Source organism: Cryptomeria japonica, chromosome 7, assembly GCF_030272615.1.
Source record: "Cryptomeria japonica chromosome 7, Sugi_1.0, whole genome shotgun sequence".
Taxonomy (NCBI): Eukaryota; Viridiplantae; Streptophyta; class Pinopsida; order Cupressales; family Cupressaceae; genus Cryptomeria; species Cryptomeria japonica.
In genome coordinates this window covers 151,927,637-151,999,725 of record NC_081411.1, presented here as the reverse complement: position 1 = coordinate 151,999,725, position 72,089 = coordinate 151,927,637, and the positions used below count along the sequence as shown (strand labels likewise).

General features: G+C 36.5%; 1 protein-coding gene across 1 annotated transcript; it reads left to right on the top strand.

Annotated features, from left to right (window-relative positions):
- Positions 1–26,638: 26,638 nt before the first annotated feature.
- LOC131078271 (probable sulfate transporter 3.3) lies at positions 26,639–31,139 on the top strand. The gene is made up of 13 exons (XM_058015935.2): positions 26,639–27,448; positions 27,714–27,762; positions 27,880–28,087; positions 28,187–28,358; positions 28,445–28,510; positions 28,623–28,736; positions 28,906–29,022; positions 29,135–29,261; positions 29,382–29,668; positions 29,783–29,973; positions 30,063–30,148; positions 30,531–30,607; positions 30,714–31,139. Exons 1-13 carry the CDS (start codon positions 26,966–26,968, stop codon positions 30,855–30,857), a joined length of 2,121 nt encoding a protein of 706 aa, XP_057871918.1. The 5' UTR covers positions 26,639–26,965; the 3' UTR covers positions 30,858–31,139.
- The last annotated feature ends 40,950 nt before the right edge of the window (positions 31,140–72,089 follow it).

Genomic DNA, 72,089 nt, shown 5'->3' with positions numbered 1-72,089 from the left:
ATTTATTCTTACAAATGAAAATCAGGTACTATAATGTATGGAAATTGGGAATTAGGGTTTCACCAAATAAATCCACTAAATAACCCAATTAACACAATTACATTGAAAGAGAATTGAACCCAATAGATCTAGGCTCAATCCCAATGGGGAAAAGGTCTGGGATTCTGACTAGATTCATTAGTTGTTGTTGGTTATCCTCTTTCTTAGTTGAATTTGGAATGTAGTTATGAAATTAGGGCAAAATGAGGGATAATTAAAGTAAACTAGTAGAAATAGTAATATATAGATGTCCCATAGAACCACAAATTGAGATCTGGGCAAAATAATAGATTCAAAACTTTTTCCCAAAAGTTTGGCCTGATTTTTCAAGAGCAGGTAGCACGGATCTCTCTTGGTCCTCTAAATTTTCATCGTCAAAAGTTAAACATGTTCGTCATTGTCAACACTATCATAATTCCCAAGTACAACTCCTACACCTATTTCCTGCACACAAAAAGAAACACAAAGATGTTGTGGATAAGGGTTTGTCTAAGTCAAACCCTAGTTTAGGAATTAACTTTGAATGAAATAATGCAAATACTAAACTAAATGTTAAGGAGATATGCCTCAGATTTACAATTGTTGATGATGATGCAATGCTCTCTGAATTTAATCATAAATATTGAATATAATGGCATGACAAACACATGAACATGAAAAACCTTAATCACACACATGCTTGCATGAAGATTGATGTAACTTTTCTCCACATTGCTTGAAGGATGAATATGCAGCCTTGAATCTCTGAAAATACCTGATGATGATGCTTCACAGATGCATAAATAATACAAATGGAGTCTTCAGTTGCTTTTAGGTGAAAATAAATTGATATGATGCCTTTATATATGGTTCCCTAGGTGAATTATCAATTAAGCCGACCTCCAACTGTCATGTGTAGCCCTGAGGACCAAAAATCATCAGAGAGGTATAGGACCAATCCCATTTCAAATTGGGGCCTATTTGAGGGAGACTAGGGCATTTTGGGGCGCCCTCATCCTCTAACAAACAAGACCATCACAAAGAGAAAAGGGGGAAGGACCCCCAAGATGAGACCCACCAAGTGTTGTTCATGACATCAAAGTTGGAAAATAGGGTCAAACCGAACCTAGAGAGGGGATAGAGATAAGACATGCTAAAGTAGGAGCATAAACATGAGGTGTAAAATGGATCGGTTACAATTTACGACACTGTATTTAGCCCCCACTTTAATAGGAGTATGAGCCTATGCAAATAATCTCGATGAAATAGAAAGATGAGAGAGATGAGAAATTAGGAGCGAGGTCACGAGGAGATAAAACATCACTCATTTCAAGGAACCAAGCCCCCGATCTTAGGATCTTAACTAACACAATCATATACAAAAACACACAAAACAAGACAAAGACAAAAAGACAAACAAAGACAATCAAAGATAATAGACACACAAAGACAAAAAGACAAACAAAGACAATCAAAGATAATAGACACACAAAGACAAAAAGGCTTCAACTCAACTATTTGAAGAGACCTCGATAATCAAAATGTCTAAGTCACTAATATCATTTTCATAATACTATCACAAGAACACAAGCGATCACATAAAAAGAGCAAGAGCATGCATCGAATGATGAACCATGATCCACAAATAGCAAATCTATGAGGTCATGGGGAAGAGAAGAGAGAGAGGACATGGATACCACAAGCTATCAAGTTATGTTATGCTAGGTGATCCATGTTGAGGAGGAGAGTTGAAATAGTCTAGCTATGTTTTTCTAGTTACGCTCACCCTTTTGCACGTGTTGTTGTTTGGTTTTAGGAATTAAAAATCTTGTATAAGACTTTGTTTTGTTTGGTTTTGAGCATGCAATAACCTATATCAGACATGAAATGAAAGTAAAAATGTCTTTGGTTTTGGGAACATTTTGTATAAGATTTTGTTTTGTTTGGTTTCGAGAATGTGTACCCTATATAAGAAAACTATATGCCTAGTTTCGGGAACATCTTGTATAAGACTTGTTTTGTTTGGTTTTGAGAATGTGTACCCCATATAAGACATATAAAAATGCTACATGTGGTTTTGGGCATGAAGAATCTCCTATAAGACCTTGTTTTGTCTGGTTTTGAGTCTATACACCTCGTATAAGACATGCAAAATATAGTACAAAGAGGGCGATATGTGATGCTCCCCCTTAATTTGTCAACATAGTCCTGTGTTGATGTCTTAAGGAAGCTAGAAACAAGGATATGCACCTTTAACACCAAGGAAATATCGTTATAGGCAACAATGTTCATAAATCCAAGCTAAAGAGGCATTACTCTTATAAGCAAGGAAAAGATAGTTGAAAAGGAAATATCTTGCAATAAGTGTAAAGAGAACCCTTGGAGGAGGATATCTTTGCTCAAATACATCTACCTCCAAGAGGAGATTTTTTAACAAAAAAAACATCATTGGCCAAAAGAGAGGAAGGAGAACAAGAATGCATATCTTCCCCCTATTGCTAAGTGAAAGGGATTCTTGATGAAAGATGACACACTTTTGAGCCAAAGTGAAGGGTTTGTTTACAATAGATATACATTGCCAAGCATATAAAAGGTTGTATTCAAGGATACACATCTCTTGCATAAGAGAGAATCCTTGAGAAAATAAACAACTTCACACAAGGAATGACATCACATCGTAAGAAAACATTGTTCAACAAAGGAAAAGTGGATCCTTAGAAGGAATAGGAAAGATCAATGCCCCCCAATCATAGGGACAAAGAGAAGGATTACATAACCTCCAAAGAGAAATTGTACATAAGAATATGTACCACTTCAAGCAAAGAATGGTCCTAATAAGGAACACACATGTACTCACATGAAGTAATATTCAATGCAAGAAAAGACATCAAGATATGGAAAAAGGAAGGTATAGGGCGAATGGAGTGCTAAGGCACTACCTCTTCACCAAGAAAAAGTGCAAGATTGGTTGTAAGAGTTATGCGAGATTGATTATATTGGTCTTGAAAGGTTTTACAATTTCCAAGAGGATGATAATAACCACGATGAAAAAGTCAATTCTCATCACTTTCTTTATTATTATAATTATGATTAAGTTTAATCAAGGGAAAAAAAACATTCTTATCATACTTCAATCTCCAAAAGATTCTTATAGCTAATTTCTATTTATCATCAATAGGAGTTGATCTTGTCTCTTGATATGTAGGACAAGGGTTGCTAGAAGGAGGTGGATTATATTCTATGATTTAAATAGTTCCATTATCAATGAGTTCTTGTATTCCCTTTTTAAAATTAGGACAATCATTGGCATGATGTTCGTGGGTTTGATGATATGAGTAAAAAGGATTGTTTGAGGAAGAAGCACCTTTAGATGGACGATAATTTCTATGTCTTGCAAGATACTCCTTAAAAAACTTTTGCACCCTGAGGAGATCATCTATAGGTGAATGATGAGGATGTCCTAGACCTTTTGTACTAGCTTGTGAAGGAGGGTTTATAGGGACGATTCCTTGTTCATACTTTCCAAGTCCTTGTCCACTATGATTTTGTTTTGAGATTATATTATAGCCACTCCTATAAGAACTTTTGAATTATGAATAAGAAGGATCATTATCATTAATTTTTTTAAAATTTGAAGTGTAAGGGCGCATGGAAGGATCAAATAGAGAATTAGATGAAGAAATAATATCCTTTGTATGAAAATTCTACTTTCTATGACCATTATTCATATCCTCTTTGATAGGTTGAGACGGAAGTTCCTTATCATCTAAGGCTTCATATTTGCTTAATGTTATGTGTGGAGATGGATCGTGAATAAAATGCATAACATAATCTTCTCTACAAATATGTTGATGACTAAGATAAGCTCTAGGAGAATAAGGAGGATCTAAGTAGATTGATAAAGCAACATTTTGATCTTGCCCCCCTTGTACTAGAGTATGCCTATGAGAAGAAGATGGTGTCATGTTGCTCCTCAATGCTTTGTCTTCATTGGAGAGATCATTGATATAAGTATTGAATCTTTCTTCATTCAAATGAGATACCCTAAGAGAGGTACAAGCGTTAGCTTTGTCAATGTCATCTTTAGGATTATCATTATCTACAAAAGCTTTTATGTGATCTACACATGTAATGCAAGTTCTTAAAAATGTCATCATGAAACAACATATAACATGGATAAAAGCTTTGAGATATGATTTGCAAGTAGGAAATATCTTTGAAACCCTAAAAATGCAATATGCAAAAGTACTATGAATGAAAAGAAGTGACATAAAATGAAATAAGTTATTATCCAACATATGATTGTGATAAATGTAACTAAAAACAATTTAGTTATAGGTGTTGAGGAAAAGTCAACTCTACAGCTCCCAAGGATCACCTGCATGCAAACCTGTCACAAAAGGAGAGAAGCAAAAACAAAGCTATGGAGGCCAGAATTCAATGATCCAGAAAAGAGGAGTCATATTGATTGTGCAATAATAATGCAATACAATTACTTAAATTACAAAGAGAGAATCCTTATAAAAGGATACTAGAAACCCTAAAGGAGAAAACCCTAAAGAATTATAAGATGCCCAAGTTTAGCTTAAGTGTAGAGTATAATAAACTAATAATTAAATAAATAATTATTAGCCACAACATGATAACTCTAACCCCCCCCCCCCCCTTAAGATGAACTTAGGGAGTAAAAAACAACTAAGGACTAAAAAATGCATGTAAACAAAGTGCATGAAAGTAACTATGGGTCCCGACAACTAGGCCTGATGAGGTACCCAAGTACAAAAGATCTCTCACAACTAGAGAAAAGGAGGAAACCTCATGGGAAAAACTCCTCTACTAAAGAGAGAAAAACAAGTGAAGGACAAAAGAAGCTTCCAAACAAGAGATTGTCCCCAAAAAAAGGAACAAAGGATGAACATGAAGAACACCACTGAAGCATGAAGCTGCAAACACTATCGAAGAATAACTGTCAATCTGAAGAACCTCCACTGAAATAGAAGATGATCAGGTAGAGAAGACTATAATATGCATGAGTGCCCTCAAATAACACTATTTGAATCAGATGGCAAACAAAGGCAAACAACTGAACTCGAAGATACAGATGGCAAAAACACTAAAGTCTAAAGAGCTGATCAATCGAAGATGGAAGGTTGCCTCCAAAAATCGGAATGAAAGAGTGTCTGTATGGTAAATGATTCATCTCACCAAAATGGATAGGTAACGCCCCACAGCATCTACCTATTACATAGGAACAAATACTGAATACATAGCTCACTCCAACGAACCAAGGAAGCATTAGAACCAACAACCAACAGGAGAAACCCCCCCCCCCCCCCATAATGCTGACAAGAGAGAGGTGACAAGTACACTAAAATTGAATGCCAAGAAAAACTGCATGACGAAGAACCAAGAATGTTGAGAGTGTAGGAGAAAGTACAAACACATATAAAGACTAGTGTTGTGGACGGAACACTCACTTGATACACATCATGAGGTTAATATCGTGGAAGGAACACTCACTTGACACACATCATGAGGTTAATGTCATGGAAGGAACACTCACGTGACAAAGGTAGATGGTAAACAAAGGCAAACATCAAACCCCCCATGGCACTTTATAATGGAGTGTGAGTACAATAAGGCACTGTAGTGTCATAAAATTGTGACCCCTGCAATTTTAACCACATTTAGGGTCCTCACCTTGGCGATGACATCCCCTTCTTAACTGAGACCTATTTTTGTATTTCTAACCCTTCTCTTCCTCTTTCATGTCTTGCGTCTACTTTAGACCCTATCCGGGCCCCAAAATAGGGTAGGACAGGGGTGTGATGCCCTTGTCCCCCTAGGATAGTGGCGTGGTGCCCCTGTCCCCACCTCCTAGGGTGGTCGTATGTGTGGGTTACTCGATCTCCTATACACTTCTTGTCTTTGGGGTTCATTATTCCTCTTTGTCGGCCTTCGGTGGTTAAAAACTAATCCTTGAGGCATGCATTAAAGGGAATTCAATACCCTCATTCACGGATGGATGGACGGACAACGGATGGACAATGAAAAGATAGATAAAGAGCATAAGGAGAAGATACAAGATTTCAAGGTCATCATCAAGCATTCAAGTCTTCTTCATTCATACATTGAGCAACATTACAACATTCATTTGCAAGCATGTGTGTGTTATGGTTTTGTCATGTTACATGCCATTTCATACAACATTTGTGGTTACATTCAAGAAGTAAAGCAATCATCATCAACAAGTTACAGATCTACAAGGTATACATCTCCATTGTTTACATTCAAGCATTTGCAATTACTTTCTTTCTAGGTTGATTCCTCAACCGGAGTTTGACTAAGGAAAACCCCTATACACAACCCCCTTTTCTTCTCTTTCTGTGTGTAGGTTGCAAGTATGCAACTGTAATTGCAGGTTTGGGCTTCATTTGCAGAGACGAAAGAACCCTTTTTGTTTCCTGGAGTTTGTGGCGGACCATGTACATTCCCGCTACAGTCCCGACGAATTTTCTCCAAATTTGTAGGGTAGATCCACGTCAATTTAATTAGCTCATATTTGAAGTTACAACATGATCCCGAACTAGTAGCACCTCATTTCACTCATTTCCTCTCTCTTTTACATATAGTCAACAAGTCAACTTTCTCATTTACAAAAGAGGGTAAATCATAGTTCAACCACTTGAAATCCACTTAGTATTTAGATCCTTGTCTCTCTTGGATTTTGATCTAGTGGATTCAACCCCTCTTTTGAATGTAAAGTTCCTCCTAAGTGAAAATCTTCCTAGTGGCTTCCTTTCTCTCTCCTAGGTGGGGAGTCACTAGGATCCAATTTTCCAATTTTCCACTTTACATTTTGGTGAATCTGACGTCTTACACATGAATTCTGATTTCTTATTATTAGGTCTGATTAATTGCAAGTTGAATTTCAAATTTTCATTTTCAAGTTTGATCTATTTGCAAATTTTAGAGGTTAATTGCATAAAAACCCTAATTTTTCATGTTGAGAAAATTAAGCTTGTTAAGTGCAAAATTATAATTGCTTGTTTCAAATCTGATTTCTATTTCAAAGTTGCAATTCAAATCTATCTTTTCATTATGAAAATTCAGTGGTTAAACCATAAAACCCTAATTTTTAAGATCTTTTCAATTTTGACCTTTGATTGCAATTTTGACCGATCTAGACATCTCCAAATCGACTGTTTTTTTGGATTCTGCATTAAAATCATAATATTTATCATCCTTGAAATTTTTTTAAAAAGTTGGTTAGATTGTGTGCGTTCTCGCCATGGTCCTCGACTTTTTTCTTGAAATTTAGGGAGACGAAATTGACTATATTTTTCTGCTCAGATCCAAAAAATTAGCGTATCTTATCAATTTTAACACTCTCTAAAGTCAAAAAAATTCAAAATTCATCAAATTTACATCTTAAAATTAATTTTCATAAAAAGGTCTTAATTTTTTACATATGTTTTTCCAGCAAATTCAAATTTCACTTAAGAGACTTTTAATGGCGATTAATAAATTGGATGTGCTTTCTCTTTCACATGTGATTACATTAATTTTTGCATACATTTATCATGTGTCGGATAAGAGTTTCTTCCATTTCTTGTTGCTTCTCTTTCTTCATAGCACTTGGTCATACTGTGTTGTTAGGATTTCCAAATTATTAGATCTCAAAGCTTTCATGTATCATTTATGTTGCATTATGGTGATGTTGTTAACAAAATGCATTTCCTATGTTAATCATCTTAAAGATTTTGTAGATCCTAAACCTAAAGATCCTAACTCTTATACCTTTCCTAGGGTATCTTGTGTGAAAGAAATAAGATTTTGTTAAGCATTTTCCCTTGTCATGCTTAACAAAAGGATCCTTAAAAATCGTATGATTTGTGTTTGTTGAGGTCTTATCCGTATCAATTGTGATGTCCCCTTGGTCTATCATATCTTGGACCAAGTTTTTCAATTTGTAGCAACTTGCCGTTTTGTGACCTTTAGTCCTATGATAATCACATAAATAATTGTCATTCCACCATGTGGATTTGAAAGGACCTGGTTCATATACTCTTACTTCAGGTAGAGTGATCATGTTTGTCTGTATTAACTTTTTGAGTGCTGACTCAATAGGTTCTCCTAAAGGTGTGTAATTTCTTCTTGGAGCGTTTACCCTGGGGTATCTTATGTTTGTATTTTGCGTAGCATTTACATTGGTTGAGGTTGTGTTATTCCCGGTATGTGGATTTGTTGACTGACTCATTCCCAGTGATAAAACGGGTTGAGTTCTGTTTATTATTCTGGCATCTACAATACCATCATTGGTCACATTTTTGTTTTTTGACCAAAACTTAGATTTGTCATTGTTGTTGGTATTGCCATACTTAATAAGACCTTGTTCTACCAAGCCCTTCTCACATTTGAGAGCCTTTTCTGTGATTTGTTTGAATGTGGTAAGACACTGCATTTGTATCGGATATTTTATCTTAGGAATCAAATTTTCTGTAAACATATCCACTTGCTCTATTTCTGGGATAACTGTCTTGCATCTCCTCTAGAGAGCCCTCCATCGTTGTATGAATGATGCAAATGTTTCATTCTCGTATTTCTTAGTTGCACATAAATCCATCAAAGTAACCAGGGTGTCAATGTTGTGCGAGAAGTTTGCAATAAATTGTTCAGCTAATTCCCCCATGACGTGATGGTTGGTGGTAGATGTGAAAACCACTCTAAAGCCGGACCTCCCAGACTTTTAGGGAATAGTCTCATTAGGTAAGTATCTTCCGAGGCAACTTCTATACATGTCGTAAAAAATTCTCTGATATGATCTCTAGGATCACCCTTCCCTCGATATCTATCAAATTTGGGTGTTTCAAAATGTTGTGGGAAAGGTGGCATGTATAATGTGTGATCAAATGGATAAGGACGCAAGTCCTGCATTGTGTAGCTCTTTTTATTATTACTAGTTTGCATGGTCATCATCTGTTGTTGCAAACTCTGTACTTGCTGTGTCAGAATATCTATTGATGTCAAAGGTATACCTTGTGTGTGTATGTCCCACAAAAGGATTCGTGGTTGCATAACTAGGAGGTTGTTGAAAGGTACCAAGATTATAACCTTGTGTGTTGTGTGTTCTAGTAGGTACTGTGAAATAGGTGACATGTGAACCCGTGTTTGGTTGACTGGTACCTATTGTATTGGTAATACCTAGATTTGCATTTTGATAGCCATATGTGGATCCCATAGAATAAGAAACTGGAGGTGGGGTTACACTTGTTGCTTGCGTTTGAATAGGTGCTAAGATACTTGACATTATCGGTATGCTCTGTGATGGTATACTAGCATTGATCACTGAAGATGACACACTTGTTTGAAAGTTTGCATTTGTGTTGACATTTGTTGGAAGAGGTACGTTTTGAGGAAGATTAGAGGTCGTTGCTTGTATTTGCGTCAAGGGTGATGTTTGACTGTTATCTTGACCTAAAGTTTTTCCTGGTGGTAAAATCTTTGTGACATCAAAATCCTCAGGTAATTTTGCCCCATTTTGTATTAAGAGCGAAAGATACTTGTCCCTATCACTATGTATAAGTGCATCTAGGATCATGAGGACATGCGAGTCTTGCTGTGCGGACTCAATTTCTTCATTTGTCAGATGTTGTTGTAATTCGTTTATGGTGGACATTGTCTATGCACCTGAGTGTTGACCTGTCGACATGTCCATGTTCCAAGTAGGGTTTATAGACTGTGTGTTGTTCGGGTCCATTATTCCTTTTGCTTTCTGGGAGCTTGTGATGGGCATCTAAAATTGCCTATATGATGATGGTTCTATGCAAGACGATGACCTAACACTAGACAGTAGATGTAAATACGAGGTATGCAATACTATACTAGACTCTCTATTGAGGATTTTGATGTGAGACCTTTTTAGCCTTTCTAGCTTTCTCTAATGCAAGTCTTTCCATTTGTTGACGAAGTTGTTCGGCCTCAAGCTCTCTATCAATCGTACGGGCAATCCTAGACTCAATATCTATCTCATATATAACTCCCATATATTGGGGTGCGCTTCTTCTTAAATCCCCAAGCTAAGTTAGCTAGACCATCAATGATTTCTCGTTGACCGTCGTTTGGAACTAGATTAGGTTGCTTGAAGGGGAGCAAACCATCACCTGGGAGACCCATGAAGGCACATGCTATGAACCTATTACTGACAATGGACTTAGACGTATATGAGGTCTAGGTGAAGAGTATATGATAAATGGTGGAGTATGCAACTAATATTGATGATAATGAGGATGTAAGTGGGACAATGCAAAAGACTATGAACGATAATGAGGACGTAAGTGGGACTATGCAAAAGACTATGGACGATAATGAGGATGTAAGTGGGACTATGCAACAGACTATGGACGATAATGAAGACGTAAGTGGGACTATGCAAAAGACTATGGATGATAATGAGGACGTAAATGGGACTGCCTATGGTCACAAGTATGTAAGGATGTTTTGAGAATCAGTTTCAAAATGGACTTTGTTTTTGGTAACTTCGTGTGTAGGACAATGTTTTGCAGTTTTCCAAATCTGAGAACAATGGTTGGTAGGTATGTATAGCTGGCTGACTCAAATTTCATACAATCTCAGAAAATTCGGAGATACGTGGGATAGGGCCTGAGATAGCCCAAGGGACTGACTCAATACTGGTCTATCACAATGATACATAAAAAGGCACGGAATACAATCTTAGACTGGATATTGGACACCATTTAGTGAGGCCCTTACAATAAAATACCAAAACAAAATGAACAGATAGAGAGTTTGTCCGCACTAGCTCCACTCCATGACACACACTTCTCGGGCATGCCAGTCTCTCTTACCCCAAAGATCCGAAGATCTTTTAGCCGAGGGATTCCTGTATCATAGTGTAAGGTACATGAAGGGTATCTATGGGGCATGATCCGCACTCCCGGAACCACTGAATGTAGGATTTTTGGCAACTAATTTGGTTCTTAGTATTAGGTTTCGAGGGGTCCCGATCCAATGATGGATTCTCAGAGCAAGCCACTTAAGGCTTTAGTCGAGCTTATCGGTGTAGGGAAAGCCCCCACATACGTCGAATTCACTCAACACTCTAGTCGCTTGACCAGTATATTTATATAGCGGCTCGAAAAACCCGCTCGGGAGTACCCTGGGAGAGATGATATCCCCAACGTATCCCAATTCGAAGTACCTCTGTGGGGTGATGAAATCCCTAGTCAAAGATACCCCTCACTACGTAGAACAAAAAGAAAATTTGGATGTCGTTGTCACCTTCCTTCTTTCTCCCATGGGCCCGATGGCGGGTAGAAAGTTAGTTAGTGCAACAGTAGGTCCACCCCAGACACAATGAAAAGTTATTTTCCCTTAAGAAAATGAAAAATGATTTAATCTAATGCAGCCTGATTCACGTTCGTTTTATAGCCCAAATTTAGGTGTTAGATCCGCATGTGCATGTCAATTTTAAACACCAAATCCAAGTATGAAGGCATACATGTCAATTTTAACCATTTGTTGATTTTTAAGCACCAAAAACCAAGTGTGAGATACACGCATGTCAATTTTAGCCCATGTTCATTTTAAACACCAACAACAAAGTGTGAGATTATCCATGCATGTCCATTTTAACTGTTGTTGATTTTAAGCACTAAAAAATGAAGTGTGAGATGTGCATGCAAAATTACTAACCTAATCCTCTCTGCGAATCCGCCACAGGCTGTAAACAGAAGATTAGTAGCAAAATAAACCAATAGAAAATAGAAACTGAGAACTTGACAGAGGCGATTACGTAATACTACCTGAGCAATTGTGTGATACTTACTGAGCAAATGCGTGAATCTGACAAAGCGAATGCATGACGCTATCTGTTCGATTGCGTAGCACTAACAGGTCGATTGCCTGTCTAAGGCCAGTTGTTCTTCCAAATCCTATATTAATTTTTCTGCCTGGAGAACTTTTTGATATCATTTGGCTTCTCTCCTTTGTTGTTTCGTCCTTCTTGCACCTGAAATCTTGAACTGAACTTTTCTTGCCATAAACTGTGTTAATCAAATCCTGAATTAAAAAAGTAATTTTGATCCCAGATTAACCAAATTTAAGACATAATTATACAGAACCGATATCAGACAAAAGAAAAATAAAACAACAATTAACCTTGCAGATGTGTGACCCATAAAGGGCGATTACGTGATCTGGACAGGGCGATTGCGTGACCCCAAAGGGTCAAATGCATAATTCTGTCTATGCAATTGCATGACGATGTAAGCTTGATTGCGTGATGGAAAATCTTTTCTCGAAATTTGTGCAACCTGCAAAAAAAATTGAACAATCAGTACAATCTACAAAAATCACACAGAACACAGAAAAAGGTTAAATTGTTGTTAGTTCACGTTGGGTTCACCAAAATGTGGGAATGCAAAATTCATTCAATTCTTTATCAAAGCAAAGTAAAGTAATCAATTAGAAACAAGGGAAATCATGAGTCCCTTTCCTAATCAGAATTTAACAAACAATACAATGAAATAATGCAAGATCAAATAAAATAGGAATTATAAATCAATTCAAATAAAACTCCCTATTCCAAGATTTGCATATTGCTTCCATTGCTCTTCTCCTCTTCGTGGTATGATGGCTCTTAGATATTGCATTGGTAACCTACAAGTGACACAAAGATTCAAAGTTCATGATTGTTGAAAATGGAGATTGGATGCTCAATTTATAGAAAATTGGAGAAGATTGATTGAAAGGTGGAACAAAATGATCAAGAGGTGTGGACTCAGGTGAGCTCAAATTCAAGTTGATAGTTGAACTGCTGATTGTGGGAGTAAAACTCAATAGATTGAATAGATTAATTGAGTCAACTGATTGAGAAAAAGTTGACTGAAGGAAGAAAAAGAATGATTGGAGGAAATAAAGAGGATGACACATAGAGCTTAATTTAGAAAAAGCTAACTGAAAGATGAAAATAGAAGTTGGAGGGATAAATGATTTAATTAATTAATTGATTGAATTAATTAATTTAGCATGTGCTTGCATTTAGATTTAGATTATTAATTTAATCTTTGCATGAGATATTATTCAAATAATTGAATTTATTAATTCAATTTAGCATTTGAATATATTTAGAACTTGACTTTGATTTTCAATTTGGTTTTTGAAATCATGCACATGTAATTAAATTTGGAAGAAATTAGAAGGATATGAAATTAAATGAAATTAGAATTTGGGGATTTGGAAATGGAAGAGTTAATTAAATAATATAAAGAAACTATTTAATTATTTTAGAAATGAATTTTAATTAAATAATAAAGATTATTTAATTTAAACGATTAAATCATAATTAATTAAATAATTAATATTTAATTAATATTTAGAAGAGGATTGAATGATTAGATGATTAGAGATAGAAATTGAATAATTAGTAATTTATTTAAATAATAAAGAGTATTTAAATTGGGGAATTAATCAGAATTAATTAAATAATAAATATTTAATTAATATTTAGAAAATGATTAAAATGATTAAATGATGATAGAATAGGAAAATAGAATAATTAATAAGATGATGAAGAAATATGAAATTAGAAGAATTTAGAAGAATAAGTTTAATTGACTTAATTAAATAATAAAGATTATTTAATCAATTAGAGGAATAATTAGTACATGATCAATGAGACATTTTTAGGTGTCTACAGTATGCTTTTATGATTAATCCCCCTTGGGGAATGTATGATGCTTTTTCTCTCTTCTTTTCAAAGATTAACACTTCTTGGGAAGTGTATTTTACATTTACTGATGTCTTTTCTTGCATGTGTTCATGTAAGTTCATTGCACATTTGCTTATGTTTAATCTCTCTCTAGTAGATTGTGTAAGCTCTTCTTATTGTCCCTTAGCTTGGGGGGAAATGATCCTTCTCTCTCTCTTTCTCTAGGGATCCATTTTGCCCAATTAAGTGGATGGTGTGAGTTCTATTACTCAAGATGTCATTCCTTGTGTAGAATTCTTGGTTATTGACTTAAGGATTCTCTCTTATACAAGAAGTGTTAATCCTTGACTACGAACTCTTTTAAACTTGGTAATGTACATCTATGATAAATCCAACCATCCCTTTGGGGGCTAAACGTGAGTCATCCTCATCAAGAATCCCTTTCACCTAGAAATAGGAGGAAGGATTGCATTCTTGTTCTTTCCTTTTCTTGTTCTAGAAGATGTTATATTTGTCTAAGACAACACCTCTTGGGGGTAGATGTCTTTTTGAACAAATATCTCTTCTCCTCCAAGGATAACCTTTACACTTACAACAAGATATCTCTTTTCAACTATCTTATCCTTGCTTGAAGAGTATGCCCTCTCTTGCTTGGATTTATGACATTGTTGCATGGCGGATATCTTCTTTGTGATGAAGGTAGGTATCCTTGTTCTACTTTCCTTAAGATATCAACATTAACCTATGTTGACATCTTAAGGGGGGGAGGGGGGGGGGCATCTACACTTCTCCTTTGTACCATACTTTTCTCATGCATTGAACAATGAGACATTCTTGGAACCAGAGGAAAACCTGTTAGAGCAAGATGTCATCACTTTTTCTACAGTGGGTCATTCTTGGAACTAGAGCACGATCTCTTAGAGCTAGATGTCTTCACTTCTTCTTGTCTTGTACAGTGAGACATTCTTGGAACCAGAGGGAAACCTCTTAGAGAAAGATGTCGTCACTTTTGTCTTGTATAGTGGGTCATTCTTAGAACTAGAGCACGGTCTCTTAGAGCGAGATGACACCACTTTTCTCTTATGTGGGGTGATTATTCTTGGAAACAAAGCATGGTCTCTTAGCGAGATATCACACCTTTCTTGACACTAGTATTATACATTCTATATAGGTTGTAGCGTACTCGAGCATAGACTCCTATGAGGCGCTTCAAACCTCACTTGCACACACACGCATGAGGTTCGATGGAAATAACAGAGTTCTCACTCTCTCTCTCTCTTTACATGGATCAGCTACGCAAGCTCTAGGGGCGAGATTTTCCATGTCCTTCTCTCTGTGGATCACCTATTTTTAGGGGTGAGATGTCCATGGTTCCTTTCTTCTTCGCTTTTCTTCTCATGGAACACCAAAGTGTGTATTCAAATTATCTCTCTTCTTCCTCTCATGAACTCATAGTTTTACTATTGATAGTTCATGGATGATGTCAGCTTTGTTCTTTTATGTGGTCTCTCGTGTTTATGTAATGGCATTGGTCTTTGTGTCTTGATTAGTTGTTGAGACATCTGAGCTCGAGATCTCTTCGGCTAGTTAGTTTGCCGTCTTGTGTCTTTTTGCACTTTGTCTTTGTTTTGTGTGTCTTGTGCCTTTTTGTGTTGTGTGCTCTTGCATATGTTGGTATGAGTTGAGACCCTAAGGCTAGGGGATTTCTACTCCTCAATATTAGTGATGTCTTATACTCCTTGTGGTTTTTGCTCAGCATCTCTCATCTTCATCTCTCTTTCTTCTACTTTACTAGTAGTAGCGGCGTAAGCCATACTCCTGCTAAAGTGGGGGCTCAATGTAGTGTCATAAAATTGCGACCCCTGCAATTTTAACCACATTTGGGGTTCTCACCTTGGCGATGGTATCCCCTTCCTTAACTGAGACGTATTTATGCATTTCTAACCCTTCTCTTCCTCCTTCATGTCTTGTGTCTACTTTAGACCTTGTCCGGGCCCCAAAATAGGGCAGGACAGGGGCGTGGCACCCCTGTCCCCCCTAGGATAGGGGCGTGCCGCCCTTGTCCCCCTAGGACAATGGCATGGCGCCCCTGTCCCCACCTCCTAGGGTGGTCCTATGTGTGGGTTTCCCGATCTCCTATGCACTTCTTGTCTTCGGGGTTTGTTATTCCTCTTTGTCGGCCTGTGGTGGTTGAAAACTAATCCTTGAGGCATGTATAAAAGGGAATTCAATACCCTCATTCAAGGATGGATGGATGGACGACAGATGGACAACAAAAAGACAAATAAAGAGCATAAGGAGAAGATACAATATTTCAAGGTCATCATCAAGCATTCAAGTCTTCTTCATTCATACATTGGAGCAACATTACAACATTCATTTGCAAGCATGTGTGTTTGTTAGGGTTTTGTCATGTTACATGCCATTTCATACAACATTTGTGGTTACATTCAAGATGTATAGCAATCATCATCAACAAGTTGTAGATCTACAAGGTATACATCTCCATTGTTTACATTCAAGCATTTGCAATTACTTTCTTTCTAGGTTGATTCCTCAACTGAGATTTGACTAAGGCAAACCCCTATCCACAACCCCCTTTTCTTTTCTTTCTATGTGTAGGTTGCAGGTATGCAACTGTAATTGTAGGTTTGGGCTTCATTTGCAGAGATGAAAGAACCCTTTTCATTTCGAGGAGTTTGTGGCAGACCATGTACATTCCTGCCACGGTCCCGATGGCTTTTCTCCAAATATGCAGGGTAGATCCGTGTCAGTTATTTATCTCAGATCCGAAGTTACAACGTTATCCCAAACTAGTAGCACCTCATTTCACTCATTTCCTCTCTTTTCCACATAGTCAACAAGTCAACTTTCTCATTTACAAAAGAGGGTAAATCATACTTCAACCACTTGCAATCCACTTAGTATTCAGATGCTTGTCTCTCTTGGATTTTGATCTAGCAGATTCAAACCCTCTTTTGAATGTAAAGTTCCTCCCAAGTGAAAATCTTCCTAGTGGCTTCCTTTCTCTCTCCTAGGTGGGGAGTCACTAGGATCCAATTTTCCACTTTACAGGCACAAGATGTGCAAGATCCCAAGCATGCAAAACATAGTGGCACTTTATTTCAGTGCATTTGCAAAAAGGAAAATGCTTACAAAATGATGCATACAATGATCAAAGAAGAAAAAATTCTAGAAATAAAGAAATAATAGCCAAAGATGAGTCATCCCACATAAAGAAAAGGATCCCAAAAGCTGAAACATCCAAGATATTCACTAGAGTGCATAAATGCAAAAAACTAAATACAATTTAACTAGAGAAGAATCTGGAAAGAAGACCCATACCACTGGAAAGTGCATAGAACCATCTTTCCAACGATATCTCATGTGCCAAAAACGAAGTCTGGATGCTCAAGATATACCTCTCGGAGTGCAAAAAAGAACTTCTGGTTTTGATGTAAAAAAAAGACATCAAAACAACAAAAATAGAAGATCAAACCTCCCAATCTGAAGCGCTATTGAAAAGAGCTTTCCGATGCCTATTCGTTTGCCAAAATCCAACTCCGTTTGCCCAAGTTATGGCAAAAAATCGACACCCCTATCAAAAAGCACGTAAAACAAGGTCTGGTGGAGCTCCGGTGACCAGTAGGTGACGCAACTGGTGGCAGTGGTGCTTAGGTTGAGCAGAGGCGGCGGATTGAGGTGGTGCATCAGAGGCAATAGTGGTGGTCAGCTAGTGGGCGGGCTAACCACTAGTGGCTACCTTGACCGCAACGACCAAAGTAACCGCTACAACATTGGTGTATAATCGATGTCAGCTCCAAGCGGCTTGTAAGCCGCATTGGCCTACAAGCTGTTAAATTGCAAAATTTTGTTTTTATTTATTTTTTTTAATTAATTTCTCGAAATTCATGCCCAAAAAAGGGCAAAACCCCCAAAAAAATTCCAGAGGCCAAAGTTGTCCAAATTGGACAAATTTTATATAAAAAATGGGGGTTTTTTGGTGTTCTGAGCTCAACGGTGAGGTCTGTTTGAGCCCAAAATGCCCAAAAACAAAGAAGAACCCCATATCCAAATAAAAAGCTTTGAAAAACTTGAAACCCTCAAAGCTCCAAAAAAATCTTCAAAAAACAAGAACAGGCAGCAGCAAATCTGAGCTCTGATACCATATAGGTGTTGAGGAAAAATCAACTCTACAGCTCCCAAGGATCACCTGCATGCAAACCTGTCACAGAAGGAGAGAAGTAAAAACAAACTTGTGGAGGCCAAAATTTAATGATCCAGAAAAGAGGAGTCATATTGATTGTGCAAGAATAATGCAATACAATTACTTAAATTGCAAAGAGAGAATTCTTATGAAAAGGATACTAGAAACCCTAAAGAAGAAAACCCTAAAGAATTATAAGATGCCTAAGTTTAGCTTAAGCGTAGAGTATAATAGACTAATAATTAAATAAATAATTATTAGCCACAACATGATAACTCTAACAGTAGTCATATGTGAAGTGGCACACAAATCAGATTTAGTAAATTCTATTATGAATGCCTAAAATCAAATCTTAAAATACAAGTGAAAATTAAACCTACAAGTCAAATCTAGCAAAATAAATTAGGGTTTTTATGAAATTAAACACTAAATTTATGTTTTTAATTGAAAATATGATCTATGAGTGCAAATTTGAAAGCTAAAATGCATACAAATTAGATATGAGAACACAAATCAAAATTTAGCATGAAAGATGTTGAGTTCACCAAAATGTAATGTATGAAAATTAGGAATTAGGGTTTCACCGAGTAAATCTACTGAATAACCCAATTAATACAATTACATTGAAACAAAATTGAACCCGATAGATCCAGACTCAATCCCAATGTGGAAAGGTTTGAGATTCTAATTGGATTCACTGGTTATTGTTGGTTATCCTCTTTCTTAGTTGAATTTGAAATGTAGTTATGAAATTAGGGCAAAATGAGGGATAATTTAAGTAAACTAGTATAAGCAGTAAGCTACATATGTCCCATGAAGCCACAAACTAATGCTTGAGTAAAAAAAAAGATTCAAAACTTATTCCCAAAAGTTTGGCTTGAGTTTTTGGGACTAGGTCTAGGCCAAATCCTCCTCAGTCCTCCAAATTTTTTGTCATCGAAAGCTGAACCTGTTTGTCATTGTTGACACTACCAGAATTCCTGAGTATAACTCCTATACCTATTTCTTGCACACAAAAAGAAAGGCAAAGATGTTGTGGATAGGGTTTGCCTAAGTCAAACCTCAGCTTAGGAATTAACTTTGAATGAAATAATGCAAATATTAAAATAAATTTTAAGGAGATATACCTCAGATCTGTAATTGTTAACGATGATGCAATTCTCTTTGAATGTAATCACAAATGTTGAATGTAATGACATGACAAACACATGAACAAGAAAAACCCTAATCACACACACACATGCTTGCATGAAGATTGATTTAACTTTGCTCCACAATGCTTGGAGGATGAATCTATAGCCTTGAATCTCTGAAAATGCTTGATGATGAATACTTCACGGATGCATGAATAAGATAGATGGAGTCTTCAATTGCTTCAAGGTGAAATTGAATTGATACTATGCCTTTATATAGGGTTCCCTAGGTAAATTACCGATTAGGCTGACCTCCAATGATCATATGTAGCCCTAGGGACTGGAAACCATTGGAGAGGTAAACGACTGACCCCATTTCAAATTGGGGCATGTTTGAGGGGGACCAAGGAATTTTGGTGCGCCCTGGTCCTCCAACAAACATGACCGTAACAAAGACAAATGGGGGAAGGACCTCCAAGATGGGACCCACCAAGTGTTGTTCATGACACCAAAGTTGGAAAATAGAGTCAAATCGGACTTAGAGAGGGGATAGAGATAGGACATGCTAAAGTAGGAGCACAAACATGAGGTGTAAATTGGACTAGTTACAATTTACAATGCTACAATTATAAAATAGGAGTTTACTTGACTGTATATAGAAAATAGGTACAATAAAATCAATAAAGTTGCCAAATTTTACATGTTTGGAAGATAATAATGGTATTTTTGGTTTGGTGAGTATAAAATGACAAGGAATGTCATGTGATAATTGTCCATCTAGTCATAGCAATAAATATTGGTGGTACTTGTCACTCCCTAAAGGTTTAATATAGAAATCTTAGTAATAATATATGTCCACTTCAACTAGTTTTATCAATGTAGGAAATTAAAGGAGAGGAAAAATTGTACATGAAAATAAATATAAACTATAGATAAGCATGTAACAAGATGAATTGTGTACAAAAAATGGCAATAATGGACACATCACAGAATAAGCATGTACAATGTCTACAATGATTATGTATACAAAATATATGGTTGGAGATAAGATCTATGAGATAATAATTCACCTAGCATGGGTAATGTAAAATGGTGATGTGATACTCAATGGAAAAAATCACTCATGTAAGGACATAGATCCCTAAAGTGTCTTATGCCCTCAATGTGTCAGCTAAGAGCATAAGCACACAATGGTCTAGGTAAGGATTTAAATCCCTAGTTGATACAAGTGGGAACAAGGCTAAACATGGGGGAAAGTATGTGATCTCCCTAGTTCATAAGGAACATATAGTAATAATATGAATATAAAATCCTGAAATATGACAAAGAGAAGGCATGATATCCCAAAATATAATGATATTATAACCATGAAAGTGAAAAATATTGAGAGGGAAGACATGATACCCCTAATCTAAGGATATAACATGATAAGATTAAGCATGAGAGAAGAAGGTCCAACGATGCCTTGAATGTAAGGATATGTCAAAACGAGGGAAAATATCCTAAAGAGAATGCTCTTAGAAGCATGCTATATCTATGTAGGCTTAGTAACTCTAAAATTTTAATGCATCAATATATGATAAAAATGTAAGCTCTAAATAAGCATGGTATAGAAATGTATGATCAATGAGTGATTTGGGAAGTAATATGTAACAATGTAGGTTCAATATACAAACTCTAAATAAGCATATTATATCAATGCAATCTCAATGAAAGCAAGTAAATTTATATATATATATATATATATATATATATATATTATTGTGGTTTTGATCATAAACATGAGATATATGGAAAAAGCATAGTATTCATGAATATGTGAAATAAGCATAAAATGATAATTTAAGAAAAAAAAGTGGTAAAAGTAATGGACATAAAATTGAATTATATATATATATATATATATATATATATATATATATATATATATATATATATATATATATATATATATATATATATATATATATATATATATATATATATATATATACATGTAAAATGTGAAGGAGCCAACTTAAGTGGCGGGGTAAAGGAAAAAGAGGTGAAGTTGTATAAATTAAAAGGGTGTGTGAGTGAGGCAAGGAAAAAAAATAGAAAATCATATAAGTAAATATAAAAGTTGAAATAGGTTTGACAAGCATAACAAATAAGTTGTAATACTATAAAATAGACAAGAAAAATAAAAAAAGGTAAAGGTGAATCCAAGCTATGATAATTTATGAATATACATTATAGTGATGTTTTAATGTCATGTAACAAATCTAGGAAGGTTAGTCTTTTTCTTTAAATGGTCATGTGGTTACCTTCATCCAATGCATTATCGTCCCAAAAGAAATCATAATGTTTATCATCATTCATTTGTGTCACTTCCTCTTCTTTGCCTATGTTTTCTATTTCACTTGTCTTCCATTACACATTAGGTGGTTTCTCTTTATTTTATGTGTAACATATATGTGGGATGAATTAGAACCAATCTATTAATGCACACCATTTTCTTTCATATGATTAACCTCACCAAGTTTGTGGGTTGAGGGGTTGCAATTATGCTTAAAATGATTATTTCCTCTCATTCTACATCACACATAGGACAAGCATTTATACTTTTCCAAAATCTATCTAGAGAATGTACATCATCACAATCATAGCTTGACACCATCTCAACCACATCCATTCCTCTTTGAGCTCTTGTGCAAGTGCATACAAATCTGAGAGAAAACACCATTAAATACAAGATAATAGAGGGTAGGAGAAAAATGGAGACAAGCCTATCTTGCATGTGAAGGTATACTTTGTATATTTCATGATTATTTGCATGCATTTGTTGTTTTCTATTAATCGTTTGTTGAATTAGTTTGTAGATCTGGGGTTAGTGGTTGGATCTTAGGAATTACAAATAGTTTAAATTCAGCATACACACAAAAAATTAAGAAAAAATATAATAAGAGGTTGTTGAGGAACCCAACGAGCTTCTAATAAGGTTGTAGAAAGTAAACCATAAAGAGAAGAAGTAAAATTTGCTAAATCACCACCATCACCACAACCTACCTAACAACCAAACCATCTAACATAAATAGAAAAAAAATCATTACAAAGGGGATGAAATTACAAACTGAAAAGGAACTAAGGCAAGTAGAAATATAGATTCAGATCAATATCTAAAAATAATTTGGAAGAGAATGAAAAGAAGGAAAGAAAATAAAAAGAAATATGAGCACTAGAATGAAGAGAGAAATATGGGAAGCACAAAAAACTTGATAACTACAACCAAACAATTGGTGGGTGACCCAATGAGTAAGTTTAAAGCATATTTGGCCAAGTGAAAGAAACCAATGTCCGTAGTAATAATAAGTCCAATTATATTCATGCATGTACTCCTACATGACCTTGGATTGATTTCAAATTTCACTAATTAAAAAAATGGAGTTAGGGGATGAATTTACCATTAGTATAAAACATGATTTGATGCACAAAAATGCTACACTAGAGGAAGCCATAGAAAAATAATCTAAATGATATAGCAAAATCAACTCCAGATACAAATAGACTCATTATCATTAAGAATAGTCCAAGTAGAAGGGGATTACAAATAGACTCATTATCATTAAGAATAGTCCAAGTAGAAGGGGATTACAGGGGCTTGTTAAATCAAACAAGTGATCTGGAGAAGAAAAATAAAATATTAGAGTAAAATTTTAGAATCATATCACACTTTTGACCAACAAAATAGTTTTAGACCTAAATGGTTTTGTGTGAAACAATTTTGCTTGAAAATCCTTGGCATTTAAATTGCAGAAACTATTAAATAACTATATTTTTATTTTAAAACTTGGGCAATGTTGAATTTATATGCATAATTTTGATTTAAAACATTTTTGGATGAAAATATTTCAATTAAAATGCTTTTGCTTGAAGTTGTCTATGTTGCAATTTAACCCCTCTTTTGGGTTAAATTGAAAAAACAAAATCAATTTCAAACTCTAGATTTCTCCAAATAGGGGTACTTTCAAAAAAAATATTAAATTACTCTTTTCTAGAGCTTAAAGTTTTTATTATTTTTATTGGAAGTAGATTGTAAAAATCAAATATGAGGCTAATTAGAAATTTGAAAATAAATACAAAATATATATTTAAAAAATTTAAAATACATATGGTGTACTAGAGGAGATACTCTTTCTCCAAGAGGTTTTATTTTTTTTTGTAAATGAAAACATATAACATTTTGATTAAGTTCAACTTAAAAGAATAATTAAAAAAATGAATATTCATAAAAAAAATTTCATGCACTAATTTTTTAAGTTATCTATGTGGAAAAAAATTAAAAATAAAAATTATTATTATTATTTTTTGCGATGTCCCATCAATCTTGCTTTTTTAGAAATTATTAGCAATTATAATCATTCTCTTTAATTTAATGACTAATTTTTAAATTTTTAAAAAATTAAAAACATAATTTGCATTAATATTTATACATTTTATAGTTTATATCATTTTAAAATTTAAGATATAAACATCACTTTTAGTAGTAAAAGTTTTTAAAAACTATATTTGTGTTATCATCTCCTTTATAAAATGTGACATTGTTTTGAATTTATCCCCATTAAGGGACATATAATTGTATATGTGAAAAAGACAAGTTAAGCCAATCATAGTAGAAATAGAGAAACAATCATAAATATTTGAAAGTTAATAGGTAAAGAAGTTAGAAGATACTTGTGTTAATATCTCTTTAGTATATCAATATTACATATCATTACCACAACTCAAAATTCAACAAAAGACCTAGATGGACCAACTAGAGTCCTAAAATCTTTAAATGTTAGGGAGTTACAATATTATGGCTAATTTAGATGGGTCACAACCTCAACAGTAGGGGGATCTTAGATAGTAGCATAAACAACTAAGTGAATCAAGGATACAAATGATAACTCAAATAGAGGAATTGGAGGTTGAAGTAAACAAATACCCGTCACTCATATTGAAGCTTTTCCATGACATCAAATAGGTGGTACCCACATTGAAAGACCCAACTACCATCACCACAACATAGAGGTCATACAATGAACTTTGAGTCTAGCCACAATACATTGAACACATGGTATTAACCTAGAAAAATACAATAAATACATTAAAATATCTTATAAACACTTATTACCATGATCCAAGATTTTGAGAGAGATTTTAATTTTGATCAAAAGAGGTTGTCTTGAGACAGAGATAATGGATTGAGCCTTGAGAGCATATTGGTAGGTTAGAAAGTCGAAATGAAATATACTGAACCATCATCAAAAGATCATTATGATAGTAACTAGAACAACATGCAATATCCCTTTAATGATAAAAAGACATAAGGATTCATAGAAGGTGACATCTCCACACTAGGAGAAGATTATATGAACAACCAACCTCTTCACAAGGAAGAGAGACAAAGAATATAAAGTAGTATCATAATAAATGACATCCATGATTATTTGATGTGTATATATTGCTTGTAGTAGAGAATGTATATTTCATGAACAATATATAATATATGACACACCTATATGTTGATCATACCATGACATCATTATATTGCACATATCATAAACAATGATGTCTCCATGTGGATATTTATTGCAGATGACTATATGTTGCCACATATTAAGTATCAATGACTCCTTACAACCTACAGTTTGTGCATTCACGTCTTTATGTATAACCACCACTACCGACCCTAAGCTTGTGGTAACATATACAAAACTTTGAGCACTTCTTTCAGCTTGCAAATTTTTAGAACATCCTCTTGAACATAGCATTGCCTCTAGATTATGCCATAAGAACTCTAGCTCTACTGTAAGAGCACCAACATTGCTACCACGCATTCAACAACACTTAATTGAATATGCAATTGTGAGTTCTTCTTCAAATGACTCGCAGTTGCAACCCCATCACTACACATAGAAATATTTCCATGTTATATTACAACATCTAAAACTCACTGCATCTTATCCCATTACATTTATAACTCTTTAATAATATATAGAAAAAACCCTTTCTTCAAAAATTCTTTGTATATGAATAGCACACCCAAGGCCCAATAGAGCTTGGATCCACAATTCTAGATCAAATCCATGAGATAGAGGTGAAACACACTCATGATTTATTTTGTAATCGTAGAAGAACTACCAAATGTCAAACATAATATTAATTGATTTCATTGTCTAATCCACCACTAACATCTCTACATAATTGACAAATCATTTTCTATCATCTGTTATGACATTTCTAACTAAACACTATTATTTTATTATTTAATTTTCCGAACATCTAAAATAAAACAAAATTAAAAACTACATAAAGAAATAATAGCGCAATCTATAAAATATCAGATTTTTAATAGGTCGTTGATGTGATTTACCTTGGAGAACACCCTTTCATATATTCTTTCAAGATAATTTGACATTCATTTCAATTAACAATTCCAAATTTCTAACTAACAATTCTAATTCAACCAATCGTAAAGTAGTCATAAAATTTGAACGAACTATTCTAATACCAAGCATCATAAAAAAGTTGCATTTCACACCAGGGAATAAAATCTAATTCATCAAATCAAGACAAATATGATTGGCCTGTCAATAGCAGTAGTTTGGTACGCAACTTGCATGAGTCGAGTCGCCGCGACTACGAATAATGTGGAAGGCCAATGACTAGTACTAGTAAATAAAAAATTGATTGTGTAAAGTTTTAGGATTTGAATCGGGAAGAAGTTGCATTTCAATCCAGGAGAATAAAATCTATTTCATCAATTGAAGACTAGCATGATCTTGTACAATGAATGTGCATTAGAAGAGAATGGGAGAGAGCTGGTGGAATAATTTGTTTAGGTAGTTTATTTGAAATTATGCTTGTTTTTATAGGAATATTGATTTCAAATTAGTCATTTCAACTAAAAAAGTTTGAAGTATGTTGTTTAAACTGAAATGTGAAAAAATCTTATATAAAATTGAGTGTCAGTGGTAGTACAAGATTGTGCATCCCTCAAACTGCAATCTTCTTTTTTATATGATTTCTTTTTGTACAGATAAATTTTACCTTGAGAGGAAGTAGTCATGATATCTATGCTTAGATGATCAGTCATATCCATCTAATACTATGATTTCAAATAAATCATCTAAACAAATAAAAAATTAGAATGCGCATTTAAGCTGAAATGTGAATACAGAACGAAGTGTCACTGGTAGCACAAGATTATGGCATTTCAACTGTAACCCATCCCTCAAATTGCAATCTTTTTTCTTATTTGATTCTTTTTGTACAGATAAATTTTACTATGAGAGGAACTAGTCATGATGTCTATGGTTAGACGATCAGTCATATCAGTGTTTTTCACATCAAATGTACACTCAAAAGCACTTTTTTATTGCAATGGACCAGGCAATAGACCAGGCATAGGTTGAAAAGAGATTCTCTCTGTCTGTTCGTTTTGAATTTACAGGTGTTTTCAATTATTACCACAACATACTGACCCTTCGTCCACTTTCTCATATGCTTAATATTCCAAGCTTTAGATATCAATGGGTCACAGATTTGTAAGTGCTTGTGTCTTGCCAGACAAATCAACTAACAAAACCGTATGGTACTTTGTCATTCTCTGCTATTGTATGAGATTTCGAGTGAATGATTTTAAGTACACACCTGAAGCATCCTTCTGATTATTCCTTTGTTTTCAGATCCCTACACAGTCTGTATCTGACATCTATTCGCTGTCCTTTGTTTCCTAAATAAACCTTATGATTATTACGCTAATAGGGTGTATTGAATGGAGTGCCTTGTTATATATATCATGGGTGTGACTGGAGGTAGTTGAGCTGACTTTTAATTGTGGAGTTTAGGATGGGAGGAAGCACTAGAAGAGTGGAGGATTCTTCTGATGCAACATTGAATGAAGGGCAGAACTCTAGTATGGTGTCTTACAACAAGGGTAGTAGTTGGAAGACAACTAGTCTATCTAGAAATGTGTCAAGGAATGCTGAATATGATGAGGAGGAGAATGCTGAATTTCATAGGGGAAATGCGTTTGATGAGAACAATGTCCATGGTATTATAATGTCCGAGAAGACACTAGTGGGAGAGGTGCATAAAGTTGGTATACCTGAATATAAGAGTTCAGTGCACCAATTCAATGCAAAGGTGAAGGAGACATTTTTTCCTGATGACCCATTTAGGCAGTTTAAAGGTCAGCCTTGGGGTAGGAAGTTGTGGTTGGGATTTCAATATTTCTTCTCCATACTTGAATGGGCTCCTCGATACAGCATTGGTCTTTTCAAGTCTGATGTTGTTTCTGGTATCACCATTGCAAGCCTCGCCATCCCCCAGGTCATATACTAATACTATATATGCCCTCTGCTTGCTTCCATACTCATGAATTAATTGCTCGGTTAGCTAGCTCCTTATGAGCATCATGGTTATACATTATTTCAACTTTCAATATCCTCTCAGCAACTAGAATAAGTATCCACATGGAAATCAGTCTTTTAAGAGATAACATAGGTAATGATACAGAAAATTGTGACAGAAATTTCTTTGTTTTCCACAACTTTTGTCCTTCGCTAATTTTTTATTTTTTATTTTTCCCCTGCAGGGCATAAGCTATGCCAGGCTTGCAAGCTTACCACCTATACTTGGCCTATGTGAGTTCACCATCTTACAAACTGAACTACAATAGATGATGCATGTGTTCAATTTTTCGCTGTGTGGATACTCTCTTTCATAAATCTCTTCTCCTTATTTTTCTCTGGTTTTTGCAGATTCTAGTTTTGTTCCACCTCTAATCTATTCGGTGCTAGGAAGCTCAAGGGACCTTGCAGTTGGACCTGTTTCAATTGCCTCTTTATTGTTGGGTGCCATTCTTAGAGAGGAGGTCTCTCCAACCGACAATCCTGTTCTTTATCTGCAGTTAGGCTTAACTGCAACCTTCTTTGCAGGTGTTTTCCAGGCTTCTCTTGGTGTCCTCAGGTGAATACTTGGTCACTCTCCATATGTATTTCCTGGCTTTACAGTACCCATTTCCTTCAAGGAATACATTCATTTACAGATATATGTATATTGTCACAGAATGGGCTTTGTCATCGACTTTTTGTCTCGAGCAACCCTTGTTGGTTTCATGGCCGGTGCAGCTGTTATAGTATCTCTGCAGCAGTTCAAGTCTCTACTTGGGATCAAGGACTTCACTTCAAAGATGGACATGGTTTCTGTCATGGATTCGGTCTTCAAACACCCACATGAGGTTCTTAAGCTCATTTTCCCATGAAGAGTTGATATGAAAGAGGACAATAGGAACTTTTAAGTAAATTTAACCCATTTTGTGTGCAGTGGACGTGGCAAACTGCTGTAATGGGAGTGTTTTTTCTTCTATTTCTTCTCATGGCACGTTACATTGTAGGCCTCTTACCCCAGCTTATCTTGTTATTGACATAAGTTTGTATTAAATTTACTAAGTTCATGCAAGATATCTGTAAATGCCATTGGATTCAAATTATTTCTTTGGCAGAGTCGGAAGAAAACCAAATTTTTCTGGATTTCAGCAGCTGCTCCATTGACCTCAGTGATTCTAGCTACTGTCTTCAGCTTCATTTCGAGGTCGGAGAATCATGGCATAAGCATTGTGAGAAATCTGCATCCAACTCTGTAGGCTTCATTATTTCCACATTTGAAATTTCGTTTGTGATCGAGTCTGTTTCCAGCAATAGCAATATATCTCATTCTGAGCACTTTCTCTCTTCCTTCCGTTTTAATCAATCAAATTCATTATGTTTTCAATCAATTTCGCACAGATTGGTCACTTGCAGAAAGGACTGAATCCAATTTCAACAAACATGTTATTCTTTCATGGTCCTTATTTGGCATTGGCCCTCAAAGCTGGCCTTGTGAGTGGATTGATTGCACTTACGGTAAGAATAAGCTCAAACTATTCAACAAAACCTTGTCTGTGATTTGCAATGTAAAGCTTATCATTGGAAATGAGAACCCTAGAGTATGTGAAATCTGTCTTTGCTGTCATAGGAGGGAATTGCAGTGGGAAGAACATTTGCTTCAATTAAGGACTATCAGGTTGATGGCAACAAAGAAATGATGGCCATTGGGTTGATGAACATGACAGGGTCTTGTACCTCCTGCTATGTTACAACTGGTAAATATATACATATTCACAATTAAATTAAATGCAATTCAGTTATTACCCATTCCTGCTATTGATCCAATTTTTGATGTTTCTTTCAAACTGATTGAGTAATGGAAACTTGCATTGCAGGCTCTTTCTCTCGATCTGCTGTGAATTTCAATGCTGGATGCAAAAGTGCAGTATCAAATATTGTAATGGCTATAACAGTCATGGTGACTCTTTTGTTTCTAACTCCTCTCTTCTACCACACACCTGTGGTAGTGTTATCATCCATCATAATTGCAGCAGTTGTTGGTCTCATTGACTTCCCTGCAGCTTATTTCATATGGAAGGTAGATAAGGTGGATTTTCTTGCATGTATGGGTGCTTTTATGGGAGTAATCTTCATCTCTGTTCAAACAGGCCTTCTCATAGCGGTACGTTCAGATTCCACTTTGTACAAAGCTTGGCCTCATGGAAGCTCTGTTTCACTTTTTTTTGTATAGGGCATTGAAGATTTAGGGTTTACATAACACTTTGGCAATGTGCAGGTGGGTATTTCTGTGCTTAAAATTTTACTGCATGTAACGAGGCCTCACACTATCCTGCTTGGCAATATTCCTGGAACTTCTTTATACAGAAACATGGAGCAATACAAGGAAGCTCTGAGAGTGTCAGGGTTTCTCATTCTTGGCATTGAATCACCAATTTATTTTGCTAATTCCTCCTACCTTAGAGAAAGGTGCTTTCTTTGCTTATTTTTCAGAAAAAGACTTGCTTTTATCAATAGAAGAAATAGGAAATGATTGCTTTCTCATGAGTTTGTTGCAGGATACTGAGATGGGTACAGGATGAAGAAGAGCGAACAAAGAAGGAAAAGGAGAACACATTGCAGTATGTCATATTGGATATCACAGGTAAGTTGAAACTGAGCAAATCATTATCAACAATAAAAGCATATAAAAACTATTGAAATGGTAAGAGACATTAAGTTTCTACAGTCCATGTTAATATGCTTGAAGGTTTCTGGATTGTAACCATGTTTATCTTTTTAGATCCACGTTGCGGATCATACTCTATGATCCAGCATAGTGAACTATAGAAAAGAAAATGATGATGGATAATAGAATATGATCCGAAACATTGATTCAAAAATCTAAACACAGTTACAATCCAGAAGCCTTCAAGCATATCAGAATTGTACCAAGAAACCTTCTATATTGATGATCATTTACACATAAAGTTGAAAAAAAACAGAGCAAGAAAATCTGACAGTAATTGGCATCCATGATTCTGCAGCTGTGACCACTATTGACACCACAGGCATTAACGGTCTTCTGGAGGTGAAGAAGACTTTGGTGAAAAGAGACCTTAAAGTATTGAAGCAAAAAAATATGTTATTTTGAATTTTGTATATTCCATTTTGAAGAGAATTGTGTTCAGCAAATCTGTTCTAATTCAGTTTCACTTGAATATTGATAGGTGGCTCTCGTAAATCCTGGGTCAGGAGTAATGGATAAACTTCAAAGAGCAAACATGATAGAGAGTTTTGGTCAGGATTCGTTCTATCTAACTGTGGGGGAAGCTGTTTCTTCACTTTCTTCTGTCTTCAAGCAAGAGGCTTGACATTGAGTTTTTACAGGCTAACTGTTTTTTTCATTGAAGAATTTTTACAGGATTATTCAGCAAGAATAATCTATCTTTTTTGACTCAAATAAGAGGCTTAGGCAGATTATTCAGCAAGAATAATCTATCTTTTTTGACTCAATAAGAGGCTTGACATATATTATAGAGGCTTTATCATATGCATATATTCAAGTCACCCAATAGGTGAGCATAGTCTCAAATATATAAAAACTATAATCAATAATAATATTAACAGCCAACTCCAGATTATTATTGGTTTCACATTTTTGCAGTAATTTGTTGGGAATTTATGCAAATGTAAAAATCAATGGTTTTTATATAATTGATTTAAAGTTGATGTCATTTTTATAAAATTTTAACAATATAATTAGTTTGTGGCATGTTGAATGGTTTTGGCTAAATTTGGTAGTAGTTTTTTCAATTTTCAAGGAAAAATTAAAAAAGTGGCTGTTATTCAATTTTGTGTGTGAGAGGTTTTCTTGTGTTTGTTTATGGTTGTGTTTTTGTTTTGTGCATTAGATGTGACTAATTTAGAATGTAATTTTTGTTTAATGGTAAATAAGTTGTGGTTGGTCTATGAAGGGCAAGTTTGAGGTTTTGTGCAAAATGAGGGTTTTATATAAGACATATTTTCTTCAACATTTGTGATTGTTTCATTCTATATCTATTTAGGGTTGTTTTTATTTATGTATTTATTTATTATTTTTATGAGGCATTGTTGGTTTGGAGTGTAAATTTAATTTAATTTAATTTATGGTGTAAGTGTCTAGTGGCAAAGTTTGACGTTTTGCATAATAAGGGTTTGAATGTTTATTGTCATTTTATATAGTTGTTCTTTTTCATCTCATTACTACAAATTTTTTTGAAGTATGAGTTTGTTTTTGAATGACTCTTTTTTCTCTCTACTTTCATTATCAAACTATTAGAAAACTTAGAGATTTTTTTCAAGGGTTGAACATTAGGGTTTGATGTGTGTTTAGTAAGGCGTAGGTGTCAAGCATTGCTTTTGTGACTTTGTATGCTATTAGAATTGAAATCAAATTGTATGTGGATAGAGATCATTTGAATATTATTTATCAATTTATACATTTTTTGACCGGTATCAATTAAAACAATTTTTATTTGCATGTCATTGTTGTAAATATTTTTTTGGACGTGTGTTTATTTTTTAATGGCTCTCTATTGTCTTTAATTTCAATGCCAGGACTATAGAAAAAATAAACAATTGTTTGCATCCATGTTGAGAGGGTAATCATCTTATATATATATATATATATATATATATATATATAATTATTGCTCTTTTAAATTAAAATATCAAGATTTAAACTTGGCCCAAACCAGGTGAGGCTACAACAAGGGAGCCCCCTCCCCAGATCAACAAGGCACCTAGGTGCAGGACCCCTTAACAGGCCAAACATTACATACTGGGTTTTGTATCGCTCTTGTCATGAGAGCGAAGAAGTATATTGAAAGAGACATCCTCCTTGAGTCGCTTGTCTCATTTCCGCTTCACCTTTGTCCAACCTTCCTCCAGACCCCTAACATCCTATGTCTCTAGCTTGGATTCAACAAGAACCTGCCTAATATCTGGGCTCATAGCCCCATCTTTATTTTTAATTTTTTTTTCCCTTCCATCACTACTCCTTGCCTTTGTATAAGAATTTGCCCTCAAGTCTAGACTATTGCCCTCACCCATTCTGTCATCTCTAATCCCAACATCAACACTGGCATAAGCCAAAGCCCTTGTCTCTCCTTTTGGTACAGAAGGGGAGGTATTATTACACTGAATGACTCATTAGGCTACAAGTTATGAGTGGCCTCCCTTAGCTTAGAAGCCTACGAAGGATCATTTTGCTTGTCATTTTCCACCACATAATGGGAATCATAAACATTTTCCCACCACGATCCCTGCTTGTTGGACTTTTTCTGTTCATAATTTGGAGCAATATGTCCCATTTGGAAACAATAACGACATCTAAAAGGAATACCCTCATAATCCACTGGTTGCAGCCAATTTCCCTCTCCAGATTTCAAAAATAAATCTGTAGGTGACATTCTGCGCTTGTGTCAGACATCTTGCGCCTGTGTCATGAGTTCTGCGCTTGTGTAAAGTCCAGAACAGAGGTGAAAAATGCAGTGTTTACTTGAAATTTTTGGTGTTTTTGCATTCTGTTTTCTGTGCTTTGGATTTTGGTACTAATTATTTGTGCAGAATCTTGGCATACGCATGGCAAAGACTATAAATCAAACTACTAACATGTGTTATGCAGAATCGATGGTCAAAGACAACAAATCAAACCTCTAACTTGGGTTTTGCAGGTTGCCTTGGAGAAACAACCAAACTGTGTGTTTGAGATTTTTAATTAGGCACTTAGTGATTTATAAATAGGTGGGAATGAACATTTGTTTGCTTTGATTGTTAAGTATGACATTGGAGTAGGAGAGTATGCTCTCATCCTTCTTAGGGTGATCAGAAATCCAGATCTTCGATACCATGCTTGTGTTGTTAATTGTGTGTCACATTTAGAGGGCCTGCCTTCCCGACCACTTTGCTTTTGCAAGCAAGTGATAATCGTGAGAAGGGAACGACCCAAAGTGAGTACGGCTAGAATTCCTTGGCATTCTAACTCACTATAAAAAAATACCCGATGAGCGAAAGCTTTGAAGGAAGTGTTACGTGGGAATTGCAGTTACTTGGGAAGTGATGACCCTTGAACTCTTTCTCATATCAACATCTAAGTAGGGCCTCTTGGTCTAAATCGTGCTTGCGCGACTACATTTGTTTGGTATCTTGATGGGCTTAATGTCTCAATCACGCTTGTGTGACATCAAGGAGTAATGCTTAACAGAAATCCTTACTAAACACCTTGTTTTAGAGGCCAAAAACCCTTCTAGTTGCTTGAGAAGGACAAGTTCAGATACTTGGAAGAGGTACTAAGTTCGCCATGGGGAGATTTCCATGGGGACTGATTCTTGGCTGCCCTGAGAAGTGAGTGCCGTGGAGGGGAGCCCGTGGGGTCAAGCATCTATGTATTCTCCTTGAATCCCATAATGAGTCTACCTCTCAAGTACCTAATGTCTTTGCCTACCATAAGAAATGTGGAAATGAGCATGATTGTCTTGAGTCTAAGTTGCAATATCTTGTATTCTTTGCTTGTCAAAAGTTGAATTGCATCTCATTTCAAAAACAAGACAAATTGACTCAAAACAAGGTTAAACATAAGAGCATTTCATCCAACAAATTTTAAAGCACACTTTCAAACATGGTTGTCAAATATAATTCAAGATCTTGTCTCAACAAGCATGTTGCTTACATTTAGGTTCATCCTAGGTTGCATTTTGCAAAAGACATTGTCAAGTACCAAGGTTAGGTTTCACCTAAGTCATATTCCTTTGCATATCAATAAGAGTCATCCATTTGCATATGTCCTCTTGCATTAAAGTCATACATTCATACTTTGCATACCCTAGGTTTCTTCATTAAGCTTAGGTCATTATCATATCATATTAAGGTCACTTGCATATTAATTGTCCCTTAGCATATAGTGTCAAAATTAGGTTTTGTCATACTTGAGTAATCCTAATCTTTGATGCAACCCTAAGTCATTGTTAAGAAGTCCAGACCTTATCAAACCTTTTGTCCTTTTGTCATCAATGTCATTTCGTTAAACCTAGCTTAGTATCCAAGCATATAGGGGAGACATTGTCATCTTGTCCTTTGTCAATTAAGTCCTTTTGTCCTTTGAGGTCTAGACATCATTTCAATTTCCTAAGGGTCTCTTTTTAGATTTGCATTTCAAAAGTTTGTCAAAATCTTCAAAACAACCAAAAACATAGATTGCATGCTCGTCTATCTAGTTTGCATTTAGTTGCATATCATACATTATCCTTGAAAATTCCAAAAAACATTGCATTGGCATAAGTGACATGCCTGTTGAGACAAGATCAAAATCTAAAAAGATGGGCGAACCAATGTATCAACCCATGGACAACACAGCAAATTCGCAGTTTCAAACCAGTCAAACAGTACAAATTGAAGGTTCATCCCTACCACCATATGGAACGGTTCAACTTGGACCACCTCCATTATATGAACCATTGTTTGTACCTATGAAACTAGGACATGGGAGTGTTCCACCAACTCCAAGAGGAAGTGCGCCTTTCAATTGGAACCAACCAAACTTGCAACATGACATTCAAACTCAAACATTATATGAAGAACAAACCCTCTCACAAGGATTTGGTTCAGATCAAGGCATTCAACAAGAAATGAATCCAAATCTCCAACCAGATTCTTCATCTGATTCCGATGCTTCGGATGATGTTGATATATTCCTTCAGGATCCAAAGGTAACAAAAAAGATGGATAAGTTCTTGAACAGGGTCTTTAAGATGTTTCCACAAAAGTATCTTAACATGATGAGTAATGTGACCTCTTCAAGTGACCAAATCAATGTGCAAGAACAACAAAGCGGTGAGTTGTTAAGTTTTTCCCTGCATCCAAATGAAGACAATACACATCAAGCAACTCAACCTACATTGATGAGCAAACGTGCTTCAAAGGCATTGACAGTGACTATTCCTCAAAAGTCACCATTTGAGACAATAAATAATCCACTATTCAATTCAACGCCTATAACACAAGATCAAATGAAGAACACGCAAGCATTCACAACTGTCTCCCAACAAGAAGTGGTTCCTTACATGCATAAAGTGGGATCAAAATCTAAGATGCAGGAAAGCTTCACAACTGGAATGCCTAATGTCAACAATGTCCAAAATGACTCCATGATGCAACAAAGTTCTTATGTCCCGTTAAGTTCAATATCGTTGCCAAACACTATTGTGACAAATCCTTCGATAATGGTGACACAAAGAGCTACGGATAGTGGTTTGCACCAACAACAATTGTTGCAACAATTGAGTAATATACAAAAGGTGCAATCGAATGTGCAAACAAGTAATGTACCACAACAACAATTTCGCATTTGACAACAAATTGCAGCGCCTTCGGCACCATTACAAGTTAATGCAAACTTGCAACCATCACAATGGATTGGACTAAAAACACAGCAAGTTAATGCAAGTGCTATACCCCATCCTAAGGAGAAGCAACGAAAAGCACCTAAACAAAGTTTTTTACAAATGATGGGATATACACCGCGACAACAATTGGCACAAAGTCAACAAATTCCGATTCGTCAACATCAACAACATGTGCCTCAGTATGTGCCAAGGCAAGCAAGCTATCCTACTTCACAACCACAATTGGCGCCTGTGCAATATCAACAACCTACTCAATTGCAATCTCAATCTAGGCTCCAAGAAGCACAACAACAAGGTCGATATCAAGGCATAGCGCAACCACAACAACAAGCGATGTACCAAGAAGTTTATATGCTGGAGACACCAAAAACGGCCATTTCAGAGTATCAACAACCGATCGGAAATGCGATGTATCGACAAAGAATACCAACTGGAATTAATGATGGACTTCTACAATCTGATACAATTGCACAACAACTTGAGCAGTTACAACGAAAAGTTGATGCATTAGAAACTAAAGGAACAAAGAAGTTGTATACAGACCAAGATTTATGTCCTAATCCATTTGACAAGAGTGTATACATGCCTCCATTCCCTAAGCATTTTGAAGCACCTAATTTTGAGAAATATAAAGGGAATGGCAACCCAAAAGATCACATTCGTGCATTTTTCGCGGCATGTACTGAAGTGAGCTATGAGGATACATATTTAATGCGATTATTTGCATGAAGTCTCACGGGACAAGCCATGGATTGGTATTCGCATTTGCCAGGAAATATAAAGACTTGGTCTGAATTGGCTCAGAAGTTTATATCTCACTTTGCATTTAACATTGACAGTGATGTGACTATGTCAGATCTATGCAACACCAAGCAAAAGCAAGGTGAACCATTAGTGACTTTTTTGCAACGATGGCGAAGCTTGTATAGTCGTTCTTCCCTCGATATACCTGAAGAACAACAAGTGAATTTGTTTATCCAAAATTTGGTCCCAGAAATGATGTATGAGCTAAAATTGAAAAGTCCCAGTACTATTGAGAAACTCATTAAGAAAGGGATGAATATTGAAACTGCTCTTGTGGCCAAGGGAATTATTAAGCTCAATAAAGATAGTGATAACACCAATTATTCGGGAGATAGAAACAGATTTTGGTATAAGAACAAGAATGTCACTAATGATGGAATTGTTGATGCAAGAGCGGTGAATGCAAATCAACCCCCATTCACGATCAAGAAATTGAGTGTTCCTAATATGTCAACTATGGAACAAAATCAAGTACCAATGAGCAATGTTACTCAACAGCCTGCTCAACAACAGCACACTCAACAGTATAACCAACAACAAGGTCAACAACAAAACCAGCAGCGCAAACCCTTCCGATCGCGGGATGGGCCTCCTCGACAATTTACGCCATTGGGAGAGCCTATTGAATCAGTAATGAGACAATTGATACAAGCAAAATTCATTAAGCTACCAGATATCAAGGCAGAACCAGCGGTAAAACCGCATTGGTGGAATGATAAGGCATACTGTGAATATCATCGGTCCAAAGGACACAAAACTGCATCCTTTTTTCAATTGAAACACATGATTCAAGATCTATTAGAGCAAGGAGTAATTGAGGTGGATCCACCCCATCCGACCTCTAACATTGATCATACTATTTTTAAAACTCCTTTGCTTGATCATGACAAGGGTAAAGCGTCTTCTTCCAACTCTGCCCAAACGGCCAATTATGCAAGTTCTGGTTATAATAATGTCATTAATTGTTTTCACGCTTCAACTGAGTATGTTTCTACCCTGAGAATAAAGGGGCAAGAGCCTTCTTGTGCAGTCACCACTCGTCGATCCAAAATAGTCTTGAAAGGAGCTCCTGCAGCTCCTCCCAAACCAACTTCTGCAAGTCAGTATAATCTTTTGGATCATCTAGGAAAAACACCTGCACAAATATCCATTCTAGAGTTGTTGAAAATGTCTCCCATGCATCGTGCAGTCCTAGATAAAGCTTTGATTGAGTCCACTGTCCCAACAGATATTGATGTTGACCAATTTCAAGCGCGGATTGGACATTTAGCTGTTTCCCAAAGTGTCGCATTTTCTGATAGTGATATCTCATCTGATAAGCTCCCTCATAACGACCCTTTGCACCTAGAAGTCTTTGTCCATAATTGCAAAATCCGGCGAGTCTTGATAGATGGCGGAGCGGGTCTTAATATCTGCACCTTGAGAGTGGTCATTGGCCTCGGATATACAAAAAATGACATTGATGTTTCCAAAAGGATAACAATTAAAGCATATGATGATGCTGAACGCCCATCCAAAGGGATAATTACATTGCCTATCAGAGTTGGTCCAGTGACGGAAAATACTTTCCTGCAAGTCCTAGACCTTGATCTCCCTTATAATATGATCCTTGGCCGTCCATGGATTCATGCAATGAAAGCGGTTCCATCCACCTATCATCAATGTTTAAAATATCCTTATAATGGAGCTGAGATAACCATTCTGGGAGATCCTAATCCATTCCAATTTTGTGCTATGCTAAAGGATACCCCTCAGCAGCAAGTCCCAGTCAACGGAGAGGCCAAATCACATAACTATGTGGATCCTAATCAATTATTAGATGCTGTCAAAGGAAAATTGAAGATACAAGACCAAGGATGTGGAGAATATTCAATGGACCAAACATTCCTCATTGGGAATTTGCCGATGTCTCCAAAATCATATGGAAAACCGCATTTATTGCAAAAGGAACCCAAGGTCATTATTCAATATCAGCCTCCCACTACATTTGCAAGGTGGGGAGAACTTGACAAAGAAACTGTAGATGATGATGTCATAGATTGGCTCTATAAGGATCCAACTGAAACCCCACCTGTCAAGTTGCCAGTGGAATTGTATGGCAAAGGATTTACTATGCTGCAAAAGAAAGGATATGATGGCTGCAGTGGCTTAGGCCTGAACAACAATGGAAGGCTAGAACCTGTCATACCCACGAGGTGACCCCCAACTTTAGGGTTAGGTTTTGTACCATTACGAATTGGATCCACATCTATCAAAATGTCCACGTGTCGAAAAGGGCGTGATTCTGACGATGAAATAACACCTGAGGATACCCGACCCGAGACTGATTCTAATGAATGGGAGTGGAGTTCTTTTTCTTCTAGCTCCTATGCCCTGGACAATATCTTCATTGACTCTGATAATTTGCCTATGGAGGACAAACATGAAATAACTCCTCTTCCTAAAACATGTCCTCATGCTTGGATAGAGTCATTTTGGGATCCAAGCTCCGAATCCGATACAAGCAGTTCGGACAGTGACACCACAGATGTTCACATTTTTACCATATCAGCCCTCTCTATCCTTACAACTGATGATGACATGCCCCTCATATATCCCCAACTTATCCAATATGACCAACAAGAACCGCTCACATTGGACTGTTTCCAAAATGACGAAGCAATTGCAGAATTCCTGGGACTACGGGAAGGCATACCACAGGGTGATCATAAGGCAGGATTTGCTATTGACCTGGATTCCATAGCATATTTCGGGGAGTCAACTCCCTCTTCCAGTCATGAAAAAGAAAAGAAAAAAGAAAAAAATCAAAAGAATAGATCTTTGAGTGAAAACCGTAAGGCACTCTCTGATCCTACAAAAGTAAAAATAAAAGACGTACCTGTGGGTGAAAACCTTTCTGAGGCGCCCAAAGGTGGAAGAGTGGACGTACCCCTATCAATTCAGGACAAATCAACCTTGCTTGTGGAAATGACCGAGGAAATCAATTTGGGTACACCTGACAATCCTAAGGTCATTCATTTTGCTGCTTCTCTATCAAAACAAGAAAAAATGGATTTTGTCAATTTCTTTCTAGAGAAGAAGATCAGCTTTGCATGGTCTTATGCAGATATGCCTGGCCTCGATCCAGAGTTAGTCCTTCATCATTTGCCATTGAAAGCAGATGCCAAGCCTGTTAAACAAAAGCTTAGAAAGATGCATCCTCAGGTGGCTCTTTTGGTCAAAGTGGAATTAAAAAAATTACTAGATGTGGGCTTCATCAGACCCATTGATTATGTAGACTGGATTTCAAATCTAGTACCAGTTAGCAAAGTAACTGGGGGCATCAGAATCTGCACAGATTTTCGGGACCTCAATAAAGCATGCCCTAAGGATGATTTTCCATTGCCAAACATAGACATCATAGTGGACATGACGGCTGGATATGAGATGCTTTCACTAATGGATGGTTTCTCCGGCTACAACCAAATCCGTATTGCACCTGAAGATCAACATAAGACCGCATTCACATGTGCTTGGGGCACTTATTGCTGGAATGTGATGCCCTTCGGTCTCAAAAATGCAGGTGCAACATATCAAAGAGCAATGACGACAATTTTTCATGATTTCATGCACACTTTGATGGAGGATTATGTTGATGACTTTTTATGTAAATCTGTCACCAGAGATAGTCATCTAGCCATCCTGGGCCCAATCTTCGACAGAATGGAGACCTACAAACTCAGGCTCAATCCAAAAAAGTGTCTTTGGTGTTACAGCTGGCAAATTACTCGGATACATTGTTTCTCACCGAGGCATTGAGGTCGACCCCGCCAAGGTCAAAGCAATAATGAATATGCCTCGACCTTCAAACCTCCGGCAATTAAGAAGTCTGCAAGGAAAGCTCCAGTCAATTTGTCGCTTCATAGCTCAGTTGGCCAACAAATGTCATCCATTCCAACATCTACTGCACAAAGGTGTCGCTTTTAAATGGATTGAGCAATGTCAATCAACCTTTCAAGCTCTCAAAGACTATTTGCTGTCACCACCTATTCTAATGCCTCCTATAGAAGGAAAACCCTTTTTATTATATATCTCTGCAACTGAAACAACATTAGGAGTTCTCTTGGCTCAACAAGATGAGAATGGCAAAGAAAGAGCTATTTATTATATCAGCCGGACACTGGTTGGTTATGAATTAAATTATTCAACTATTGAGAGGGCATGCTTAGCAGTGGTATTTGCAACACAAAAGCTCTGACATTATATGCTAAGCCACCAAACATTGTTGGTTGCAAAAATTGATCCCTTAAAATATTTGCTTAGCCGAGCAGCTTTGACAGGCCACCTAGCAAAGTGGGTCATGATCCTCAGTGAATTTGATATTGAGTATATGGAGAGAAAGGCGATAAAGGGACAAATCATAGTAGATCAACTTGCAGAAGCTCCTATTGCTGACGATCATCCCATGTTGACCGATTTTCCAGATGAATCAGTCTTTGCTCTCACACCATCTAATGAATGGAAGTTATACTTTGATGGATCCCATACCAAGTTCGGGTCCGGAGCTGGTATTCTGTTTGTCACCCCTCAAGGTGACGCTATTCCAAAGTCCTACAGAATAACTTTCCATTGTACCAATAACATTGCAGAGTATGAAGCACTGGTCACAGGACTCCGAGTAGCAGTCCACTGGAACATCAAGCATTTGCAAGTCTATGGAGATTCTCAATTAGTCATCTGACAAGTCAACGATGACTACGAAACAAAAGACGAAAAGCTTATTCCTTATAAGCACATGGTAGATTTCTTCAAGACAAAATTCACAGCTATCCATTTCAGTCAAGTGCCAAGAATGCAAAACAAGTCGGCAGATGCAATGGCTACGATTGCTTCCATGTTGAATATGCCTCATAATATGGACAAGTGTGAATTCTTGGTCAAACAATTGCTGGTTCCCTCTTTTGACATTCTGACAGCTGACGTGATGTGCGTTCTTGTTGGTCCCAATTCCCCATGGTACAATGACGTATATCAGTATTTGAAATCCCAAACCTTACCACCTAACCTTTCCGCTAACCAACCCCGAGCCTTTATCCGACAGACAGCCAAATATGTCATCATCGCCGACACTCTTTACCACCGTTCCTTTGACCATACCCTCCTCAGGTGTCTGGATTCTGATGAAGCACAAACGACTTTACACGAGGTTCATGACGGTATATGTGGGGGCCATTTCAATGGTCTTAGCTTAGCCAAAAAGTTGATTCGTGCTAGGTATTATTGGCCTACTCTGGAAAAAGATGTTCATGAGTTTGTTAAGAAATGCTATAAATGCCAGATTCATGGAAATTATATTCATGCACCAGCTCAAGAGCTTCATTCTGTTATATCTTCGTGGCCCTTTTCTCAGTGGGGATTGGATCTTATTGGCAAGATTCACCCAACATCTGCAAATGGACACAAGTTCATCATTACAGCTACAGAGTATTTTACAAAGTGGATCGAAGCGATCCCCATGACTTATATCACTAGTGTCCAAATTTCAAAATTCTTGCTGAACTATATCATATGCAGATATGGGGTACCCCTTGCCATAGTCACAGATAATGGTCGACCTTTTAAGAATAAAGATGTCAAAGAACTCTGTGACAAGTTTCATATTCAACATCGTTTTTCCAGTCCGTATTATCCACAAGGTAATGGGCAAGCTGAAGCATCAAATAAAACCATTATCAAGATCCTGAAGAAAGTTGTCAATGACGCTGGTCGAGATTGGCACGTACAGTTAAATCCAGCACTATGGGCCTATCGCACTTCTATCCGCACACCTACTGGCGCAACACCTTATTCCTTGGTGTATGGTGCGGAAGCCATTTTACCTTTGGAAGTCGAGATTCCTTCCTTGCGGGTTTCCTTGCAACACCTGATTGATGATGAGACACACAGAGTCTCTCGGCTGCATCAGCTTGAGATGTTAGATGAAAAGCGTCAGACAACTCTGACACATTTGCAAGCATATCAAAACCGTCTCCGTCGCTCTTATAATAAGAAAGTCAAAGGGTGACACTTCGAAGTGGGAGACCTGGTTTTAAAGGCAAATCCCAAGAATGCATAGTCTACTGACCTCATCAAGGGCAAGTTTGAACCTAATTGGGTTGGGCCTTTCATAGTAACTGCAGCCTATGGCTCGGGGGCATATCAACTTGCGACTCCAGAAGGTGAACCTCTGTCTGATCCTATCAATAGCATGCATCTTCGCAAGTACTGGGCATAATTCTCTATCGGTACTTATTCAAATATGATCCTAAAAAAATACAAAAAAAATGAAAAAATGAAAAAAATACAAAAAAAATGAAAAATACAAAAAAATGAAAAAATGAAAAATACAAAAAAAATGAAAAAAAGAGAAAAAAGGAAAAGAGCAAAGAAAAAAGTAAAGAGAAGAAAAATGCTTCGCCCTCTAGTGAAAACCTGGCAAACAGGCGCTTTGGGCAAGTACCATGGTGAAAACTTGGCAATCAGGCGCCATGAGTAATGAGATTATTGCTCCGTCATCTATCATGACTTCTAGATATGCTTTCTCTCGACCGGTTTATCATGCCTATCTTTGTCTCGACCCAATGTTCTATTCCAAGCCTGTTATTAGTCAACATCACTGTCTTGCCTATTCCAGTTTCTTGAACATATGTTTTGGTCCCGGTCTATGTGTCTTTCAAGTGCGCATTGGGTGCCTTCCCCTTGTCATGATCAATCACTGGAGCATAAACATCGAATAAAGTACTAAAAAAGTCATAAAAATTGAAAAATGTCCTGAAATAATCCAAAAAAATTGAAAAATGTCCTGAAATAATCCAAAAAAAAAAATCGAATAATGTCCTGAAAAAATTAAAAAAAAATCGAAAAATGTCCTGAAAAAATTCAAAAAAATCGAATAATGTCCTGAAAAAATAAAATCTTCAAAAAAATCAAATAAAGTCCTGAAAAAATATCTAAAAAAATTGAAAAAATGAAACAATCATAAAAATCGAAAAATGTCCTGAAATAAAAACAAAAAAAATCAAATAAATGTCCTGAAAAAAAAATGAACGCAAAAACATTTCAAAAACATTGAACTCCAAAAATAAGCATTTTGCAATAAAGGATCCCCTTTGTGCATAGACAGATCACTGAGCATCCATCCAATGCCTCGCAATCAATCAAACATTGTGCTTTAATGAAATCACACTTAAACAGATGAACTTTTTCACTCAAACCAGACATTCAAACTAATCCGAGTTGTCATATCAATCAACCTCAAAATCATTCGTCCTTGGCACATTATCATGGGTCTTATACAGGGTGTGGTATACTCGAAACCAGACTGTGTCCTGTCTTAGACGGGGTACCGCATTTCCTGAAACCAGACAGCATGATCGTCCTATCAGCACGTTCAACTTTTGACAACGAAGATCTAGATGTTTGTTTGATTTGTTGGAATTTGTGCATCTTATCTTTTTATTGATTTATCTTTAGCTTCGGTCATGTTCCTATGTTGCTCGATGATGTCACTGAGTGATTTAGAGTGACCGGGATGGCTCATGGTCTTTTTCTTTTTTTGATTGTGATTGTCGTTTGTCTGTGATGTGTCTGTCTTTTGCAAAAAGGGTTGCATTTCAGCTCTGGCCTTCAATGCCATGATGCTACGCATCCATTTTGCTACATAAAAATAAAGGTTCTCACCTACAAAGTGCATTACTGAAAGCAAGTTTTTCGTCATCTCTAACTGCCCTCTATCTCATTTCTTACTAACATTTCTTCCGTCATTCCGGATAGTCAGTTCGGTCTAGTGCTCCGATATCCAAACACATATGCTGCATCCTGCATTCATTGGTTAGTACATTTGCATTATATCAAGATTCATATCAAGCATTTTATCCATTTCATATCATAAATGCATCAAAAATACACAAAAAAAAAAATACATCCATACATGTTCCACAATTCATTCATCAACAGTGCATAAGTCATCCATACATAGAAAAATAACTACAAGTCATAACACATTGCATCCCATCATATCGATGCCTGTCATATCACATATCATAATAATATCGGAGTACAAAATCAGACTGTCTGTCCTAAGTATGGCCCGCAGGCTGCCTACAAAATGTCAAACTACATAATGTCTACTGTCTGTCATAAGGAGCACGTGCCTCTGTCACTGGGTGCTCCCTCTGTCCTCCTCATCCCTGCCATGTCTCGCGGATGTCCCTCCTAGTCCTGGCTGTGGTGGTCTCATAGGTCCACTCACCCCCATGCTGCTCAATGATCTCCGTGAGCGTGACCTGCTCTCTGTCCTCGATCGTGCCCGATATGAAGGTGCTCTCTGCTCCGGTGGAACTGCACTCTCATATAGTGTCCTCCAATACAGTCTCTCCTCTCCGGTCTCTACTAGCATCTGTGCCATCTCCCGTGCACTGGCATCCCTAATCGACCCAATGAACTCAATGACTCTCTGTCCCTCTCGCTGTGCCTGAGCTATGGCTGTATCTCGAGCCTCTGTGAGTTTGGCTATCTCCGCTCTGAACTGCTCATGCTCTCTCTCCAATGTCGCAATATAGTCCTGCTGACTCGCTATGGTAGCCCTGCACATCTCCACCTCCTCTGTCCTAGCTGTCCCCGACTCTAGAGGAATATCCTGCAATGTCTCCTGATCAGCTGCGTCTGGCTCATCATCGTCCTCCCCACCATCATCTCCGTCATCATTCTCCCCACCATCATCCCCATCAATCTCCTCATCCCCATCCTCATCCTCCTCATCCTCATTATCTCCCTCCTCTCCTATGAGTGGGAAGTCCTCCTGTCTCCTAGGTACTGGAATATCTGGATCTGTCAATGGCACTGGCCGTCGTGGTGCAAACCATATCTCATACTCCTCTGTCGTCCTAGCATCCACCACATCTGACCTCCACTCCCACTGTCTCTGCTGTAGCTGTGCAAAGTCAGCATATGCTATGTGTGGCTGAATCATACTCCCCCATTGACTCGTCTCTCTGTGAGATCGGGCAAAGCATGCAGTCCTCCTAGGTACATCCTGCGTCTCTCCAAATTGTCGTCTCACTCTCTCTAGAAGGTACAACTCAATCACTCTCTGGCGGTTCACTGGTCGCCCAATCAGGTACCTCTCCTGTCTGCAGCATGGTAGCTCATCATGATCATCTGACCATCCCGGACAATCACGATATGGCCTCCATATGAACTCTCTCAGTCTGTCTAGCTCATGTCGCCAGTATAATATGTATCCAAAAGGACCCTGTCTCAGTGCTCCACCATAACAGTACACATATGGTCGGTGTGGTACAACCTGTCTCTCTGTAATCGGTCGACATATGGCTATGTGCTCAAATGCCCATACCTGTAGCAATGTGACTCCACAGCTCAATGTCTGCAATCCCTGATAAGCTATCTGATGCAGCTGAAAATAGAGCATAGCCAGTACACATGGTCCCCATGCATACACCGTGCCCTCTGTCGCCATTCGCTCTAGCACCCTTCCCCAGCCAATAGGGAATCCATGTCCTCATCTATCACCTGCTAGAAGACATGCTATCACAACTGCTATCACCACATATCGTCGATCATACTCGGAAGCCATGCTCTCCCAGCCGATCTCCCTCTCGACAATGTCTAGATCATCTGTGTCGCACTCAAACAGTCTACACAATGCATCTCTCCCTGTCACTGGGTCATACTCTATCATCTCCCCATGTATCGGAATGCGGAGGATGCACCATACATCCTCTAGAGTCACTGTCACCTCGCCAGTTGCCAAATGGAATGAGGAGGTCTCCGAATGCCATCGCTCTGCCAATGCGGTAAGCAATCCTGTGTTTGCCCTAATCTCGGGCATGTATGTGATGTAATATATCCCTAGTCCTGCTAATGTGTCTCTCTCTGTGCTCCCGAGTCTATGTCGTAGCATGAAACAATCTAGTCGGTTCTCTCGTGTGATCAATGGATACTGTCGACTCTGCATCACAATTGGGGCATCATTTTGTCAGTTTTAGGGTTTGCTCCTATGGGTTGCATTTCCTCTTTTTCATGTCCAATCAGGGTGTTTTTCATCTACATTGACCTATCCTACCCTTATCCCCCCTTTTCCGATCATTTGCATGTCATTTTGACCAAAACTAGGGTTTTCATGCACTCTTGCGCCTGTGTTAGAGAACTTGCGCCTGTGTCAGGTAAATTGCGCTTGTACACCTGACACAAGCGCAGAATTAGACTACACAAGCGCAAAAGTCCTCTTTTGCATCCCCTGTGGGTCCCGCAATGTCCCGCAAACGAGTCAAATTCGTCAAATTGAAAACATGGGTTTTCGAGATACATACCGCTGCTCCTGCATCCTCCGATCGTCTGAATGTGCGTACACGTTCCCCTAGGTGATCCGCCATTAGAATGTTCGCCATCTATCTACAAATGTCCTTGTCCAGAGCAACAAATCCTCCTCTTTGTCTAATGCAAATGAGCAATTTTTCACTCTCTTGGCCTCATTTATAGATCTTTGTCAGTGCATAGATGGACGTGCACCCTCTCTATCTTATGTTGGTCGCGGTCTTTTGTGTCTTCAATTGCTTGTCCTTCATGCATCCGATCTCCGATTGTCCGTCCGTTCGATCTTATCATTTTTATCGATCAATTGGCCTCTTTTCTGCATGTTTCCGGCCAATTCCTTGAGGGGGCATGCATATATCATTGTTATTGTCTGGGGCATTTTCATATGTCATTGTCAGCGTCCGGGGCATTTTCATTATTGTTCTTTGAAACAACGCTTAAAATCGCATTGTCTCAAAGAGGGGCAAAATGTAGACACCTAAAAATGGTCAACGCTTGCGGAGTCATACTTTAACATTTGCGCATTGCCTCATTTTAGGTTTTTGCGTCACATTAACATTTCTCCTATGATTCGTACTTGGTTTTTATCATTTGCGAACATCGAGTCATTCTTCTACATTCGTCATTTATCTCGCTCTCGAATTTGGTCTTGTTGACAACACTATCCAATCATGATTTTGATCGATTTTATCCTATCGCATCAATGTGCGTGCTAATTTGTTATCATTTTGGACATCGTCAATCCTAATTAGGGTTTTGTCCTCTTATCGATTTGTCATCAATCTTTATCATTTTCAATCTTGTCATTTTGCGATCGATTTGTCATCGGTCGTTGTTATGTTCGATCTTGTCATTTTGCGATCGATTTGTCATCGATCGTGGTCATTTTCAATCTTGTCATCTTGCAATCTATTTTGTCATCAATCCTTGTCCTCTTGTCAATTTTGTCATTTTGCGATCATTTCGCTATCGATCATTGTCTGTCTCAATTATGTCAATTTGGATCAATTTGTCATTGTTCCTCGTCAATTGGCGCATTTTATCAATTAAATCATTTATCAATCAAATCATTTATCAATCCAAAATCAAATTGAATCGATATCAATTATCCTTTATCAAGACCTAATTGTCATCCTCGCATTGCTAATTCACCTTCTAGGGTTTCGTGATTTAGTCATTTAACCTTGCTTATCATTTTCTTCCTTTAGGATTAATAAATTACTTATTTATCCTAAGTCTTCTATTACAATTAAATCTTCATTTAATTGGCTAATTATTCCTCTTTGTGAATTAATTAATAAATGAAAGATTATTAATTAATTTACCTAATTTCAAATTCCTAATTTTCAATTTTCTAATTTTCTTAATTTCTAATTTCTTTTCCCTCCTATTTCATCTCCTAATTCTATGGGAATGACATTTCAATTTGTCATAAATTGTCATAATTGATAATCAATCAATTTTGACATAGAATGTGTCATAATTTGTCATCAATTATCAATCAATCAAATTGTGCATGGAAAGTGCATAATTTGTCATATTGATTTGCAATTTCCATTTGAATTGCATCATGCTAATCTTGTCATTTATCCAATTCTTCTATAAATTGGATGATTTTCAATCAAAGCTAATCCTGAATCCCGAATCCCTAATCAAACTATCGAACTTATGCTTCTAGTACTCTTGATCAACAAACCAATATCAATCTTGCTTCCAATTGTATGTTGTGCACTTGTAGGTGAGATCCACAAATCCATTTGAAGAGGAAAGAAGAACAATGGAGCCGCATGGAAGAAGCATCCAAATCGTCATCTGGTTTGCATGAATATTTGCTTTTGAATGCTTTGTTTTTATGTCTCTATTGAGTGTGCTTAGGATTAGATCATTGCAATGTGTGTTTGGGATTGAGCTAATAATGAATAATATGTCCTTTTATATATTGCTTTGATGATTTCCTATTTCCTAACGTACAAAATCAACAGGAAAACCTTTCTTTACATCCATTGCAATCAAGATACGGGCAAATGTCATATGTTGAAACCCTAGGAAACTCTCATCCACTCCCAAAAATTTCCCCAAAGAGTCTCCAATAGCCTCAAAACAAGAATCAAACCAAAATTTCAAAAGAAGGTATGGAAGTCTTACACACATTGGAACTTTGTCGAAGGATTTCTTGGTGAGATTGAAATTCAGATACCATGGTTTTAGAAGCAACAAATACTTGTCCTCCCAAATCCATTGGTACTCATAAAGGACCTTCATCTGATCCTATTCATTATAAAAAATGACCACGAAATGACTGCTTGCCCCTAGAAAAATCTGGACATTCCCCTCAAGAATGGGGTTCCAAAAAGTAGTGATCCATTAGTGAAGTTTACTCAAGCTCGACCAAAAACCCTTGAATCTTCCAATCAAACCCACCTCAGAGAAATATTTCTTATTTTCTTTCAGTTCATTAGCTAGCCCAACCTTTAGACATATTGTCAGCCTTGTTGTAGCCTGGATAACCTGAAAGCTATCCAAAGACTTACCATTGTACAGTCTACCTCCTGATCCCCTTCCACAAGAACTTTCACCCAAAGAAATTTCATTCTCCCTTCCCCGTACCCTCTGAACAACGCTCCCAAACTCTCCCCTTCTAGTTGCAATTTGGGAACATGACACAAAAATATTGGAATAGATGCTAGAGGACGAAGCCCCTTTGAATGGCTTAAACCAAGCGTTGTGTCCTGTGTCCCCAACAACGTCGAAAGAGTGGGTAGTGTCCCCTACCAAATGCCCATGCACTGAGGGCTAGCGAAGCCCTTGTGCAGAGCGGCCAAAGAACCCTGCAACATCATTTTTTAAAATGTATTACAATTGAATTGTTGATTCAATCATCTAATGTTTCTACCCTTTACAAGATTCAAAACTAAATTTTATAAAGATTTTTAATTTTTATTTTGTTATTTAAACAACTATGTAATTTTTTAATGCACTTACACACGAATAGCTTGTGTATGCTTTAGTTGATATTATAGCAATCCTTGAAATAAATTACCATTATCAACTTTGTGGAGTATCTATTCTTTATAATCCTTACTAGTTTTATGGTTTTGCATGTTATTAGAAGTGGGATTCTATTGCGTGTGTGTGTGTGTGTGTGGGTGTGGGGTTATCTACCTTTAATATGCATATAAATACCTATAAGATAAAATGATGAAATTACAAATATTAGATTTATTTTCTTCAAGCTATGTATTTATACTAATAGGTATTTGTTGTTGATTTTTGTTTTGAGTCTATGTAATTCAACCCTACGTAAGAGACCTTTTCTTATGTATATATTTGTATTTTTCATGTGCATTTATTCAAATTTTATCATTTTACCAAAAAAAGTAAAGTAAATGAGAGACTCAAATACAAATTAAATACAAATATTTGTTGGTGAAATCATTGATATAAAATAAAACTTATCTTCTATTTGTAATTTGAGCCTCGTACATGTCCTTTGGACTTGCTCAGTGCCTCCACCAAGCTTATTATTTTATTATTTGAAATGCCACACAATTTTTTAATTCATTTGCAAGATTAATATTTCAATAGTTTGTACATGTTTTAGTTCATAATTTTAGCAATCCTAAAAATAAACTATCATTATCAACATAATGTAGGTCACTATTTGAAAAATTTAGTACCTTTATGGCTCTGCATGTTCTCAAGTGGACCTATACACACACACACACACACACACACACACACATATATTCACATATTCATATACCCATACACATACACATACACATACATATACATATACATATACATATACATATACATATACATATACATATACATATACATATACATACACGTATGCATATACATACACATACACATATACATATATACATATATGTATGTATATATTCATACATATAGATAAGGATACACACACACACACATATATACGTATACATATACATATACATATATACGTATCTATATACACATACATATACGTATATGTGTGTGTGTGTGTGTGTGTGTGTGTGTATACGTATCTATATACACATACATATACGTATATATATGTGTGTGTGTGTGTGTGTGTGTGTGTGTGTGTGTGTACACACACACACACACACACACATATATATATACACACACACACATACACACATATACATATATACATACACACATAATACATATATACATATATGTATGCATTATAAACATATAGATATGTGTCATAACCCTCTTTTTTTAATCTTGATTGGACTTGTTGTTGTTGTTGTTGTTATTATTATTATTATTATTACCATCTTTATTATTATTAATCTTATGAGTAATGTTAGTTAGAGATGAAAAATTGAATAAGTATGAAATTATTTTGAAATAGAAGAATTAATAAGTGGTGACTCGCATGTGAGGTCATAAATTATTTATTCTCTCAATATTCTAAATTGAGCACATGATGTAGGAGAAATAAGAGCATTCTAGAAGGAAATTTCAAATTCAAAATGCATGGTCAAATGTAACCGCCACTATGACAAGTTGTAAGGAATATGGTTGGAAAGATTATTATAATAATGAACACACACATACACACATAAAATAATAATTTAAAAATGAATTATTTAATTGCTCAATTTCATATAAGCACATGTCGTAGGAGAAATTGGAAGCTTCTAGAGGGAATCTTCATTCTCCATTTTCTTGCATGTAACTCCTTCATTTAGTGATCAATCAATTTTGCATGAAGATAATTTAGGAAAAAGAATCATTTATTTCAATTAATTCTCTTGAGAGTGGAATTGAGGGATCTTTTCTATATAATGTATACAAGTTTTCAAAAAAATGGAGTTGATTTATTTTTTGAAGAAAAATTTCTCAAGTTTCTTGTAGAAAGTAGTAGGATTTCTTTTGTAGTCACATTTCATTTGTAGAATTGTTAAGTAGTTGTTTTGAAGAATTTTCACCAAGTTGCAAGGAGGGATCAAGGAAGACTAGCTTGGAGATTGGAGAGGTTTCAACATCAAACTTCATCCATCCAGGTTCTCTTCTATTGCTTTCTTTAATGTTTCATGTGTAAAAAAAAATAGTATGAAGAATATAGCTTCTATCCTTCTTTTAGATCTTCATTTATATAAAAGTTTTTAGAATTTGTTTTAAAACAAAGTTAAACTTTTTCTTATTAATACATATCTTTATTATATATTTAATTTTCTTAGAAAAGAAGAAAAAGATAAAAATCAGATTCTTGTTGTCTTTTTGCTTTCAAAAAAAAAAAAAAAAGAAATATATTTTTATTTATTAAGAGTGCAAAAAAATATTTTGGGGAATAAACTCTTTTTTTTCTGTGATTGTATGATGTTCTTTATTTGACTATTTTCTGTGAATTAAACTTAACTCTCTCTGAATGTGAGTTTGATCATTTGAGAGAAATTTTTTTAATCAATCTTACTACTCTATGAAAATCTCCTCTCTGTGTTTTTCACTTGTGGATCGAAGTTATTTTTCCTTAATTATCTTTCATATAAATAAATTCATTCCCCCTCTCTGAATGTAGATTTGATTAAATCTTAAATCCCTATCATTCCCCTCTATGATCAGTCTTACCTTCCTTACTGCTCTTTTGAGAAAGCATTTCATTTGTATTCATTGTTCCCTGTGAGTTGAATAAAACAAATTTTCTCCCCCTCTGAAGATGATAGTATATATTTAGTTGATTTCTTCCTGAAAAAACCTTCTTTGCCTTCATCCCAAGCATATCGTGAAGATTTAATCTTTCAAAAACTTTCTCAAACAAAAAAAATAAAATATAATATACTATAGACTTCCTCTCTGTCTTTGTGAGATCTCTGTGAAATCTCTCTCTGTGAAATATATAACTTGCAATAAGCTTCCTCTCTGTCTCTGTGAAATCTCCGTGAGATTCTTATTTCTTTGTGAAATCCTTACCTTTCAAGAAAAATCTATGGAATCCATCCTCTTGAATAAATATTTCTGGGTACAGGTATCTGTGTATACCATCTCTGAAAATTAGAAGTTTCATCCCTGTGCAAAATCAACAAGCAATAAAACACAAAACTATAATTATGAATTCAAGTATTAATAATACACATATCTATGTTTTTCCATTGCCAGACTTAATAATGATTTACTCTTAGTATATATATAAAAATGTTATTTTTTAAAAGGAAATAAAATCAACTAAAGATCTTAAAGAAGTTGTTTCTTTTAATCTATTGCTATATAATGTAGAAGGTAGTGGGGTGGCGGGCCCACTTTCCCATAATCCACTATGCCACTGCATTTAAAGTGGCTTAAGAACAAACAATGTCATTTAGTAAACTTTGATTTTTTATTTTTTTTATTATTAAAATTTATTAATGAAAATTTGATTTATTTAAATTAGTTTATAATTGAAGATTTATTATTATCTGAAAAGTTGTTTAATATTAATGTGTTAAAATTTGCTTCTTGTTAAATAATTTAGATTTTGGGGTGTTAATTATTAACTATTTTATTTAAAATATATTTCTTTGAGTTGTAATTTAGAATTTGTACTAATTTTAATAATTGTAATGGCTTAGATCTTATCTTAAATTAATTTGCATATTTGACATTTAAAATTTATTTGGAATAAATAAATTTATTAGTGGAAGCTTATTATTATATAATTTAAAGTTATTAAATTAACATTAAAAGCGATTGACCCCTTCGTATATAGTAAATAAGTTTTAAATGAAGTGGTAATTAACCCTTTAGGGAAAATTATAAAGAACCTAGCTCATGTTAAGGGACCCTCATTGGAATTTTAAATAAGTGATTAAGTTGTAAATTCTTCAATCAATACCTTTATTTTTAATTTTTTTTTTTTTTTGACATTATTATCTTCCTAACGTTGGGTAAAAGAGCCCTTTGGGTTTCAAAAGAGTAAATTTTGCAAGAGGCAAATAGTCCACTAATGCACCCTTTTACCCTAATATAGTAGTAAAACTTCTATCGAATAAAATATTTTGAATTATGAAAACAAAAGCATTTGTGATGCACCTTGGGAAGCTTTGTCCTAGTTAATGGAATTGATTTCTCTTCATTAAGAATCACTAGCTAACCTCAGATAAATTTTGGTAAATAGATTCCTTCAAGATAATCAATACATGTCAGTTTAAGTCTCTTGCTTATGAGTTATAAAAAAAATAAAAATGGTTTGTATATTTCAAATTGGTGGAAACATCAAAGGTTAAAGATTTACCTACCATGTAAGTGTGTTTGGACTAATAATTACCCTTTTATTTGCGTAGTCTGAAAATAGAAAATAATGTTTAATAGTTCTTCCCCAATTCGTGTAGTTGAATAATTAACTGTTCTTTATTAGATTTTAAAATATAGTATACAAGGCTAAACCAGTACCTTCTAGCTACAAAGAACCTTAGGACTAGAAAAAGAGAAGGCACATTTATATTACAAGTAATTATAGATGAATTTAATTAAATTTTAGAAATTAGATGTGAATTTGTTCATACAACTTAGGAGGGGTAAAATCTATTCTAGATGAACTTTGTATTAATTAGGATGTTAAAAAAAATAAAAAATAAAAAATAAATAAATAAAAATTTAGCAATGAAAATAGAAAAAAAAAATTGTATATCTTTTCACGAGATGTTATCTTGAGTAATCTTAATCTTAGTACTCATCCTTTGTGAATGCTTAATGAAACTTATCCTTGATGATGAAGTAAGTTATAATTGGATTCCCACCTTAATATGAGTTTCAAGAAATCTATCCTATGACCACTTAGAGAATTAAATTGAAGTAAAGAAATTGAAAATTATAAGGTTATTATTTTTGTAGAAAATATCTAAGGGTAAAAAGTTACTTCAAGTGGAAGAATTAGTTAGTTATCTCTTATAATATTGCAAAGGAATTGACATTGGTTGTAAAGCAACTGGAAGAAGATTGATTCAAATTTTCTTAGGGTCTCTATTTTATGTTAGTTGATTAGTAAGTATTAGACTCTCTTCTAATCTTATTTTCAAACAATTAATGATTAAAATATTGTTGTTATTAAAGCTTATCGTAATAGTTCTTTTCTTTTTTCTCCAAACAAGTGAATATTAAATTTATTTTCAAAGTATTATTATTAGATAATTTAATCTTCTTTAAGCAAATTAGTGCCTTTCAAGCATTAAGATTCATATTTAAAGTAAGGTTAAAAATTTGTGGGAAATAATTAAAGATAGAATTTATGTTGCTTCAAGTGGAAGAATTAGATGGTTATCAATAATGCGGTTACTTTCAAGCTTATTAATATTAAGTTTTTCCTTCAATCAAGTAAGTGTTAAAATTCATTTCTAAGGCCTTCTACCTAGGCATTGGATTTTCCTTAAGCAATTTAGTACCTTCCAAGAAATTTTTCATAAGTTATAATTTTACAAGTTTTCAAGCAAAAATTCTTTGTATACTATAGTTATTTTTCATGATTGTATTAGTATATTGCTTTACATAAGACTCATGATTTCAAAATTAGAATTCTTAGTTAGACAACTAAACAAGAGGAGACGAAACCAAAACCTTAGTAGTGTTTGGTATATATGGTGCCTCTGGGTCACGCTTACGGGTAATGCCGTCGTGTTGAACTACTGCACTTAACGCCTAATAAAGCTGCACTAACGACATCTGTGGCATCATCCCTATAAATCATCGGGGAGAAATAAGGGTCATATGAAAGTTAAAAACCCAAGGGGCGGGTAATCCCCCTTGGATCGATAATCTAAAAAGATAATATTTTTAAATGAATTTACATCTGCTTAGCTAAACCTTAGAAAACCCCATCAGGGCTTGGTGGTGTGTGATGATTTGGAATTTATCTATCTTGATGAATTTTCAGAGGATGATAATGATTTAAGGGTAACATTTTTAATAGGAATCAGGACTTAGTTATTTTAGGCCACAAGCGGAAGGCCACCTTGAGCCTTTTTGCTATAGAGCTACCATCGTGGGTAGCAACCACAGAGGAACTGTCTAGGACATTGACCCTAGAAAGGGTTGCGTACCCACCAAATAGTTTACATTAAACCATAGTTAGAAACCAGAACTACATACTTTACGCCTTGATCCCGTGCCGAAACGGGTATGTAGGTAGTCTAGGGACAAAGTTGTCCCTTGTACTCAGGCGTTTGGGGATGGGGATTAGGATTTTGTGAGTAGTTTTTTTCTCGAATCTCCTTGGTCTTTTAATAAAATGGTGCAAATATTAATTGAAATGTTAAAATTAATTCAATGCATACTCATAAGGAATCTCGTATGGATTCGCTTGACTTCCCGAGGCTTTAGGCCAAATTTCAAGGTGGAACTCAAGCTTGTTTATGTAATTACTTTTATACTCCTAAGGACAACGACCTCAGTGCACTCCTAGTAGGGGAGTGTAGTCTTTAGAGAGTGGCTCAGGACCCAGATGGTCCCGATGAGTCTAAAGTCTCTGACCAGAGCATATCCTATTCTTATGAATAGATGCCTACCCTGTTTGGGTAGATGCCTATCCCGGATTGGATAGATGAAACCTCCTGTCCCGTATGGACAGATGCCTAACCTGTATGGTTAGATGCCTAGTCCCGTATGGATAGATGCCTAACCCGTATGGTTAGATGCCCATCTCGGTTGGATGGATGCCTATCTCATTTGGATAGATGTACCTGAGTATGTGATTGAATAAAAAATTAAATAAGTAAGAATAAGAAATCAATATATATATATATATATATATATATATATATCAGTTGAGTTTTTGGATTAAGTTAAGTGGGTTATTACAATATGTATGTATACATTATATATAAATATGCGTATGTGTGTGTACACACACACATATACATACATACATATATGTGTGTATATACACACACACACATGTATGTATGTATGTATGTATGTATGTATGTGTGTGTGTGTGTGTGTGTATGTTTGTGTATATATATACACACATATATGTACATATATATATGAGTATATATATACACATATATGTACATATATATATATGAGTATATATATATATACACACATTTATGTACATATTATGCATATGATATATTATAATATATACTAATTGTAAAGTGGAAAATTGGATCCTAGTGACTCCCCACCTAGGAGAGAGAAAGGAAGCCACTAAGATGATTTTCACTTGGGAAGAACTTTACATTCAAAAGAGGGGCTTGAATCTGCTAGATCCAAATCCGAAGGAAACAAGGATGTGAGTTATGAGTGGATTGCAAGCAGTTGAAGTGCAATTTACCCTCCTTTATAAATGAGAAAGTTGACTTGTTGACTATGTGGAAAAGGGAGAAGAAACAAGTGAAATGAGGAGCTACCAGTTCGGGATTGCGATGTAACTTTGGATCTGAGCTAATTAAACGGATGCGGATCTGCTCTACAAATTTAGAGAAAATTCATCGGGACCGTGGTGGGAATGTACATGGTCCGCCATGAAATCCACGAAACGAAAAGGGTTCTTTCGTCTCTGCAAATGAAGCCCAAACCTGCAATTACAGATGCACACCTGTAACCTACACACAAAAAAGAGAAGAAAGGGGGGTTGTGGATAGAGTCAAACCCCAGTTGAGGAATCGACCTAGAAAGAAAGTAATTGCAAATGCTTGAATGTAAACAATGGAGATGTATACCTTGTATATCTGCAACTTGTTGATGATGGTTGCTTTGCTTCTTGAATGTAATCACAAATGTTGTATGAAATGACATGTAACATGACAAAACCCTTGTATACACCTAAAAATGGTCTGAAGATAATTAATTAAATAAACAATTATTTAATTAACCCCCCTTCCTAATTTAATTGAATTCACTAAGTAATTTGATTAAATTCCCCCTTTCATCTACTTATTAATAAATCTAAGGATTTATTTAATAGGTTCATTCTCATAATCCCTCCATCTTCAGTTAATTCTTCTAATCTTCCCTCCATCTTCAATTAATTATTCTAATCTTCTAATTAATTAAAACAAATCAATTTATGAGTTGTTGAGAATTAATTAGTCTTATTTGAATTTTTAAATTCAAATTACCCACATGCCTCCTAACTCATAACCACCTAACCTAACCCCTTCTAAACCTAACTCATTTCATCTAACCCTGGGTTTAATTAAACCTACTCTCCCCTTGAGACACATGGCATTCTTGGGCCACATGTCCCCTTTCCTTAAACACTTGCTCTCTCATGAGCAAAGCTTCTTGACACTTGTCACCATAGAGATGGCACATGTTCCTTTTTATCCCACCTTTCTAGAAGCTTCTTGACACTTGTCACCATGGAGATGACATTGTCCCCTTTCATCCAACCCCTTCTCCTACCAACCTCCAATTGTTCCCTTTCATCCAACCTATTTTCCAACCTCCTCCAATTTCACCATTGATATCTTCAGACTTAATCTTGACCATTGATTCCTGCCACCTCATCCCTTGCCTTGGAAATCCTATAAATAGATCCCATTTTGGAGCAATAAGGATCCCATCACATTTGCATTTCAGGCATTGTTACTATAGGCATATGCAAGTTTAGTTTATCATTTGAGCATTGTTATCATAGCTTAATTGCATCATTTTAGCATATTCTCTAGCATATTCATGGAATCATGTAGCTTAATCATTATCATTGCTAGCTTAAATGCATCATTTATCATTTAAGTCCTCCATCTAGATGTAGTCAAGTCACTGGAATTTGCCTAACCAGATCTAGGCATGACATTTTGGCGCCACCGTACCAGTATTCACACACCAACAGGTGCCACACCTTTCTCTCTTGTTTATGCATCAGAAGCAGTTTTGCTAATAGAAGTAGAGATTGTTAGAGTAAAGTAATTAATTAACTTTACTCTCCTCTTAAGATTTCTCTTTATGCATACATTAGTCATTTAATAATTAATATTTAATTATTAAATGCACACACCTTAGGGTTAGGTTTTTCTTTTGGTGTTGATCTCCTTTATAAGGATTGATCTCTTGTATTATTCATTTTTTTTCTTGATTCATTTTTCTCTGATAATAAATCTTTTCACTTTGTCAGAGCCAAAACCCTTGTATTCGTTCTCTCTCTTTCTCTGTGACAGGTTTCTTGTATGCAGGTTTCTTTGGGTTTTGTGGATTTGTATTTCTCAAATCCTACATGGTATCAGAGCCATATCTGCTACAGCTTGTTCAGTTTTTTGAAAGATTTTTGAGATCTAGGTTTTGGTTGCATCAGATCTGTGTTTGTCTTCTATTTTTTATTTTGGAATAGGGGTATTTTTTTTCGGTGCACTTTGAGCCCAAACGGACCTCACCGTTGAGCTCGTAGCGCCCAAAAACCCCTATTTTCATATAAAATTCATCCAATTTGGACACCGTTGCTCCAGAAGGCAAAATTTTTTTTGCCCCAAGGCCGTACGGCCCTAGGGCATGCAGCACGAGGCGGAAACTTAAAAAAAAATAAAAATAAAAATAAAAAACGTAGTTTTTTTCTTTTCCAAAAGGCGCAGCCCTTTGGAGGCACGCGCCGCCGGTGCGCCGCCCGGCGGACACTGCCCGGCCACTGCCGGCGGTGGTTCCCACCAGCTGCAGCCAGGCAGCCCCCGCCGCGCCGCTGGCACAGACCGCAGCCCCCGCGTCGCCGCCGTCCGCCCGCGCGCCTCCCGCCGTCCGCCCAAATCAGCGGCGCCGCCCCCGCGCCGCCACCACGCAACCACCGCGCCGCCCCTGCGCCGCCGTACCCTGTGCTAGCTCCTGGTCGCCCAACAAACCAGGGGCTTTCTTTTTTTAAGCCCTTGAGGGCTATAAGGGCCTATCTGGGTTCTTTTGGAGCTGTTTTACAAAATCGGGCATAAGACTTGGGCGTCCGATCTCCGTTTTTTGAAAACGAATAGGCGTTGGAAAGCTGACTCCGAGCCCGTTCTAATGGTGTAGGAATTTTTTCATATTTCTCCAGTTTGATTGTATTTTTTTGTAGTCAAAGTCCGATGAGTCTTTTTGCACTCTGAGGGGCATAACTTGCTCGTTTTTGCTTCGTTTTTCGAAAGCGAATAGGTTTCGAAAGCGAATAGGTGTCGGAAAGGTGGTTTAGTGCTCTTTCCAGATCTACAGTCTATTTCATCAGTAAATTCTTCAGGTGCTCAAAATTTTGTCTCAACCTGTTACTTCTTTCTATCATTTTCCGGCTTTCAGTTTGTACTGGGGATTTGTTTTTTGCATTGTGGGGGGGTGTTTTTTTCTTGCTTTCTGTTCTTTACATCAGAAAACCAGAATCTACAAACACCAAAATAAAACAATCAAACCCCTTCTGCATCTTCTGTCTAGTTCTGAAAGACCACTTAATAATAATTCAAAAAAATTCAGAGCAGTTGAGGCACAATTCACAGGATGGCAGACAGACCTATTGAATCTCTCACACCGCATAATTACCACACTTGGAAGGGTCGCATGATGACTCTTCTCCAGTCTAGAGGGTTATGGTCCTGTTTAGATGAGATTCAACCTCAGTTGACACGTCCCTTTGAGGTTATGCAACACAGGAACAATATGGATCAGGCTATGGGATTGATGGCTTTACACATTTCCGACAGTCTCCAGTTTCATCTTGAGGGTTGTCTCACTCCTCGAGCCATTTGGACCAAGTTTGAAGGACTTTTTGGTACTGTCAACGAGTTCAGAGCTTTGCAGCTTGAGGCAGAGTTAACTTCCTTGGTACCTGATTCATTTCCCTCTATTGAGGACTTTCTGATGAAGTTCAAACAGTAAAGATCTATCTTGCAGGGTTGTGGTAAGACTAAGACTGATACAGAGTGCATTTTCCTGATTCTCTCCAAGCTTCGGGGTCCATTTCAGATCTTCTCTTCGACCTTCTATTCCACCATGGATGCCTTGGGTGCTCGACATGTCATGCCTTCTTTTGAGGTCTTTTGTGATCATCTAACTCATGAGCAAGCTAAGCTTAAACAGTTGGATTCACTTTCAGGTTCACAGAACCAAGCATTGGTAGCCCAGTCCTCCAAAGGAAAACAGAAGCAGAAACCGAAGCCTAAAAAAGATTCTGAGGCTAGTGAGAATCCCTCCAAGCCACCACCTAAGTCTGATTCAAAACCACAGTTCAATTCTAAAAAAGGCAAATCTTCAAAGTCTGGTGAGTCTTCCTCCAAGACTAAGAAGAACTCTGGTGATCCTTGCAGTTTTTGTGGCAAGGAAGGACATCCCATTTCCAGGTGTTGGAAAAGTTTAGAGGCTTTGGAGGAAGCCATGCAACAGCATAATATCAGTGCACCTCAGCCTCCTTCACAGCCCACAGGGAAAGGACATGCTCTTTCTGCACGAGCATTGTTCTCCGCATCCACTTGGATTCTAGATTCTGGTGCCTCTCACCATATGACACACACAGAGGATTTGGTCACCGCTCTTTTCCCTACAGGCACTAGACATATTGTAGTTGGTGACTCAGCACAACTTTCCGTTCAGGGTTCCGGTACTGTTTCATTGGATGGTGGTTGTCTACAGGATGTACTTTTGGTTCCTGACATTTCGACAAACCTTCTATCCGTTTATCAGATTTTCCACTCTGGCTCTGGTAAGACAGTTGAGTTCTCACCTCATGATGTGGTTATTCGAGATCTTCATGATCCTGACTTGGTTGTGGCTACTGAGAGTGTGGATTCTGCATCTCACTTATATAGTTTTGATGGCTTTGAGAGTTCAGACACTGTTGGTTCCTCTCTTATAGCACATGCAGATTTAGTGAGCAGGCTTTGGCATGAGCGTTTTGGCCATGTCAATTACAGATATCTACAGCAGATGAGTACGCAGGCACTTGTGATTAGGCTTCCACAGATTTCTTGTACGGATGTTGTATGTCATGGTTGTGTTCTTGGCAAACATCATCGAGATCCTTTTCCTAAGGGTCGAGCCTCTCGTGCTAGGGCAGCCCTAGAGTTGGTACACAGTGATCTTATGTCCTTTCCGACTCCTTCCTTTTCAGGGGCCTGTTATGTGCTCACTTTTATTGATGACTTCTCTAGACGTACATGGGTGTACTTTCTTAGGTACAAGTCTGATGTCTTTGACTCCTTCAAGATTTTTAAGACATTTGTGGAGAAGCAATCTGGACTTTCTATCAGGAGGATACGCACAGATAATTGGGGGGAGTATGTAAATCAGGCTTTCAGAGATTTGTGCACTGAGCATGGTTTACAGCATCAGTTTACAGTTCCTTACACCCCTCAGCAGAATGGTGTTGCTGAGAGAAAGAACAAAACCTTACGGGAGATGGCAAATTGTATGATACAGTCTCGAGCTATGAGTTCTTCATTTTAGGCTGAGGTAGTCAATTGTACCAATTATATTCAGAATCAGATGCCTCATAAGGCATTGCGACATATGACTCCTGAGGAGGCTTGGACCCATGTCAAGCCTGATGTTTCTACATTTCGAGTTTTTGGTAGTGAGGCTTGGGCATTTATTCCTGATGCTTAGCGGAACGCCATGGAGAGGAAGAGCCGACCACTCATATTTGTTGGCTACTGTGAGGATGTTAAGGCATATAGGTTGTTTGATCCTGATTTCAGAGAGGTCCTGTTTCGGCGGGATGTCCAGTTTGATGAGTGCTATCCTCAGATGGATTCTCCATCCCCAGCTTCTCCCTCATTGCCTACTCCTTCCTCTTCATCTCTTGAGGATTACTTATCTCTTGAGGATGATGTAGATGATGATCCACCATCTCTACCACCCCCAGTTGCTTTGTCTTTACCGAGGTGGGCCCATGATACTGTTGAGGCAGCTGGTTCTTTGGCAGGTGATCCTTCCGATACTCGTCGCACTCGTGCTCAGACATCTGGTTCTAGTCTTTTGAGTCATGCCATTTCAGATGATCCTCAAAAATTTTCAGAGGCGACAGGACACCTTGAGTGGGATAGGGCCATGGATGAGGAGTATTCTTCTTTGATGAAGAATCATACTTGGGATCTTTGTCCTCTTCCTAAGGGAAAAAAGTTGGTTCGGTGCAAGTGGGTGTATCGTACCAAGTATGCTGCAGATGGTTCTATTGATAAGTATAAGGCCCGTCTTGTTGTGAAGGGGTTTTCTCAGGTAGAGGGTATTGACTACGCTGAGACCTTTGCTCCTGTCGCCAAGATGAATTCTATACGCCTAGTACTTTCACTTGCAGCTTCACAGGGATGGACAGTGTTTCAGATGAATGTGAAGAGTGCCTTCTTGCATGGAGACCTACATGAGGAGATCTATATGGAGCAGCCTCAGGGTTTTGTGCAGGACACTTCTTTGGTTTGCAGACTTCAATGTTCATTGTATGGTCTCAAACAAGCCCCTCGGGATTGGTATGAGAAAATGGACTCTTTTTTGCTTTCCTCTCACTTCACACGCTGTCATTCTGATCACATAGTGTATATTCAGCGTCAGGAGGGTGATCTTTTGATTCTTGTGCTATATGTAGATGATCTTATCATTACCGGTAGCTCATCCTCCATGATTCAGAGTGTTCAGAGAGCTTCGATGGAGCAATTTGAGATGACAGATCTTGGTCTCTTGCACTTCTTTCTGGGTCTACAGGTTATTCAGTCTTCGAATGGGATTTCCATATTTCAGGAAAAGTATGCTCTTGATATGCTTCAACAATTTGGCATGCTTGATTGCAAGTCTGCCCCCACTCCATTTCAGTCAGGTGTTGTTTTGTCTTCCACTTGCTCTACTCCTTCAGTAGACCCCACTTTACACAGGCAGTTGGTTGGCAGTTTGTTGTACCTGACACATTCTCGTCCTGATCTTTCCTTTGCGGTTGGCCTTGTCTCTCGGTTCTCCCATGATCCTCATGAGAGCCATTGGCAAGCAGCCAAACGTATTTTGAGGTACATTCGGGGCACCACACATTATGGCATTCACTACATTTCAGGATCCCCTCACATCATTGGCTTCACTGACTCCGATTGAGCTGGTGATGTCAATGATCAGAAGTCTACTTCTGGCTTCATTTTTTGCCTTGGTTCTGGTCCTATTACATGGTCTTGCAAGAAGCAGTCTGCTATTGCATTATCATCTACAGAGGCTGAGTACCGTGCAGCAGTGTTAGCCAGTCAGGAGGTTTTATGGCTTCGGCAGTTGATGACTGAGTTTGAGTTTCCTCCAGATTGTCCCACTACTATTTGGTGTGATAATTAGAGTGCCATTCATATTTCTCGCAACCCAGTGGAGCATCAGCGGACAAAGCACATTGAAATCCACATGCACTTCATCTGGCAGTTGATTCAGGATGGTTCTCTCATCTTGGAGTACATTCCTATAGAGGAGCAGGTTGCAAACATCTTCACTAAACCTTTGGCATCTCCGTGCTATCTTCAGTTGTGCTCCATGCTTGGGGTGAAGGAAGTTGTCCTTGGGGGGTCTTAGTGAGGCCTTCCTTCCTTCATGTTTTCTTTTCAGCATGTTTCTGTATCTCTTTTTGGAGAGGAGTTTTTTCCCACTGGGTTTTCTCCTTTACTCCGCTTTATAGAGATTCTCTTGTATTAGGGTACCTGATCAGGCCTTGTTGCCGGGACCCTCTTTTGCATTGTAGTTCCTTTGCTTTCTTCTACATTGTTTGTAGCTGCATTGTAGCTCATCTTAAGGGGGGTGTTAGAGTAAAGTAATTAATTAACTTTACTCTCCTCTTAAGATTTCTCTTTATGCATACATTAGTCATTTAATAATTAATATTTAATTATTAAATGCACACACCTTAGGGTTAGGTTTTCCTTTTGGTGTTGATCTCCTTTATAAGAATTGATCTCTTGTATTATTCATTTTTTTTCTTGATTCATTTTTCTCTGATAATAAATCTTTTCACTTTGTCAGAGCCAAAACCCTTGTATTCGTTCTCTCTCTTTCTCTGTGATAGGTTTCTTGCATGCAGGTTTCTTTGGGTTATGTGGATTTGTATTTCTCAAATCCTACAGAGATACCTTCTCTACGAGTATCATTAAAAGGTCTCATCCCAGATGAAGAAAAATGAGTATCTAGACTGCAAGAGTTAGAACTGATCCATGAATGAAGATAAAATGCCTTTGATCATTTAAAGGTATATCAACAAAGAATGTGCCGAAGTTATAATCACATGGTCAAACCACAAATTTTTCAAGTAAGGGAACTAGTACTAAAGGAAAATCCACGAAACCAGTCAAATCGAGAAAAGAAAGGAAAATTTGAACCAAACTGGTTAGGTCCGTTTGTGGTCACAACAATATTTGGGTTAGGAGCATATCAGCTATCAACACAAGATGGGGATTAGCTCGAGGAAGCCATCAATAACATGCATTTGAAGAAGTTTTATGTTTGAAAAGGCAGAAAAAAAAGCAGAAAAATCCAAAAAAACAGTGAAAAAGTAGAAAATACAAAAACAGTGAAAAACAATGAAAAAATAAAAAAATCAAATATGAGAAAAAGTGCAATAAAAACAGATGGTGAAAACTTGGCAAACAGGCGCTATCTGTCAGCTAGCTCTTCCATCTATTAGTTCATGCATCTTTCTGCTTGCATTCATTTTCCATTAGTGTTGTTCATATGCATCATGAAGCCTTTGTACATATGCAGGCATCCCAACTAAATCTCTCGCCATGGTTTGGATCATTGGGTATATCATAACGAATTTGTTTCTAGGCTTGGGGCAAAATCCTGCACTTAGCTGGGGGCAAAATTTTTGATCAATTATGAGCTTAATCAAATAGGTAGAACAAATGGTTAGACAACTCATATCAAGCAAAAATTGTGACATATCCAACATTGAATATGAGATCAAATTATCAACCATCAAACTATCACAAAGTTAGTCTAAGCACATCACACACTTTTCAATGGATGGTATCTTTTGGATAATGATTTTAACATGATTGCTCAACTTTTCTATAATTGATTTTCGCTATCATGATTTTCTGAGTGACTCCAAGATGTCTTTGACTAGAGGAATAGGGAAGGAACATGATATTTTTCTTGTCTGCAGTCTATAAATTAATCATTAATAATACCTCGATGCTTGTGCTAACTTGCCATATCAAAATCCAGGAAAGCAGTGCTCAAGTCATCATGGTTTAATAATACCATCGATGTTTGCACTCACTTCCCACATTTTAAAAAGCTCAATGATGATAAAAATGTAATAATCCAGTGACTAGTTTGTTTGTAGCTTTGCATTTTCATTTGCATTTAGCTTGCATTTCATTCTTGCATGGGATCCCACATGCTCCTTTTCTCCAAGGTTAAATCTATCACAAGAATCATCAAGGTATCATCACAAGTGTATACACAATCAGACTAATGACTCATATCTCTCCATATATTGTCAACCCAATGAAAATATTATGCTATCCCTCTCAACAGAATCAACATCAGCATATCCAAATCTTCCTGCAACTTGATATCAACAAACTGTCAGTTCTTTATCTAATCAATCTTATCAATTCTATCAATCAAAACCTAATTGATTCTATCATGTCTTATACAGGATGTATCTTTCCTGAAACCAGATGTTCTGATCATGTCTTATATAGGATATATCATTCCTGAAACCAAACGCTTTGATCATCTTTGTCTTATACAAGAGGTCATTCCTGAAACTAGACTGAATCTCGTTCTTATCAATCTAACCAATCAGGCTTTATCAATAATCAAGAACCACATCACCGTGATTGTAGAACTCACATTTTCATCAACCACAGTTGCAGACATCAAATCATTTCTAATCGGGATATCAATTTCACAAAGATCGCAAAACTCCAAAGATCAATTATCTCAATTGATCTCCCGAGGGGGCATCACCGTATCGCAACCTATCAATCAAGAGTTGGGGCATCCTATCAAACCAATATCATCATCAAAATGAGATTATTCTTTGAATCAACACGTCATCACACCTTGCTTCAAAGAGAGGCAAAATGTATACACCTAAAAATGGTCTGAAGATAATTAATTAAATAAGCAATTGTTTAATTAATCCCCCTTCCTAATTTAATTGAATTCACTAAGTAATTTGATTAATTTCCCCTTTCATCTACTTATTAATAAATCTAAGGATTTATTTAATAGGTTCATTCTCATAAACCCCTTTGATTGATTAATTCAAATTAATTAATTTTCCCTCCATCTTCAATTAATTCTTCTAATCTTCTAATTAATTAAAACAAATCAATTTATGAGTTGTTGAGAATTAATTAGTCTTATTTGAATTTCTAAATTCAAATTACCCACATGCCTCCTAACTTCTAACCACCTAACCTAACCCCTTCTAAACCTAACTCATTTCATCTAACCCTGGGTTTAATTAAACCTACTCTCCCCTTGAGACACATGGCATTCTTGGGCCACATGTCCTCTTTCCTTAAACACTTTCTCTCTCATGAGCAAAGCTTCTTGACACTTGTCACCATAGAGATGGCACATGCTCCCTTTTATCCAACCTTTATAGAAGCTTCTTGACACTTGTCACCATGGAGATGACATTGTCCCCTTTCATCCAACCCCTTCTCCTACCAACCTCCAATTGTTCCCTTTCATCCAACCTCTTTTCCAAGCTCCTCCAATTTCACCATTGATATCTTCAGACTTAATCTTGACCGTTGATTCCTACCACCTCACCCTTGGCCTTGGAATTCCTATAAATAGACCCCATTTTGGAGCAATATTCATCCCATCTCATTTGCATTTCAGCCATTGTTACTATAGGCATAATATCTCTTAGTTTATCATTTGGGCATTGCTATCATAGCTTAATTGCATCATTTTAGCATACTTTCTAGCATAATCATGGAATCATGTAGCTTAATCATTATCATTGCTAGCTTAAATGCATCACTTATCATTTAAGTCCTCCATCTAGGTGTAGTCAAGTCACTGGAATTTGCCTAACTAGATCTGAGAGCAAAATTCATACTCACATTTACTAGGAGGCGATAGATCGCTTAGCTATGGTTTTATCTTTCTTTTCTTTAAATTCATTAACCATGCTTGTAATGATCTATTGAGTGTTTTGTGTTGTAGCTGTAGGTATACACTTCATAGGCACGACAACCCTAACACACACACATGCTTGCAAATGAATGTTGTAATGTTTCTCCAATGGATGAATGAAGAAGACTTGAATGCTTGATGATGACATTGAAATATTGTATCTTCTCCTTATGCTCTCTATCTATCTTTTAATTTTTTATCCGTCCATGAATGAGGGTATTTAATTCTCTTTTATACATGCCTCAAGGATTAATTTTCAGCCACCGAAGGCCGACAAAGAGGAATAAATAACCCCGAAGACAAGAAATGCATAGGAGATCGGGCATCTTGCACATAGGACCACCCTAAGAGGTGGGGACAGGGGCACCACGCCCTTGTCTTTCCCTATTTTGGGGTTTGGACAGGGTCTAAAGCAGACAAAAGATATGAAGGAGGGAGAGAGAAGGGTTGGAAATGCATAAATAGGTCTTGGTTAAGGAAGGAGATGTCGTCGCTAAGGTGAGGACCCCAAAATATGGTTAAAATTGCAGGGGTCACAATTTTATGACACTACACTAATATACAATATATAATAAATACATTTATATATGATATATTATATATTAGTACATATTATATATTATAATATATAATATGTTACATTATTATAACATAGTGCTCGCATTATTAAAAAAAATACTGACCACCATGAAATGGATATTCATTATCTATGGTACAATAAAAAGAAAAAAACAGACCTATGGGGGTCATTTTTATTAGTTAGCCCAAAGTTTTGGCAAAGAACATAACCCAAGGAATTGGATATCAGAAAGTATCTGATATCCATTTTGGAGAAACAAATTTTCTTTGCAATTTCAACAAGGTATGCTCAAATATACCTTTTCTATCATCTTTTTTGTTTTTGTTTTTGCATTTGTTTTTGCATTTGTTTTTTGGTATGAAATGATAAATTAGATTTTTATGTAAAAAATAGTTTTTATTTGAAATTTTCTTATTTCTTTTAATTTTTTACTTCAATTAGGTATAGCCAAGGATGACGATAAAAACCTTGCCCCACCAAATCCACCTACAACACCAAACCCTCCCCAACAAAATCCTCCTTTAATTTAGGATCTAATAAATGTAAATTTAAATTAATTGAAGGATATTTCCAAATATTTTATAGGAACCCTTGTTTGTCTCATTTGACAAACTTCTTAGATGCCATCATTTTGAATGTGAAGTCCCTCACATCTTAGCATGGTGCATTTATACAATGGCAAGATGACATGAGACAACAATATGCTGATGGCTTAACATATGACCAAGTTAAAGACTTAGAAATTTATAAAGTCAAATTAGCTGCACTCTCTAAGAATCTAATAATAGGACAACTTGTTGATGTGTAGAAGCCCAAAAATTCAATTAAATGGTGCTAACATAAGGGTATAAAAGATAATTTTTGGGGTCGGTGGTGAATGGTTTTTGATAAACCACCCAACAATAGTCTTGATGTTCCCTTATATTTCCTTAGGAAACTATATGGTGAGTTTATCTTGGGTAAGAAATTCAACCATTTTGATATGAGAAGTTTCCAAGGTGTGGGTGGAGGAATGCCTCAGGATAGACCTGGGGAAATTCAAGTCATACAAGGTCCATATGTTCCCCCTCTTTCTATTCCTTTCTCACCTCCTATACAACATCCATACATTGTTGCTGATGTAGCTTCATAGAGAATCATGGACATACACTCTTTGACCTATCATTTGATAACCTAAAGCTCTTAGCTTATTCAACTGGTTGACCTTGGTATGCTAGGTGGATCAATTGATGGTGGTGTACCCTCATCATCTCCACATATTTGTGTGCGACATACTTGCACTACATGCAAGTGCACATGTTTAGGCCCACTTGGAAATCCTATTCAACCTCCCATTGACACAACCAAGTACAAGGTCCATCACATGTCACTTGTAGGAGATGAGATGACAAGGATGAGAGTATATGTTGGAGAGACATTAGGTGCCAGAGATGAAATAGTGGTAAGACTTGTAATTTCATAGTACATTAAATTATATTAAAAAATCACATTTATAAGAGATATTAGTACTAAAATGTATATTTATGTGGGATTTTATAATTGATGTCTAAGGATGATTTGAGACAGGTCCATCAGGGCACCATATTGGCCATTTGGCCTAAAGAGTTACATGGTATATATTTTGCACATGTTGACAAATTTTATATTGTATATGGAAATTTCATTTAAATTATCATTAAATAAACTATATATTAATTTATATATGTCGATCTTATTTTATTCTTGTAGGAAACTCTTAGTGTGGGTGAGGGTGCCATATTTTCCAGCCCCCGACACCACAACTACTCACAGAGGAAAGGTAATTGAACACAACTTTTGTTGAATTATTAGTTTCAAGAGCTTACATGAAATTTATATAACTTATTGTAGCATTCAATTTAGATTTTAACTTTTCAATTGCATTATAGTCTTTTACCTTAGTTGACATCGCCGTGGAACATCTACCAAAAGTATATTCTAGGCCTCTTGATCGTCAATGGGGAGCACCATATGTGGATCGTCTTTTGAAGAAAAGACAGATATATGAGGTAATCAAAATTTAATTTCAGAGAAATTATAATTCAACATACATATTGATTTTGATATTAATTTGGACCAATTATAAATTATCTAGTACATAATTAATCTAGTTTATGGTTTGTATTGTTATTGTGCAGTCATCTCCAGAGGTACAAAGTACTTCAAAGAGGCTCTATTTTGATGATCCACTAGTAGTTTAGGATTTATATGGCATACGCCACATATTGTATTTAAATTTATTTGGCACATGCCACATTTTGTATAATTTTATTAAGTTGGAATGTATGCCATTTTTGTATATGTACATACATAATTATTATACATTTTGATATACAAAAGTTGATATTTGATCTAATTTGTTCTTCATGTGCAAGTTTTCTTGCTTTGAAACTTATATTTTGAATGTATAATTAGTTTAGAATGGTTGAGTTATGAACAATAGCATGTTATAGAATCTTAATGATATTGCACTTCAATATATTCTAAGTTTTAAATTTGGTTACTGTTGGCAATTTTTGTGCCAACCTTGACAGGGAGCAAGAAAAGGGGTCTTGCGGGATAAGAAAAGTCAAAGGCGGGTGGGCTTTTCCCTTATCTCGCGGAGTAAACAGATGAACAAGAGACCACATGAGATAGTGGGGATTACAATAATAATTTTTCTTATCCTGCGGGGTTAGTAGACAACAGCAACGTTCAGGCTCCAATTCTATTTTTGAGTTGACCGGCTTGGGTGGTCAACTCACTTAAGTTCCACCGACTGGAGGGTTCCCTGTCATTCGTGGGCTAGTTCCCCTTTTTTTCTTCCACCAGCTGATGGCAATTTGTCTCCCTATTACCCCGCATGATTTTCTAAGGTCATCAATGGGCAGTGCGGGATAGCGAGATAGTGATCTGGATTATGGTCCCTACCACTCTACACAAGAAGAATCAATGGAGAAATTATTGTTGTGGGATAACGAGGGAACATTGAGAATTGGTCTCCCCCACTACCCTACAAAGGAAAATTATGGCATCATGAGGCTCACGGGACAAGGCATGTAAGGCAACGAACAAAGATGGATTTCCTTATCCCGCGCGTCCCCGCACGGATAAGGAAATGACTTCGGGATAAGGAAAGACAAAAGCAATAAAGGAAAGTCTTATCCTGCGAGGATGATGAGAGTGTCCCCACAATACGCAGGATAAGGAAACAAAGAAATCAACAATCTTCCCATTATCCTGCGAGGATATTTTGGAAGCATTTTGGCCTTGCGGGATAAAAGCAATAGGCGGGTAGTGTCCCCACTACCCCACGAGTATTTTTATGAATACAACAAGAATTGCAGGATAAAGATAATAAGAGAAATAAGCCAAAATCCTTATCCCGTGTAGCTACAACATTCAAACTATGAAAGAGC

Excerpts from the sequence above, each read along its gene's own strand:
- LOC131078271 (XM_058015935.2), top strand. The coding sequence starts at position 26,966 with ATGGGAGGAAGCACTAGAAGAGTGGAGGATTCTTCTGATGCAACATTG. Across the intron at positions 28,088-28,186 it reads GCTTCTCTTGGTGTCCTCAG|AATGGGCTTTGTCATCGACT; the intron begins GTGAATACTTGG and ends ATATTGTCACAG. Across the intron at positions 29,262-29,381 it reads CTCCTGCTATGTTACAACTG|GCTCTTTCTCTCGATCTGCT; the intron begins GTAAATATATAC and ends CTTGCATTGCAG.